This window comes from Pipistrellus kuhlii, unplaced genomic scaffold (genome assembly GCF_014108245.1).
Source record: "Pipistrellus kuhlii isolate mPipKuh1 unplaced genomic scaffold, mPipKuh1.p scaffold_m20_p_7, whole genome shotgun sequence".
NCBI lineage: Eukaryota > Metazoa > Chordata > Mammalia > Chiroptera > Vespertilionidae > Pipistrellus > Pipistrellus kuhlii.
The window spans coordinates 20,139,609-20,211,697 of NW_023425573.1; positions in this window are offsets into that span (position 1 = coordinate 20,139,609).

Here is a 72,089-nt window from a genome sequence, read left to right on the forward strand (position 1 = left end):
TCCTTATGACAATACGACTTATACAGAAGGCCTGGGAAGAAGTGTCACAAAGGACCCTCATTTCTGCTTGGAAGATGCTTGTGCCTTCGTGGACCCAGGAAGAAGCAGTAGTTGATGACACAGAAGTGGTGAAGGACATCATCACAGTGGCCCAAAGGTTGGAATTAGAGGTAGAGGAAGAGGATGTAGAGGAGCTTATTGAGGAACACGAAGAAGAGCTGACAACTGAAGAGCTCCAAGCACTTCTGGTCCAGCAACAGGACAATGCTCAAAGGGAAGCGTCATCTGATAACGAGGAGCAACAATCAAACAATCAACCAATCCCAACTGCTGACATCAAGAACATCCTGGTCAAATGGAAAGCAGTTCAGGAGTTTACCAATGCCCACTATCCAGATTCAGCTGAAGCAAACAGGATCAACGATCTTTACTCCGATACTCTTGTCCGTTATTTCCGGCAGATGTTGGAGAAAAGAGAAAAACAAACGACTTTGGACAGGTTTTTCATGAAACCATCGGCCAAAAAAGCAGAAAATGGATGAAGATGTGCAAGATTCGGTAGACTCTACTTAGTCTGTCTTAAAATTAAAAAAATGTGTTTTTTTTTAAATTATGTTTTTAGATGTATCTAAATAAAAATAATAACAAAAAATTTATCTTTTTTTATGTCATCTTAGCATATTTTATGCTACAGAACGAATTATTTTTTTTTAACATGTATTGTTATGGGAAAATGCGTTTCACATAACGAACTTTTAGCATTACAAACTTGCTCCTGGAACGCATTAAGTTCGTTGTGTGAGGCACCACTGTAAATGAATAAAGAAGATACATAAAAAAAAGATATTCCGCTATCTGGGGCAACATGAATGGACTTTGAAGGCATTATGGTAAGTGAAAAATGTTAGAGAAAGACAAATATTATATATCACTTATATGTGGAATATATGAAAGCTGAATATATGAAACAGAGACTAGAATAATGGTTATGAGAGGCTAGGGGTGGAGGAAATGGGAAGATGTTGGTCAAAGAGCACAAACTTTCAGTTATAAGATGAGTAAGTTCTGAGGATTTGAAATGTAGCATGCTACTGTATTATAGACTTGAGAGTAGTTAAGAGAGCAGATTTTCAATGTTCTCTCCACAGAAGAGAAATGGTATTATAATTATGTGGATGATGCAGGTGTTAGCTAACACTGTGGTGGTAATCATTTTGCAATTTAATAAGTCAACGTGTTGTATACCTTAAACTTATATAATACAGTCATTATATAATACATGTCAATTATGTATCAATAAAGCTAGGAAAATAATCTTATTTAAGCAGAACGTTTAAAATACCTAATTATTTTCTTGTCCATGTTTGGTTTGAAGATCTTGTTTCTTTTACTAGGTGAAATGTCTAGGTCATAATATATTTGGGATTTGTGTAAAGGCTATTCAATAAGACTTGAAATATGACAGGACCCATTCTTTAGAAAAGTCTCAGTTTTTAGGTTGTTGTTATCTGAGAATTATTTTTCTGTACTTTACCCAAAATATTTGAAGAATATTGAGAAAACATACTAGTGGTTATTATTCTACCCATCTTTTCCCATTCATCTGCTTTTTTTTGTTCCCTTCCGGACACCCTTCTCAATTGGACTTGGCTCCTCTTCTGATCATTCCAGACTTTCAATTCTCCTTTCTACCTTGAATCCATTGGCTTATCAAGTGTTTCCTATCTTTTTTTGTTCACTTTGAGGTTCCATTTACCTTTGGTCCTATCTCGCTCAGAAATGACATAATTTCCTAATTTCTGAGAAGAGCAAGGCTACTTGGTGGGAATGCTTCAACTCTCCCTTCAGCTCAAAGGTAACCCTGTGGCTAGGAATTTTTGCTTCATCTTCCTTCTCAGAGGAAAAAAAAAAAAAGTCTTTTTCTCTCTGATTAGCTTCTCCATCTGTACTCTCATCTCTTCTCCTCATTATTCCTCTTGGGTCTTTCTTCTGTTATTGTTTCCACCACATTGAATTTGCTTTTACGTGAACAGTGTTCATGTAGGCACCTTCTCTTCAAACATGTGGGTGACTTCCAGTCTTCATTCTCATAAGTTCTCGATTCACATCTGTGCTCCTGTTATAGGAATATCCAACTTGAGCCAGAGAGGCAGCCAGAAAGTTCAATCTGTCACAAACCCAAATCACCATGTCTCTCTTTATCCTCTCAACTATCTCCTTCTCCTCTTCTTATGATTTCTATTTTCCTGTAACCCAATGGGAAACTCTCCCTCCCTTATTCATACTGTTCCCCTCATTCATAATCCCAATCCAGCACTTAGCTTGACTTAACATTCACAATATTTCTCTGTCCAGCACCTTATTTTCATCCTATTGCCCTCATTTCTGTCTACATTTCCTCTTGCATGGAATATAGCCATCGCCTTTGTCTCTTTGTCTCCAGGGTGTTGCTGGAAACAGAATATGCGACTACCTAGTGCAAGTCACGGTGATTCAGAGGAATTACTTTGGTTATTACACATGAGTGTCCATTTGGCTCTGAGTTTTCTAGGCAAGAATAGGTCCAGGGTCTTTGGATCCCAGAAAAGTTGTACATTTCCCTCAAGGCAGGGCTGAGCAACTCTAAATTCAGACTACAATGGGGCACCAAAATTGTGGTAAAAAGTTCTTTTGAATGTTTTATATTGCAATAGAAGCATAAAATTGGCATTATGGATTAGTTTTTACTCTTGTACTGGTACTTTCTTATCCCTGATTGATGGTTTAGTATAATTATTATTTTGAATGACATTTATGGTAGAGATGGCTATTGATAGGAAACATACTCTTCTCAGTATTCAGGGCCCCTGAAGATCTTAAGCTGACCTTGCCTTGAGGACAGCTCAGATTACCATGGTGACTAGTTCAGGAAGGATCCTTTGACATCATCAGCCATGAGATATTCCCCGTACAGGGGCTCTAGTTTTAAAACCAGACCACCCAACTAATCTCCACCTTCCTACTTCTGGGAAGTTTCCCATCTGGTTGTTTTATTTTCTTACTATTGGCCCCAATCTAAATAGACTAAGCTTAAAACTTTAAACCTAAAAGAGGTATCTGGAACTACGTCTCTGTCTCATAGAAGGGTCCTTAGACACCAAATACACTCATAGTTTCAAGCTAGTTGATTGGGAGGGACCACAGGCATTTGGATTGCCAGTAGGATTTGTGTCCAAGGCCACTGCAAAGCCCAATAACACTCTTGAACTTTCCCCCAGTGCTGCTGAAAGTCATTTGCCTCAAAATCTGTTTATAAAGGAGGCATTTCTGGTGAACTTCCTGAAACAAAGCGTCTGATCTAAGGTGATTCCCCGCTTCCACCTCCTAGAGTAGAAGCTGCAGCTTCAGATCTCAAGAGGAGTGAGAAAGCTAGCTTATTTGTGCCCTAGCACCTACTTTATTCTTGAGAAAACAAACATTTGTGTTGTTGAGTCTGTGATTTTCCATCTGGCTTTGACTTTGGTCTGCTGACTTCTTTGACTCCACCCTTGACTGGAAGGACTGCCTCCTGGGACATGCATATCAGAATTATGCTAACGAGGCTGCTGAGTGCCAGTTTGCCTGCCTGGGACACCACACTCTAACAATCCTGCCGGGCAGATTGTCAAAACCCGGTTCCCATTCAGTCCTTGGAGAATGTAAAGAATAAAACCAAAACCACCTTGGTCTATTAAACACATTTTCATATGACTAAAAAAAAAAGTAAAAAAAATGCTTTGGCCAGAAAATCATTTGGTTTATTTAAAAATTCCATTGTCTTATCATTATGTGAGGATTTGACACTGGCAACTACATGGATGTCTTAGTTTTTTTTGTTTTTTTTTGTTTTTTTTTGTTTTGTTTTTTGGTGTGTTATTGAAACAGGAAGAATCTTAAAGTCCTTTAAATTGGGTAACAAATTTTTTTTTTAAAAAAATTAAATATTTATGATGGCTATATATTAACTAGAGGCCTGGTGCATGAAATTCATACGCTCATGGGTGAGGGGATAATCCCTCAGCCCAGATTGCAAGAGGGTGCAGGCCAGGCTGAGGGACCCCACTGGTGCACGATCGAGGCCTGTGAGGATGCAAGAGGTTGGCCAGCTGGGGAGGAACCAAGGAGGGCTCCAGGGCATGTCAGGCCCACCTCTCTCAGTTCCCATCGGTTGGACCCCAGCAGTAAGCAAACCTACTGGTTGGAGTGTCTCTCTCCTGGTGGTCAGTGCACATCATAGTGTCTGGTCAACTGCTTGGCTGTCTGCCCCCTGGTGGTCAGTGCAAATCGTAGCAAATGGTTGAGTTGCCTTAGCATATTATTAGCATATTACGCTTTGATTGGTTGAAATGATGACTGGACACTTCACATATTACACTTTTATTATATAGGATATTTGATTAGATTTGTATAAAGGAATGGAAAGAGAATGATTGTGAAGCAATAGTGGCCTAAAATTTTTAGATTTTCTGCAGACAAGTGTCAGAGAGATTGCTTCCATAAAACATATAGGTTGGCTCTGATATTTATAGTTATTAAGTGAACTATATTTTAGGTAAAAATTGGAACATTTTTTTTCAAGAGAGAAGTTAAAGTCTATAACTCTGGCCAAAAACATCTCAAGAGAATATGTTTTCAAATAAATGTGTACTTTTCCAAAGTATTAATAGAAATGATCAAGATTATCATGAGATGCCATATGATCTATACTAACAATAGGGTAATATGCTAATTAAATTGGGAGACTTTCTGGGAGACCTTCCGGACATCCTTCTGGACGAAGCCATGGTGGTGGTGCCAAGGCAGAGACAGTTAGGGGTGATCAGGTGGGCAGGGGAGGGCAGTTGGGGGTGAGCAGGCCAGCAGGAGGGGCAGTTGGGAGCAATCAGGCTGGCAGGGAGGGCAGTTAGGGGTGATCAGACTGGAAGGGGAGGCAGTTTGGGGGCAATCAGGACAGCAGGCAGAATGGTTAGGGGTGATCAGGCAGGCAAGCAGGCAGGCAGGCAGGCAGGCAGGCAGGCAGGCAGGTAAGTGGTTAGGAGCCAGCAATCTTGGATTGCGAGAGGGACATGCAACTGTCGGTTTAGGCCTGATCCCCCGAGGGGTCCTAGATTGGAGATGGTGCAGGCCAGGCTGAGGGACACACCCATGCACAAATTTTGTGCACCAGGCTACTAGTAACTATATAAAATGAAATGTTTTCATTGATGCATTTGGTTAAAAAAATTTGAAGGCCAGAAAACATAAAAAAATGATTTTTAATCTTAATTTGAATCTATGTCTTAGATTACAAAATTCATGCACATATACCAGAGCCACAACTGCTCCCATAAGGTAGCTCACTTATTCTCAGGTTCTTATACTAAAAGGTATCAAAGGTAATGTTTTTCTTTGTGGGAAGCTAATCTCATAAAAATATTAATAACAATGTATGAATAGCACTTAGATTATGCTACTTCTTTAAACACTTTTAGAAATATTTTGAAGTAAAAAACTTCCTTGAAATTTTGTCTAAATTGCTAATATGCTTACTAAAGCATTTTCATAAATATTCGGAAGGGTACTATATAATCTCATTGATCTCATGTTTTGGTTCAGGGTTTAACAAAGCATTTACATGCTTGTGAATATATCTCTGTAGTTCTAAAAGTTTGAGAAATTTATTTTCTTTCAAATTTAATTAATAACTTTAAAACTGTTCATGCATAGATGGAACGAAATGGCTTTCTTTTCTCTAGTGCAGAGAAATTTTTGACAATAAATAGCAAACTGAAAAGGACAAATTTGAGCATTTATACCAGTTCTGATAATAGCCTTGTCTTATGATAATAAACATCTGAGAGGAATGACTGAGAGGTACATTTCAAACAATAAATGTCAGAACCTCAATGTTAGCTATCATTTCCTCTGTGGTGGTGGCTTGAAATGTACAAATTTTGGTTGCTATGAGCAGTAGTTATTTTTATTGAGAATTGGTGAGGCTCTGGGCTCTGCTTAGGCTTCCTCCACATGTTCCCTATTAAGCCGTGGACCCACCCTGCGAGGAAGGTGTCCCTAACGATCTATCTACAGGTGGGGAGAGGAACTTGCCCAAGGTCACACAACAGGTGCATGGCAAGACTGGAATTTCATTTTGACTTTTCATTTGAACAGCCTCAAAGATGGTGGAGAGGATGGCCTCAGAGTACTTCCAAGAGGTGTCAATAGGTTAGGTTATAGGGAAACTGAGGCAAGAAGAAGTTCAGTTATGTTACCCAGAATCCTCAGTGTAATTAATTGGTGTCGTTTGCCTTTTAGCCAAATGCTGTTTCCTTTGGTTGTCAGACTGTTGTAGGAAAGTCTTGCATTCTACGGGTCATCTCTAGGGGATCCTGAAAAGCAGGGAAAGCCATGGCTGACCCGAGGGGCTTTGTGAGGTTAAATAGAGAAAGCTCCTACCTCAATGCTGGACCAAAGTCAGTTCCTATAGTTGTATCAAGCTGCTGCATCACCTTTGGAAGCCTATTCAGTGACTTGGAATGGCTCAGGGACATGGCCAGAAATAGCTCACAAAAGCAGGAGTACATCTCTGTAGTTTGTTGCATGCTTGTCATGGGAATCTTAGGGAAAAAGACAGTAGCTGAAGCCTTCTGGTTTTATCCTATTAGTGACTTATAATGTTCTTATTGCTATTTATTTTGGTCTACTGATCTTCAAATTAAGTTCTTTCATCTCCTATAAATTACTGTTGAACACTTCAAGGGGCAGGTCTATTATTATTTTTCTCCAGAATTACCTGAGGCTGAAGGCCTCCAGGTTCTTTGACCAGTTTCTGCTACCCCAACAGAGTACAGAAATACATAAAAGGGACAGGGATTATATTGAGTGGGACTTCATCAGTAGGAGCATGGCATATAAAACACTGAAATACTTCCGTACTAGTTGTTAAGTAACTTCTCTTCCTACTCCATACTCTTTGACCATCTATCTCCCCCCACATGGTCACTTCTGTTGGAACACTACAGAAACTCTCCTGATCTGGCAATTAAAGGGTCAACACCTGGTCAGGGGCTGATTTTGGGACCTGAGATTATTTAATTGGGGGGCTTACTTTAATAAAAAAGAATACCATAGTAGGTACAGACAAAAAATATATGTAGAATAAGAATATCACAACAAATCATAACTTTTGAACACCTGATAAATAATACTGCCCTAACATCACAAAAAAACAGAAACATAACATTTTTTTTTACTAATGCTATAAACTTTTCTCCTGACATGCTTTTATTTATTTATTTATTTATTTATTTATTTATTTATTTATTTTATTGCATTCTCTTTGACCTCTTCATGTAGGTCAAACATAAAATTATAAACAATTTTAGAATATGATCTGTAGAAATAATAGAAGGATAATTTTGGTTTTTCTTCTTGTAGGGTTAACCAGATTTTATTTTTATTTTTAATAGTTTGTACAAATTTTACTAGGCATTAGTGAAAACCGAATCTTCTGCTTCTAATTTTACACATCTGATGATTATAAGAATTTTCTAAAGATTAGCTTCTAGCCCTATACATTTCAAACTTTGTTTTTCTTCAACCTCCTTACTTTCCAGTGCTGGTGGCTTGGGACATGCTCACTTGAACTATGTTCTCCTACCTTGCACTTTCACATCAGGCCTCTTGGTGAACTAATTGGCAGAGTAGGCACTTCAAATATTCCTGGTCTTTTATTTTATTTTATTATTTTATTTTACTGATTGATTGATTATGGTATCAAATAATTGTCCTCATTCCCCCATTCCCATCCCAAACCCCTCCCCACATACGCTCTCTCCCTCCCACCCCTCCTGTTGTCCGTGCCACTGGTTAGGCTTATATGCATGCACACAAGTCCTTTGGTTGATCTCTCTCTCTTACCCCGACCCTCCCCTATCTTCCCTCTGAGGTTTGAGAGTCTGATCGCTGCTTCTCTTTCTCTGGGTCTGTTTTTGTTCATCAGTTTATGTTGTTCATTATTTCCTCTAGATGTGTGAGATCATGTGATCCAAGAAATACCTTTGTAAGAACTGAAATTGAGACAAGCCATAATGGTTATGCCGAGGGGCAAATGAATCAGTCTGTAGTGAGTTCCTTTCTGGGCCAACAGTTCTTTTGAGTCCCAATTTCAATGTCAAACAGTTCCTTATGTGTATATGTCAGCCATGATATTTCAGATCTGGTTGGTGGAAAAATGGTGGTGATGCAGGTCCAACCGTCTCTGGTTTGGTCCTGGGCATCCTTCAGCAACACACAGCTGCTGTCTGCCAGTACGGTGAGGCGTTGTCAGCGAAATATTCCTGGTCTTGACACAGAAAACAACTATCCATGCTACAGTTCTAATGTTTGTGTGCCTTCCTTACCCAAATTTATGCCTGATACTTATCTCAGAGAAATAAAAATGTATGTTCATGTAAGTTCACAAAAACTTGTACATGAAAGTTCATAGAAGCTGGAATTAGATCAGATGTCCCTCAACAGCTCAGTGCCTAAACACACTATGGTATATGTATACAATGGAACACTACTCTGAGGTAAAAAAGAATTAACTATTGATATACACAACAACTTGGATGGGGCTCAAGGGAATTGTGTTGAACAAAAAGAGCCTTAATTAAACAGCCTTAGAGTCTCTATAAACCTGACCCTGTACATGGCCCAACAGGGATCTTCATGACTGAGGTCACCAGCCTCTTTGATCATTGGTATCTGGATTGGGCTGACTCTTAGTTATTTTGAAACAGGGCTGCTAATCTTCCCATGTTTTTAAGTGGAATTTTTGTTTGTGTAGTCTGAACTCATAAAAACGAAAGAATTTGGTGAAGGCATTGCAGAATACAAAGTGGTATAAAGGTTTGCTTTCTTTTTTCTTTAAAAAATGGTATTTAACTTAAACTTCATTAAAACATTTACATATAGATTTTACTAATAAAAATTAAACAAATATATATAAGACTGTCCTTGGTTTAATTAATGGGAACTATTCCCTCCCATTACACCTTCTGCCTTTTCAACATTCATGACCCATGGGTGCGTACCAGAGATTAGGTAAAGAGCTGTCTAGAAAAAAATATATGCCTATGGGGCATTGTTAACTCTGGGCCCAAAGGTTGTATACACTCCGATGTTAAAAATGGACCATTTTAGTTCCCAGTTTATAAAGATCCGCATATAAATAGCTTTAGATTCGTATTGTAAAATCCTCAGGAACCATGCTCTGTTTCCACAGCTCTATTTTACATGCTTATTTTATGAGTCTCTTGATGGAAATCTAAACCTTGAATGATCTTTCACAAGTTACCATTGCACTCACGTAGAAGGTGGTAAATATCAAGGTGAGTGGTAAAGTTTTTCCTCCATTAGTTTAATTTTATTACTTTTACCAGAAAACTAGAGCTTCATATATTTTTCTTAGAGGTACAATAGAACAAATTATTTTTTAAATCAGTATTGGTCAGTGGTAATAATAATTCAGTGATTTGAATCAAAGTTTATAAGTAGTAATCCTGATTTAGTTTTTGCAACCTCTTAGTCCTATGTGATTTGAACCACGCTGGAATTTTTTTCTTATTATTGAATTTATTGCTGTGACATTGATTAATAAAAGTATATAGGTTTCAGGTGCACAATTTCACAACATATCATCTGTGCATTGTATTGTGTGTTTACCAACCCAAGTCAAATCTCCTTCTGTTACCATTTATCCTCCCTATATCCCAGGCCCACTCCCCTGCCTCAGTCACCACACCCTTGTCTGTGTCCATGTGTCCCCCCCCCCCCTTTTTTTTTTTTGCTTAATCCCTCCATATCCTCCAGCCCCTTAAATCCCCTCCTCCAACAGCTGTCAGCTTACTCTGTACCTATGAATCTTTCTCTAGGTCTGCTTTCATTTAGACTTGGAAAAAGGGTTTCATTTGAGAGCCCTTTTTAGGGAGTTTGCTTTTAGAAGAACCTAGAGCCCTAGTGAGAAGCCACTTTTACCTGTAAGGTAGCTATATTTTTTAACTTCAAGGGTAATGCCATTAAACCTTTTGATAAAGCAATGGTCAAACTCCTACACTCCCTTTTGTGACATCTTCCTCCTCCTGGGATAAGATGTAATTTATCCAACTGGTGAGATGGGCAAAGGGAGCCATGCAACACACCGCACTCAGGCCCTTAAGGGTTCTTTCCTTCAGAGCTTTGGCCTATAGCCCACCTCTCCTTGTAGAAGTTTCCAAGACATGACCTGGTGGGAAAGGGGCAGGCAGGTGTCCAGCTCTCCTCTCCGTGGGTCATTAGGCTCAGCTGGGAGGGTGGCAGGAGGGAGAGGGGAGCTTCTTTTGGCCCCAAGCTTAAGCTAAGACCTTTAACCCAGCTTGAGCAAGGATAAAACTGATGTTTGAATCATGATCTGACTCTTATGTCTACTTGCCCAGTTATCTAGAACCTGTAGGGTTGAGAAATGTGAAGAAGTAAACCCTTGAGCACCACACACATGAAACCCACACTTATCTAGTTTATGTGCAGACACATCATGTTGTGATACTTGGTGTACAAAACAGTAAGAGTCCCTGCCCTCAAATAAGCCAGGCAGGCATATTTCAATGTATCATGAGTTAAGCACCTTCTTCTGACTCTGGATACACAGTGGTTCCACTGCTAGTCTATGGAGAGAAACATTCCTTCAGTTCAGTACTATACATTCTTCTAAGATCATTTGAGCAGCTGGACTGAAGTCCAGCACTCCTGGGGAAATCACTTGGCCATTCTGTCCCAGGCTCCCTCCCAAACATGTGGCAATCAAGAAGAATGTTCCTTTTATGATCTTGAGTCAGCTTAGAGTAAAACCAGCTCAGGCTATAGGAGGAGGCTCTGGGTAGGGCAAATAAATTACCTGCAGAGCAATTGGCCTCCTGTCCCCAGGCCCTGATGGGTCCCAGGCTAGGCTGCCATGCTGTTGAAAGACAGAGCACATCAGCTGAGCACTGAGCAATGGAGTAGTCCCCTCAGGTGACAAGAGGGGGCCACACATTCTCTGTCCTTCCCCAACCCACCCCAAATCTGAGTGGTGAATGTTTATTACAGTCTCTTGTCTTCTCCCCTTGCCCACCAGCATTATTTGCTTTGAAGAATGCATTCACAAATACAGCTGGTAACTTTATTTTGAGATTGAATTTTTTACTTTCATAAGAAGAGAACAAAATTGAAAGGTAGCTTATGAACCTTACAATGACCATTTGGGATTGACTATTTCATTATTAAATGGTTGGAAAGAAGAATGTGACCTGTGAGAATTCTAGACTGATGTCCAGTTAAGAAGATGGGTCTTTGCTCTTGGTTGGCTCCTGGCACTGTCCCTGATGGGCTGCAGCCATAATATTTGAGTAGATCTCTGGGCTGTTAAAGACTTGTCATCCTTTTTGCATGAACAGACAGGCCCTCTGAGAAGAGAAAGTAAGATATTGGGTTCATAACATGATAGAAATGCACTAGCAGGAACTCAGGGGCCTGGTTCTAGTCTGACTTTGTTACTAGCGAAAGGGCTTTAGTGAAGTCAGTTTTCATCTGTATCTCAGTTTCCCTATCTGTACAATAAGCTTTTGGAATACGTGTACCTCTATTTCCTTTCCAGCCCCCACTCTTGAGTTTATGAATGCTCTAGTTTATAAAAGGAAAGAGAACAAAACTATGTGCTAGGCATTGAGACAGACACTGTGATCTCTTTTGATCTTCAAGAAGTATCATTCTAGCCCAGCTGGCATGGCTGGCTCAGTGGTTGAGCATCAACTTATGAACCAGGAGGTCATGGTTTGATTTTCAGTCAGGGAACATGTTTGGGTCACAGGTTCGGTCCCCAGTAGGGGTGATGAGCAGCTGATCAATGGTTGATGTTTCTATCTCTCCAGCTACTTTCCTCTCTGAAAGCAAATCAATAAAAATATATTAAAAAAAAGAAATATCATCCCAGTTTTTAAAAAATTATCTTTATTGCTGAAAGTATTACAGATGCCGCCTTTATTTATTTATTTATTTATTTATTTATTTATTTACCATTAACCCCCACTACCCCTACACTTGCCTCTCTAGACCTTCATCACACTATTGCCTGTGTCCATGGGCTATGCATATAAGTTCCCCAGTTAATCTCTCCCTACCCACCCCCATTCCAGTTTTGAATGTGAACTAACTGAGGCTCAGAGAGGCTAAGCAACTTGTATAGTATCACACAGCTAATATATTAGTGAACAGATTTTTTGTTGTTGCAAGTATCAAAAAATCCAAGTTCAGCTAGTTAAATTAAAAAAAAAAAAAGAGAGAGAGAATTTATTGGCTCTTACGATGGAAGGTTTCAGGGCTTGAAGATGTGGTAAAAAACTGACTTCTTTCCATCTCTGAGCTCCTTTTTTATTTTGTGCTGGTTTCATTCTTGGGTTTCATGTGGTAACACTATGACTGCAGCAACTCCAGCCCTCGGCAATCACCACACTGTCCAGCACTCACAACCTCAGTAACCAACCACTCTGGTTTGTCTGGGATGGAGAGTGTTCCCTGGACATTGGACTTTCAATTTTAAAGTAAAAGAAGTCCCAAGCAAATGGTCCCTTGTTGATACCTCTTATCAGGTCAGTTTAGCAGGATAAACATGCTTATTTGAGTAGCCTTCACAAACTATTCTTACTTGTTCAGACTCACTGTCTTAGGCCAGCTCCCATCCCTGAACCAGTGTACATTGCCATGGAAATTCAGGTATGCTGATTGGTTTAGGCTTAGAGTGCCTGGACCACATGCATAGGAGGTGGGAGAGGGGAGGAGTCCTACAAGAAATCGGGTTGTGGTTGGAAAAGGGAGTGAAGGGTCTTGTGGAGGTGAATAGAAATGACCCTTTTTCTGGTAAGTGGCAAGATCAAGTTTCAAATGTCTCCCCATCTCTTTCCCCAAGAACCACAGGGAGGTGGATGACTCCAAAAGACACTGGGGCTCCTTGCCAGGCAGGGTTAAGAAAGAACACAAGGCAGAATTTGAGAATGGTGATTCTGACGCAAGAACTTTGGGAGTTCTTGGCTACATGGCCTTTGAATAGAGAACAGATCCATTCATTTCCTGGCCCTTACACTACAGTAAGATTTATGGAGGTGGGATGCTGCGGTGTGTTGAGGGTGCCTGGCCGGTTCTCACCTTGCAAGCATGTTGGCAGTAAAACTGAGTAGGGCTGCACTCGGTGCATCCATTCTGCAACTTGGAGGTTCCTATTCAATGCCAAGGGCAGAGCCAAGCCGATTCTTGCGGAAATAGTTTCCTCAAAGGGAGATGGACATCTGCCTGGAAGACTGATCCCCGAAGGATTTTAAAAGATGCCTTTTTGTGCACTATCAGTGTGGAGCACCCTGGCTGCTAATACTGTCCTTAATTAAAACTTCCACAACACTCACTGGAGTGCTACTAGGCTAAAAGGAAAGATTATTTTTGGCTCTCATACTTCCTGTGTTAAGAGAAAATCTTGTTCCAGAAAGATGTACAAAGAAGGGGAAAACTGCTAACATAATGGCATTGAAGACAGGAGAGAAATTTCATACTGAAATTTTTACTTCGAGTGAGAGAAAAAGTGTAAAAATAATTATAAGGGTGATGAAAGCAATGCATTGTAATAAGGAAACAAAAATATGTTCTACTTACAAAGGTCTAATGTTAGAGGTATCTTATACGGTTTCAGGGCCAAGTTCATCTACTGCATACAGATATTTTTTTAGGAGTGTTACTAACAGGACTGACTCTCCAGCAAAATGATTATTCAAAACTTGTCTTGTATTGGAACCATTAGAAACTAGACCCGTCATTAAGTGACCCATAGTGAATTTCAATGGACATCTCTTATTTCTTGCCTACCCAGCACCTGTTCCCTCTTCTGCAACAGGCCATACATACTGGTGGCCAACTTTGCCTGGCACCAAAGAAAGCATGTAGAAAGCACAGGCAAAGATGTTGAGAGACACAGCTTTCAGGGTATTATTTAAGAACCTGAATATGGATGTGTCTGAAGTGGATGGACTTTTCAGCTGTATGAGTCAATACCTTCCCTCTTTTGCTTAAGCCAATCTGATTTGGTCTTGAGTCACTTGTAAATGAAAGAGTCCTAATGAACTGATGATGAGCATATAGTTAACCATATTATTTATTTGGAACTCTGTTGTCCATTTTGCTGACAATGTGTAACAAAGATAACAGTGAACTGAGCAGAAGGGAACTCTGAAGAGCCCAAAGCATTGCCACAACATGTATGCTAAAGATTTTGTGATGGACTCCAAGGCAAGTCTTTTATTTAGGATTGCATGTAAAATAGTTTTGCTATTTGGTTTTCAAACCTACCACAGATAAAGAGCAAATTGTAAGGCAAGAAGGGAGCCACTCCTAGGCAGAAAGAGAGAAGCAAGGAGTAGCTTAACTACTGGAGTAGCCTAACATGGAAAGAGCCAGAGAAACCATAGGGGTCCCAAAATCAGCAAAGGTCAAAAAGGTCCTGTATTACACAAACATTCTTGGTAATCCTTGAGTTCATCAAGAAAAATTGCTGCCTATTTCACATATTCTGTTTTAAAGGGTAAGAAATCCATGTGGAAGCTAATGAACAAAATAAACTGAGGAAGAAAATAGAACAGAGGCTTGGATACACAGAATAATCTGACAGCATCAGAGGGGAGGGTGGAGTAGGAGACTGGATGAAAGAAGGTGCTGGAATTAGCCAAAGAACATATATGCATAACCCATGGACACAGAGAACAGTGTGGTGATGACCAGAGGGAAGGGGGAAGGAGGTTAGGTGGAAAGGAGTGGTAAATGGGGACATCTGTAACAGTATTAACAATAAAAATAAAGAAAAAAAAGGTGAGAAGCCCATCATACATTTTAAAGAGAGTTCCTGATGTTTTCCTCTCTAAAAACAAGTTTTGGTTGCAAAAAGGATGCATTTATCTAACTGACAAAGCTCTTCTCTAAGATTTATTTCCTGAAGGTAATGAATAGCCTAGAAATACTTTCATATTGATTTGGAAATAATGGTGTCTAAGACCTTTTAGTTTACCACTAAGTGAAGCAGACTATTTCTTGATTTTTCTCCACTTCAGTTTAACCACAAGATGGTTTGCTGCTGGGGGTGAGGGAGAGGGAACATGCCTACATGGTAACCAAGCCTGAGGAGGTTACACTCAAAGGGAGGGACACACATGCCAGCACTTTGAGCACTTTTTTTGGGTGCAATACATGGGTCGATAAGTAGATGTTCTCTAGGGTCCCTGTAAACTTAAAATATCTGTAATTGTATACCTGATTTAAAATTTTTAAATAGCCATTTAGTTTTAAACAGTATCCCATTGGATAAGTTCACTTCCTCAAGTTTAGTTTTTTAAAATGCTTGTGATACCATGACATTCTTTTAATAACTCATTTCAGCCATAGATAATGGTTTTGAGGAAGTGCCAGATAGTTTTTCAGAATGGCCGTACCATCTTACATCCCCACCAGCGGTGTCTGAGAGCTCCAATTTCTCTGCGGCTTCATCAACACTTGTGATCGACCCTTTGATCACAGTCATCCCAGTGGAGGTGAAGTGACAGCTCCTTGTTATTTCCATCTTCATTCCCTTGTTGGCCAGTGATTTCAAAGACCTTTTTGTGTGCATACTGATTTTTTTTATGTATTCTCTGAAGAAATGCCTGGTCAGTTCATTTGCACATTTTTAATTGATTTATTTTTTATTTTATTATTGAGTTTTAGAAGTTCTTTATATATTATGGATACAAGTTCTTTATCAGATATACAATTTGTGAACAAATATTTTTCCCATTCTGGGGGTTGTCTTTACACTTTCTTGATTTTTTTTTGAGCACTCCATGACATTTTATAGCCTCTGTGAGCTCAGAATTTTATTTATCTATCCGTCTATTCATTCATTCAACAATTCAATGAGGTGATGAGCCCAGTATTGATTGATTTAACTTCTTGGCTTGTGAGCAGGAGGATGTCCTGTAGTGTGAACCCAATTTTTCTTGACATTGGGTGCCAAGGGTCAGACCTTGAAAGTGTCCCTAGATAAATTCCATGGAAAAACAATTGTAGATCAGGCATGTCTATACCAAGAGAACACATTGCTAATGTTTTATCCTTAAGGAATGGGTGACAGTAGGGAGATGCAGTAAGATATGCTTGGACATTCCAGATTCTGACTCACAGAGACCACAGCCTGCCTGGTGCCCCATGGGTGGTCAGTGGAGACACATGCAGATCAGAGGGCTGGCTCTGGCCCCTGGCTTCCTGTGCGATCTCTTCAGGAACATCTGCTTTATGGAAAGAAGCAGATGAAATGGCTTAAGAAAAGATCAGGGTCAGATAGGAAAAAATGAAATTGCTTAAGCCTAGGCTTAAATTCATTTCCCTAAAAAGGCACGTGGTATACTTAATAGCATTTTTTAGAAGAATGTAATTCCTGGGCAATGGTATGATGGTGTGGAGTGTGCTCCTGAGTCAAGATGGGTTGTGTGGCTTGAAATAAAGGCAGAATCTTCAGATCAGGCCGAGAGAATGGGGAAGTTGTCAGCTGTGTTTTATGATTCTGGGTGATTCTTTTTTATTTGAATGTCTCTTCTCATTTGCAGACCTGCAGACAGAGCACATGTCATGAAGTTGAGCTTCACTCCTACCGTTACTAGTAGTATTTCAGATTACACAGCTAAAGTGCATCAACTGGAGGATTTCCTTTCTGGGCTTTTATTCTCTTTACTATTCTAGGTACAACAAGTTTCTAATTTTTATATGGGAAGTAGAAGAGGCAATCTTCATTTTTCCTCAGAGATGTTCTCTAAAAAATACCATGGAATCTGGGATGTAGGTGTATTGTTATTTCTGTTTTTTTTTTTGTTTGTTTTGTTTTTCCTGGTTAAGTGTTGTTGTTAATTTATGTGTGCATAGGGTCCATGGCTAGAGCATATTGCCTTGGGAACAAGGACCAGATCTTTCAGCTTTATTTTTATGCATAACTTTCACATGACCTCAGTGCCTGGTAGACTGATTGTTAGAAGGTTCAATTTGGATTAAGAATTTTTCTCAGCCAGCCAGCATGATTTAGTGATTGAGTGTCAACCTATGAACTATGAGGTCACAATTTGATATCTGGTCAGAGCACATGTCCAGGTTGTGGGCTTGATCCCCAATGTGGGGCATACAGGAGGCAGCCAATCTAGGATTCTCTCTCACCATTGCTGTTTCTATTTCTCTTTTCCTCTCCCTTCCTCTCTGAAATCAATTATATATATTTGAGAATGAATTATGTTTTTTTAAAAAAAGTTTTCTGTTTCCAGCCTTATATTGAGGCATATCAGTGAAAGAAGTAGTTGGACCCATTTATTTCTATTGACCCCACCCATTTAATTATGTAGAAATATTAATTAATTTGTTTAACAGAGATTGAGGACCCGATGAATCAGGGATACAGTTGAAAGCTGGGGAGAGTGGTGAGCAAGGCAGACATGAAAAATGCTGTAGTAATTTACCCTCAGAGGACTTAAATTCTAGTTAATGTCATGTGAACAATGAGGTTCATATATTAAGAATCTTTTAGATGTACAGCTGTAAGACATCCTCAAATTTTTATTATATTTTGAGGTTATTATATACTTCTCCTTTGTATACTGTTTACCTTTGGGTCTGTAAATTATATCTCACTCAATATTCAATCCAAATTTTTTGATACATTTCTGACATTTAAGTAAAATTTAGGGTTTTCATAAAGGGGTAAGATAAGCTGTCAAAACTTTTTCTATTGAATTTTATTGGGATACTACAATGGTAGGTAATTACCAGACTGTCTTATTTAAAATGTGGTACTCTTCTATTTTTTAAAGAGCTTCCTGTGAAAGTCAAGAATGCTATGCAAACTGTTCACTGCCAGAGGAAAGAAGTCTAAAGGGAAACATAATCTGTAGCAGGAAGAACACCATGGAGATTTAAATACCCACACACAAGTATCAAGACACTTGAAAAGAAGGAATAGGTCCTAGCCTGCCGAACAGCTCTGCCCAAAGATCAGAAACACCAAGGGTTAGCATAGTTGAAAATACATATAAACATATTTTAGTTTTGAGAAATGGCTCATAGGAGATTTAATGGCTATGAAAAGTCCCCTTTCATTTCACATAGGAAGGGGACTTAAAATAGCCCATTTAGAGCACTGGGAAATCACATCCCCACGGGTCTTAGTTTACTTGAGCTCAACTAGCAGTTGCAGAGAACCTGCTTTGTGAAGGCACAGTGCTGTGGATGCGACAGGCAGCAGGAAGCACAGACCCCAGCCTGGGGTGTCTTTCAGTTCATTGTGGAAGCAGATGTCTAACTAGAAATTTCTTGACACTGTGAAAGACCTGTAATGTAGGCAAGCCCATGGGTGGCTTGGATGGTAGACATGGAGCCTGGGATGGAGTGGGTAGGGGGTATCATAGACAAATTTCTAGAGCAGGTGATACCTGAGCTGAGTCTCCAAAGAGTGGGTATTGCATGGGCTTATATCACCGAAGTAGTATTTTCATTATAAAACTTCTATGAAATAATACACATAATCTTGAAACTTTAAAAGCTGAATACTAGCCGAAACTGGTTTGACTCAGTGGATAGAGCGTTGGCTTGCATACTGAAAGGTCCCAGGTTTGATTCTGGTCAAGGGCATGTACCTTGGTTGCTGGCACATCCCCAGTAGGGGGTGTGCAAGAGGCAGCTGATCGATGTTTCTAACTCTCTATCCCTCTCTCTTCCTATCCGTAAAAACTCAATAAAATATATTTAAAAAAAAAAGTTGAATACTAAAGGCAGCAATCACATCCCAGGTCTGCTGATACCTCTCTTGCAAAAAAGCAGAAGCAAAACCATCGAAAAATGCATGTACTAATTTACCTGCAAATATGTTCAGATAGACTCTACCAAGTGGACTGCCTGAGTAGCATGTTGTCCCCACATGAAGGTCTGGTAATTGAAGAACTAAGGTAGTTTCCCAACCAAAGAGTCCTTTTTCCAGAGCTTTCTTGTTGTGAAGTGGCTAGAATCACCTAGTTTTAAAAAAGTAGAGGAATATCCTCCATATTTCTAAATCCTATCAGACTGTCATGAGATGTATTTCTGGGTAAGAGTAACCGTACTTTTGACTTTCTTCACTTGGTTCACAACATTCCCATGGGGTTATACTAGGATAGCGGTGACAACGAATGGTGATTCCATTAACCCTTTCTCAGATGGTATTAATCACTCAAGCCCCACCAAGAGGCACCAGCTTGTTTCATTCATAAACTCTGTTGCTGATAAGATAAATTAATTGCTTTCCATTCTAAGGAAACCAAATAACTCATTTCTAATTCAACAGTGGCAAAAACTCATGACCTCTTCCTGGTTGGGTTACTTCCCTTTCAGAAAAATGCTTTAGTGGCACCCAATAGTTTTGGGAATAGGAAGCAAGGGTCTCTTGATTCTCTGAAAGGGTATCTGTTCTGAGAAATACTCAAGAAATAATTGAATTTCGGAATAATCTCTTTCACAACAGATAAACAACGTAAGAATTTGGGGGATTTTCTTCATAACGCTCTTATTATAGAAGATTCTCTATTCATACTTTTCCTCTCTATCCTTTCACTTTTTCCAAAGAAGGAATGGGGGAATAACGAAGAAAGAAGCTTTCCCATCACCATAGAGCATATTGGACTGCCTTTCATGCAGTCATTTGAGTTCTTATTTATTTTGGATGCACCTGTCTTGGAGCAATGGTATGATTTGGAACGTATTTCAGCCCCATTGGAATCTTCATTAGAGCCACTCCCAGAAAATGCACAATCTAAATAAAAATGGAGTACTTGCTACCCACACACAGTTTTAAAAAATATATATATTTTATTGATTTTTTTACAGAGAGGAAGAGAGAGGAATAGAGAGTTAGAAACATCAATGAGAGAGAATCATTGATCAGCTGCTTCTTGCACACCTCCTACTGGGGATATGCCCGCAACCAAGGTACATGCCCTTGACCAGAATCGAACCTGGGACCTTTCAATCTGCAGGCCGATGCTCTCTCCACTGAGCCAAACCAGTTTCGGCCACACACAGTTTTAAAAGGAGAATCCTCATTAGTAAAGAGCTCACCCTTTATGTGCCAGTGAGCTCTAGAAATTCTAGCATACATTTGCAGGGAGCAGCTGTGCCCTATGTCTTTGGATTTTAGAGCAGGTGCAGTGACTTGAATAACAGACAACTGTTTTTAATCAGCCTGGCATGATGCTTTAATTTCATATGTTGCCAGGGTTCCCTTTAGGGTTGTCTAAATCCTATTAGACTGTCATGGGATGTATTTCTAAATTTCTCTTCTCAATTTTACTTATTTTGAGAGAGTTGGCACAGGACTCAAGTTGTGACATATGGGTCCAATTCATAATCCTGCTGGTCTTACTCAACTCATCAGGATCTGCAGAAGCCAGCTCTTGCTTCCTGTTCCTGTAGGATGACAATGTCGAGCAGTTTGTAGATATGGCTTGGACATGATGAGGGGAAATCCCATTCACATCTTTTAGACAGCTTCCTATAACCATTAGCAGGCAGAATTAGAGGTCAATGTCATTGTGATTTCAGTCCCTATGGCTTTGCTGCACACTCAAACATAACTTAGAATCACTTCTTCATTATCTCTAACTGAAAAGTAGTTAGCTTTTTTCTCACGGGGTGTTATAAATGGAATGTTTGTGTCTTTCCCCCTTCTTGAGATTCATATGTTGAAGCCCTAAACTCTAAAGTGATGTATTTGGAGGTAGGGCCTTTGGGAAGTAAGTAGGTTCATGAGGTGAAACCTAATGATTGAATTTGAGTTCTTGTAAGAGACCAGAACTGTCTTTCTACCATGATATGGTAAGAAGGAAGCCATCTGCAAGTCAGGGGCCTCACCAAGCAATGGATTTGCTGGAACCTTGATCTTATACTTCTCAACTTTCAGAACTGTGAGAAAATTAATTTGTTATTTAAGTCACACAGTTTATGGTATTTTGACTTTCTTCATTCAGTGACCTGTATCAGGTTCACAACATTTCCCTGGGATTAAATTAGGATAGTTGTAAAAATGGATGGTGACTCCATTAGCCCTTTCTCAGATGGTATTAATCCCTCAAGGCTCATCAAGATATACCAGCTTGTTTCATTCATAAACTCTGTTCCTAATAAGATGAGTTAGCTGCTTTGTATTCTCAGGAAATTGAGCAAACTGAGACAAGCTGCATTGCTATTAGCACCTTCATTGTAGAACCCCATTGGAAGACCCAGTGCATGATATTATACAAAATGCAAGACCTAAACTTCTCAATCAAGGAGCTTATAATATTTATTCATTTTACATATATATATATATATATATATATATATATTTATATATCAACTTAATGAGTAAAATTAATTTCCTATGCTATGTAAACATTTAATTTTAGAGTTGTAGAAAGTTAATTTGCTTACTGTCTACCTTTTAACTTGTTCATGTATTACTGCATGGATTATAATGGTATCAAAATATTTCAGTAAGCTTCCCATTCTCCTTCCTTTAAAAAAAAAAAAGAGACATTTACATAGAAATAAAAGCATATTTGTTCCATCCAATTTTTACTACTTTTAGGTTTTAAATCTGTCTCCACGAGTTGAAATTGCCAAATAAATTGTTTCAGAATAGGCTGAAAAAATCACCCGCAGTTGCCTTTGTATTTTATATACATTTTCCAAAAACTATAGGTACACATTATCATAGTAGAATCTTGTTTTCATTTTACTCAGTATTGCAGCAAGATGATACGGTTGTTCCCAGTCAATTGGGGAGTATAGTATACACTGGACATGTAATTTAAGATTTTTTTTTTGCAAACCATTAAGCTCTGGTTTGAGCTGTCACAGGAAGGCCAGGCTGGAAATATTACACAGTAGCTCTGTCTCTCCAAATGGAAAAGTACACGAAGTCTCAATACGTGCTACTGCAATAGCTTTCTGGCTCCGGTTCAGAGAGCATGCTTGCCAGCCTTCTCTGTGCCTCTTCTCAGCTATAAAGATGGAGCCTCTCCATGTTGACAGGGTTCCTTTGGCTCATTTGCATTGACAGTTCTGCGGTGATGACTTGTCCTCGCGAGAGCTATGAAAAGTGACACTTAGACTCTTACCGAGTAAGTGATCTTTTTTCAACTTAATTATGCCAATAGATCTTTTTGGTAAATTAACTGCTAAGATAAAACCTGAGCAGATTTGAGTTTCCATAGTCGTTCAGTAATTCATTTGCTCCTTTAGTTGACTTAATTCGTTCAGAGACATATTTGTTGAATGGCACTGTGTTTAGCACAGGAGAGGATAGTACAGCAAAAAGAATTCTGGCAAAGATCTTTGGAGAATCCTCTTACTATTTGGGTGGCCTGACCTTGTGACTTGGTGCCCTTGTTATGGGAAAAATTACACATTCCCAGATTTCACCATGTGATTTACTTTAACCCATAAAATGGACAACAGTGACACACATCATTGTTAACTGGTAACTTTAAGAACTACGTCTTGGTCAAACATCTCTTCCTAGATCTTCTCTCTTTTTATGAGCCCAGCAATGTCCCTAATATGGGCTGCTCCTTCCAGTTAGGTCCAGGAGTGAGGGAAGGGAGGAGCAGATGGGAGCTGATACCTAATGGCCAAGAGATCGTTCTTGAGATTTTGGGCTCATTTGTTACCACAGCATCACATAGCCCATCCTGATCTATGCAGTGTGTTGCTACTGCAGGTGCACACTATAGCTACAGCACTACTGCTCTAGGACTGAAGTCTGAAAGGTCACTTCTTGATACACTTCTGCCTTGCTCAGAACTCATCAGAACCTGCGTCATCCATTCAGCCAAGTCCTTTTCTTTTTGAATCTTTCCCAAGTGAGACATGTCTTCTGCATGCTTCTATTACTCACACATGGTTGCTGCTGCTCCTAGGGAGGAGCTGGGAATATGGGAGGGGAAAGGGCCGCAGGGAGTGCTGGGGAAGTTAGAGTGGAGCGGGGAAGAACTGAGGGAGTTGCTTCAGAGGCTGCATCTGCAGGGACTTCTGTTCAAGTCTTGCCCCAGATGTCACAGCCCACAGCTGCTTCCAATCATTAGATGCACGCATTTCCTGTCTAAACCAAATAATAAAAAAGAAGAGACGCACACCACCAGAAGCCTCATCTCCCTTTCCCCTCCCCTGCAAATCTCCAGATTTATATTTCTGGATTTAAAAAACACATTTAGAAAGATGTTATTTTTCAGTTTGGAAAAACAAAATGCTTTTTAAAAATTATTTTATTTTCTGAAAACAGAGTTCCTCCTGGACTTAGAAGTGACTCTCGAATTTGTGGTTAATTGTTCCATCAGCAGAGGCTGTTGTCCTCAGGATTCACTGCTGATGCCTGAGCTGTGCTCTGACCTGGTCCCCAGGGGGAGGGAGGGACTGGGGAGTACTGGAGGGAAGTAGGAAGCCTGTGGCCAAGGCTCTCTGGGTTTAACTTCAACTTATCCTTTAGCCCATTTATTTGGTGAAAACAGTATTAACTCAATCATTTTACAAATATTTACAAAGCACCTACTATGTGCCAAGCTCTTTCTAGATGCTGGATATAGTGGATTTTCTGATTTCTCTCTTGCTTTCCAATGAACGCACAAAGCACGCCACCACGTTAAAAAATAAACCTGCTCTCATCAGAATTATACTGAGGAACCTTCAGAATCCACTTTTTCTTTAGATGATCACTGACCTGCTTCAGAAGGTGAGTTTCCAAGGACATGGATGCTGGTACTGAACCTCGCACACACAACGGTTACTGCAGAGTGTGTCTGCAGCAGAGCCTGTGAGAATATGAGGGAAGCAGGGTTGTACAGAGGAAGAAGCTTGGCGTGATACAACAGCTGTGAAGGCTCAGCTAATCTCACTGGAGTGAGGAACTGAGATGGAGCTTTGTTATTCTACTTTGGGGTGAGATGGCTCCTATTCTCCTCCTTCCCAATATCTACCAATAGTTGGATGTGGGCTGCTCAGAGGAGGAGAATGGAACCCAGGGAGAGGCTCCCTTCACTGAAAGGCAATCACAAAGTTCCCCGTTGGTCAGCAGCCTTCATTTCCAGGAGCTGGCAGGTCAGTGTCCCCATCCCTAGGGTACCCTGAGCAGCCCACCTCAGCAATCACTACAGATGGGAGCAAGGCAGGACCACCTCTTACCACTGTTTTCAAAAAAAAAAAAAAGGATCCATCTGAGTTAAACTTCTGAGTTATTGGAACTTGTTTGTCTTCAACCCTCACATTCTCTCTCTATATAACTTTCCTTGGTGTTCTCATTTTACTCATTGACAAACCAGTGGTTGGATTAGAAAAAATGTTTTAAATATTTAATGTTTTAAAATTTGCTTGGAGGAGGATACTATCATCCTGGGGGAATGTGCCTGTATCAATGCTTCAAAGAAACAATGTTTATGTCTAGATTGCACTTTAGACATTATAAAATCCATGTGCGTATATCAGACACAGCGCTGAGACAGGAAGAAATGAAGGGCATGTCCAAGGTACACCAAGTGCTGCACGCAGGGTTTGAAACTAACCTGAGCTCTTTCCACTACAGCAAGTAGCTCTAAATTCCAGGCATTCAGCAGATGGGCAGGGGAGAGATTTCAGGGGCAGGAGACCATTTCTGTCTAAAGCTCAACCTTGATCTTGTTTTTAATTTGTGATATTATTGAGGAACAAGGCCACTATGTAGGTTAAGTGGGTTTGCTTTCTTCTTCTTTATTCTTTGGGAATGAATGTCCACATTAGATTTTTACTAACAATATGAATTTGGGGTCATTGAAAAGAAAGTTTGCATTGATGGGATGATTAGATTGATCCCATTTAACAAAAATGTATTGATTAAAAATTATGTGCCAGGAGAATGCCAAGAACTGAATTAAAAAAGTGCTTCCACTTGAAGTTTTTCATTCAGGGGTGTTTCACAAAACCATAGAAGAAAATGGGTAACATCAAATAGTCTTATAATTAGAAATTACTTGAGAACACATCTCATTGTTTTCAGTTTCCTTCTCTGAAGAAATTGGACAAGGGAATAAGATTAAGTAGACAGAAATGGGCATACCTGAATATCTTAAATTTGGTTTGCCATGAAATCCAATCTCTGAAAATGTATAGGCAGCTGAAAATTTTCTAAATGAATATATGTCACATGGAATTTTAGCAGAATTTGATATGTGCAAAGGGATATCTGTAGGACACAGAATAACCAATTATTAGTTTAGGTGTTTTTTTTCTTATGAACAATGGGGTTGGCCATTTATAGACTGGCACTATATCCAATGAAGATGAAAACAGAATCAAAATTAAAATATTAACACTAATTCTTTTTGTGTCTCATCATTGTTAGCAAATCTTGTTGCATTGAATTAATCATAGGAATGGGAACTTCTAGGAAGTGCTTTTCTTAGGGACTTTACAGGTGAAAACAGCTTCAGAGGGGCCAAATCACCTCCACAGCAGCCTATATACAAATGAGGAGATGGAGTATTTTCATTCACTCAATTTCATCAAGAGAAAAGGGAGTTGGAACAAACTTCTGGAATGATTTCATATTCATGTCTGAACATGAGCTTTTAAGTGACAGGAACTACATAGCAGGACATGGAAGATGAATGACAGTGCCTCATGCTGCTGAGACAACTACATGGGGAATGAGAGACGAGCAGCTGCTATTGATATATGGTGTGAAGTTTTGGGGAAAAGGAGAAATGTTTAGCCTAGATTTTTATAAGGTTTTCATGTGTTATGTCTTCCCCATAAAATCTCCAGCAAAATGCAGTGATATAATACTTTTAAGGTCTTTTGATGACAGAATGGAAGTGGGCTAATTGCTGCCTCTCTAGTCAGAGCCACACCCAGATAAAGGTCTGGAATTGGTGGCATTATGTGCTTATTAGAGAAGAAATATCTACACACAAATGGGTTTACATGGTCATCTCAGTGCTGAGGAGATGAGTTTTGTAACCCAAGAATATGCCAAGGATTGAGGATTTAGAATCATTAATATAATATCCTCAGTTTATTGGTGAGGAAACTCAGAAGCAGAAAAGTTAGCTTCCCTGCTAGCTTCCCTATAGATGACTGACTGGTATAGAGCTGGAATAGAATTCAGAATCTTGAAATCCTGACTGTTACTCCTCTAGTGTTTTTTCCTCATATTCACTGTGTATACACACACTGGTCTTTGAGAAATACAAGAAAAATGGAGAATTAATTTAGCCTAGGAAAAATTGATAAAGGAATTCCTTCTCTATGTAACTATGATAAAGATGATTTATATATTATATGTATATATAATTTACTGATGTATTGTGAAGTTATTTGCTTGATAAGGAGATCTTGAAAATCCAAATGATGAAGAATGCTTTGCACAGAAAATAGGCACATTATCAAGGCCTGAAATCCCTCCCTTATCCTTCATTTACGTCATCTCAGAATGCTTGGCTTTGATGTTTGGAGATGGTACTGCATGTTTAGACTGTTGCGTGATGGTATTTGGATCCTCTGATATTTAAACTTGACCAAATACAGCTAGATTTTATTCCTGAGGATTAGATATTGACCCCACACAAGCATCCTGACCATGTAAACATTTTGCCCACAATTAAGCCAGAATTAAGTTAGTTCTTTCTAATCGAATGTCTTAATATAGTTATATATAGCTGGCTTGAAATTGATGACAGGACTACCATTTCTCACTTCTCTAATTTTTCAAGAGTCTATAATATGATCTTACCAAGTGCACAGCTGCACAACAGTGAATTAAGCTAGAATTTAAAAAATTTATTAGGAAACTTTCTTGGGGGAAATTATGTTTTCTGAGAGATAGAAGTAATCTCTATGTCTTCGCATTTATTTTGTAAACGAGACTACAGAGAGAGGTAATTTAATGAATGAAATCAATGATACCATCTCACCTATTTATTCCTTAGATTTACAGTTTTTTATTATGTCAGTCTAGGAATATAGATGAGTTCTTTTGAGTGATAGACCTCAAGACATTTCCCCCATCATAATGTAGATATACTAGAAGTCTAGTGCATGAAATTTGTGCACTGGGGAGGGGGGTGTCCCTTAGCCCAGCCTGCACCCTCTCCAATCTGAGATCCCTTGGGGGATGTCTGAAAGCCGGCAGTTGGACATCTGTCTCACAATCCAGGACTTCTGGCTCCCAACCGCTCACCTGCCTGCCATCCTGATCACCACCCCCCTAACCACTCCCCTGCCAGCCTGATAGATACTTAACTGTTTCCTGATGGCCTGGTTACCCCTAACTGCCCTCCCCTGCCAGCTTGGTTCCCCCAACTGCTCTACCATGCCAGCCTGGTTGCCCCCAACTGTCCTCCCCTGTCAGACATCTTGTAGTGGCCATCTTTGACAACATGGGGGCAGCCATCTTTGACCACATGGAGGTGGCCATCTTATGTGAGGGTGTGAAGGTCAATTTGCATATTATCACTTTATTGTATAGGATTCTGTATATAAAAAAAACACTATAATTAGGAGTTGATTAAATTGTTTACTTTGACAACTTCTATTATCTTTATTGGTTCTACATGTCATTCTGTCTTTCCTGTTAGGGTCTTGAGGGCAGACTCCTGTTTGTGTAAATCTTTGTCTAGACTCTGCTGTAGCAGAATGTGGAAATGGTTGGTCACCAAGTCTTCCTGATCATATTTTTGATGTATTTGCACAAGATTTGAATTTTATTTCTGGGATTAAGACACTTAGCCATAAATTTTTTGAATCATTTTATATTTAATTAACATTTGGTTTTTAATTTATTCCAGTAGAGAGCCTATACACAGATACCTAATTTTTACATAAAGGACTTTAGAGTGTGAAATATCAAAATTTACAGGTTTTCTAGTAAAAAGAAAAAAAAAATTCTAATGATCTTATTAACCTAACAGCAAGCCTGAACAAAGAGACCAACCAGTTGTCAGAAGTTTAAGAGATTCTACAGCAGAATCTCTCAAACATCTCATTTCCAGAAATTCATAAATGAAAATATTACAATAAGAATAGAAGCATTAAAACATAGGCCCAAATATTAAGAGAATGAAATATATGAGAAAAACCTCTCAGCAATTAAAGTTACAACTGCAATTTTTCAGGAAATGAATTCCAATCTTTAAAACAAGAACACCATGGTCTCAAATTGCTTGTGTTTATATTAGAAATTAATGCTGAGAAAGGAGGACTACAAAGCAAACTTTACAAATTAACTATTATAAAAAACTACATAGTGTTCTCAACTTTACCCTCAGCTTCTTCAAAGATAGTTTCTGAATTCTCTCACCTTGATAAATACATATTTCCATTTTTATCTTTTTAGAGTAATAAAATTATAACCATAAATTAAGTTTAGAACCCCAAACACTCTTTTAAAAATCTAGAACTGTGCAGCTTGTTAAATATAGCCTTAGTTTATTTAATGCTCTATTATCTCATTTATTTTATTTTTTATACTTTAGATAGAAAATATTTATTGTGGAATATATTCTTCTATCATTTATAACTGATTAAATGCACTGCCTGAGACCATTACTCTAAAAATTGAGTATCTGAGCCTTGATTAAAGCTCATAAATATAAGAAAACATGCAAAATATCCAATCAAAATAGCTTCACATGCTAATTTATTTCTCTGTGATAGCTATCTGTAGTGAAACTAACCAGAAAAAAAATTCAATTTTTATTTTTGTTCTCATAAAGAATTTATTTTTTAACCTTAAATTCTAAGGTAAAAAGAATTGTAACTTAGCATTTTTATCATGAGAATATCAATTTGTTATACAAACACATGCTGTCATGTATTAAGGATTTCCTGTAAAATAAAACATCATATAAAAGTTTTTTAATGTTAGAGACAGTGTGATAGTGAAAAAAAAATAATTGATTACTATTGACCCTGGGATGTTCTTAAACTCTCAGAGTATTAGTTTAATTTTCTGACAAAATGGGGATTTCCATAAAAAGGGACCTTTGAAGACTGGTCCATGAAACATAGCTGGGTACTTATTTACTGTTAGATTCTATCCCCTTCTTTAAGCTTCTCATCTCTATTGCTCTTATTTAACTTGTTGCTACCATATCTTGGAAGTTACCAGAAAAAGCATATCATGCCAAAACCGGTTTGGCTCAGTGGATAGAGTATTGGCCTGCAGACTGAAAGGTCCAGGTTCGACTCTGGTCAAGGGCATGTATCTTGGGTGCGGGCACATCCCCAGTAGGGGTTGTGCAGGAGGCAGCTGATTGATGTTTCTAACTCTCTCTCTCTTTCTCTTCCTCTCAGAAAAAAAATCAATAAAATATATTTAAAAAAGAAAAAGAAAAAGCATATAGTAATTTTGCTGAAGGCCACCAGTCTGTTTTTATAAAATGGACCAAAGAACCAAGTCAATACCCAAGCATTGGGGTTAGTGATATTTATAGAAAATAACAAGCAAAGACTGAGAAGTGAAATTGTGAACACTGACTGTACCATCCCAAGGAGCCATTGCTGCTGAGGGCCTAGTAGCAGTTAGGCTCGCTGGTTCCTAGGTAGGCTATTCATGTTGCCTATTATGCTAAGTGAAATAAGCCAGTCAGAGAAAGATAAGTATCACATGATCTTACTCATATGTGGAATCTAATGCAAAAAATAAACTGATGAACAAAATAGATCCAGAGACATAGAAGCATGGAACAGACTGTTGAATCTCAGAGGTAAGGTGAGTGTGGGTGGGGTGGGTGGGAAAAGATCAACCAAAGATCTTGTATCCATATATGCATAACCCATGGACACAGACAACAGTGTGGTGAAGGCCTGAAGCAGAGGGCGGGAAAGGTAGAAGGGTCAATGGGGGGCAGGGGGAGGCGGAGGGTAACATATGTAATATTTTCAACAACAAAGGTTTTTTTCTTGAAAGACATGATTGAAAAGCAAAGTAGAGATTCAGTTTATATTAGATTAAAAAATATAAAAACTTGGTCAATATATTGTTTTAGGAGAATGGTAAGCTAGTGGAAAGCATGATATGATAAACATAAAACTGTTGAGAGGGATAAAAAGAAACACAGATTGATTACTAAATATATTTTTCCTTAAAATTTGGTGATATATAACATTATATGGGGTGGGGCAAGAGTAGGTTTATAGGTATGAGAGGGATTCTCACTATTTCCATCATAAAATGGCATTATGAAACTTGAATAAATTCTTTTGTCCTTCCAACCAGTCAGTCTCCTTATACAGTCACTTAAACCATCAATTTTATTGAGATATAATCTACACTAATAAAAGAGAAAGATGAAAATTGACTGTACATTTGCAATGCCCAACAGCCAATCAGGAGTGAGTATACAAATTAACCCAACAAAGATGGAAGGTTCATTTGGATACACAGGTGCTGAGTGGCTAGGGGCAGGTATTCCTCTCTGCCCCAGCCATTCTGGGCCTCTGGGCAGCATGAGAAGGCGAAAAGGTGGCTCTGGGCTGGAGCAAAGGCAGAAAGGCTGCTCTGGTCCAGAGCGAAGGTGGTGCCAGCAACCAGGGGGAGGAAGGCCCATTCTTGCACGAATCTTCATGCATTGGGCCTCTAGTTGATATATAACATTATATAAGTTTAAGGTGTACAACCTGTTGATTTAGTACATTTATTTGCTGCAAAAGAATGACCACCACCACATAATTACCGTTTCATTTCAGTGGTAAGAACATTTCAGATCTACTCTCTTAGCAATGCTCAAGTATGTGATATATTATAGTATTATTACCTATTATCCCCAGAAATTGTTAATCTTTTAATTGTTAATGTAACCTGTTAATCTTTTACTATTTGATCAATATAGCCCCCTTTCCCACACCCCTCAGCTACTGAAAACCACCACTTTTAGTCTGTTTCTCTGAGTTAGGGTTTTTTCAGATTCCTCATGTAAGTGATATCATACTTATTATTTTTCTCTGACATTTCACTTGACAGATATAGCCATTTTTAAGGAAAAATTCCAGTAGCCAAAAGTTATTAAATAAAAATTAAATGTTTGATTGAATCTCTTTAAAAAATTAAAGGAAATCCAGATTATAATTAAGAGGAAAAAATTTTTTTCTTCCCTCCTCTAGTGTCTCACAACCTTTGACATATAACTGGCCAACTGTGCCTCATAACCACAAGGTCCCCCTAGAACCGTGGTAGGCAAGCTGCAGCTCATGAGCCACACACGGCTCTTTGGCCCCTTGAGTGTGGCTCTTCTACAAAATACCATGGGCTAGGGGAGTCTATTTTGAAGAAGTGATATTAAAAGAAGTTTAAGTTTAAAAAATTTGGGTTTCAAAAGAAATTTCAATCATTATACTGTTGATATTTGGCTCTGTTGACTAATGAGTTTGGCGACCACTGCCAATATAGGAGATTAGATCCTATATTGATATTTTCTTTTTTCCTATTTCTCCTCTTTATCAAGAAATAGACTAGCTGAGGGGTGCTTAGTGTACCTTCCTCTTTTTCTACTTGCTGGTATAGTTTGTATAAGATTGGAATTGGTTTCTGACCACCAATCCAATTTATTTGATCATTTCTGGTTTCTTTGGGTTTTCTATTTATTACTAAATCAATTGTGATAATTAATATTTTATTTTTTATATTTTATTTAAGATTTGTAAAGCAATATAGTTTTTCATAATGATTCCATTATTTTAAAATTGTCTATTGTGTCTGAATTTTAACCTATTTTTCATTTCAATATTGTTTGTCTCTTTCCCAGAGTTTTTCTTATTTTATATCTTTCAACAGATGCTCTTAGTTTTGAATAATAAATACTATTTTTGTTTACTTTCTATTTCATTTATTTTTGCTATATTGTGTTTATTTCTTCTACTCTAGTTTGCTGTTCTCTTTTTAGTTTTTTGATTCAAATATTTAGGTCAATGATTTTCTTAAAAACTTAAAAAATCTATATAGAAGAAAATTTCTGAGTTCTGCTTTTAAGTTAGGATCAGTCATAGATAGTTTTCATTAATTCAAGCATGTTATAAACAGATGTGGCAGGGAGATAGGGGAATATCAACCAGTATTACAAAATATTAGAAATTGTACTGCGTTTTGATAGTGGATTAGAAATAAAAACAAGCTCTGCAGAAAAAAAATTATTTTTTTATCCTATACAATAAAAGCCTAATATGCAAATAGACTGAATGGCAGAAGGACTGGTGGAACAACTGGTCATTATGACATGCACTGACCACAAGGGGTCAGATGCCAACACAGGAGCTGCCCCCAGCCCGCAGACCCCAGGCCAGCCAAGGCAGGTGGCAGTGGAGGCCGCCAACCCTCTGCTGGTCACCCTGCAGAGGGAGGTGACCTGTGGTGGTGGTGGGGGCCGGGGACGGTGAGCAGGCAGCACCAGGCTGGCCAAGGTGGGTGCCAGCAGGGGTATCCCCGATCATCCCACAGATCGGCCCTGATAGCCAGCCAGGCCTAGGAACCTTACCCATGCATGAATTTTGTGCACTGGTTCTCTAGTATATAATATCAGTAGGGAAAGAACTTTGAATCAAGTGAGGCAGGAAAATCCAACAGAGGAATCTATTCCATAGTGTAAACACTGGGGAATAATAAGATTAAATACTACTTGGGAACTTGGTTTTAGTTGCTTAGCTAGGTATGCAGCTGTTTACATCACTAGGTCATGAATTCAGCTTCTCTGACATAATGTCAGACACTTTACAGCATAGCATCTGAATAAAGGACTTTGATTGTTTCTATGTTATTTTGAAATATTTCTATACACAGGATAGTCTTTATTATTAAAATATGGCACTAAAAGTATAAGTGATAAAAGAAAAAGAGATAAATTGGATTTCATCATTAAAAACTTTGTTGCGCCGAAGCCGGTTTGGCTCAGTGGTAGAGCGTCGGTCTGTGGACTGAAAGGTCCCAGGTTCGATTCCGGTCAGGGGCATGTACGTTGGTTGCGGGCACACCCCGCAGGAGGCAGCTGGTCGATGTTTCTCATTGACGTTTCTAGCTCTCTATCTCTCTCCCTTCCTCTCTGTAAAAAATCAATAAAATATATTAAAAAAAAACCTTTGTTGCATCAAAACATACAATCAAGAAAGTGAAAAGGCAACTCATAGAATTAGAGAAAATATGAAAAAAATCATATACCTGATAATAAATTTGTATCTAGAACATATAAATACTCTTATAATTCAATAATAAAAAGAAAAGAAACCCAATTAAAAATGAGTAAAAGATTTAAATAGACGTTTATTCAAAGAAGATGTATAAATGGCTAATAAATCCATGGAAAATGCTTAATGTTATTACTCATTTAGAGAAATGCAAATCAAAACCACATGAGATATCACTTTTCACTCACTAGAATGGCTATAATAAAAAAGTCAGATGATTAGAAACTGTTGGAAAGAATGTGAAGAAATTTGAACACTTATACTCTGTTGATAGGAATGTAAAACAGTGGAGTTGTTTTGGAAAACAGTCTGTTTCTACAAAGGTTAAACATGAAGTTACCATATGACTCAACTATTCCACTCCTAAGTGTATACCCAAGAGAAATGAAAACATACGCTCACACAAAATCTTGTACATTAATGTTCAGAGTAGCATTATTTATAATAGCTAAAATATGGAAATAACTCAATGTCATCAATTTGTGAATGAATAAATAAATGTGGTATATCCATACAATGGAATATTATTTGGTAATTAAAAGTAATACATGCTACAACTTCAATGAATCTTGAAACAGGTTAAGTGAATGAAGCCAGTCAGAAAAGATCACAGATGGTATGATTCCATTCATATGAAATGTCCATAATATTGTAGGTAAATCTATAGAGATAGAAAGTCAATTATTGGTTGTGTACAACAAAGGGACTTGGGAGGAAATGGGAAGTGACTTCTAACACGTTTCTTTTTGAGGTGATATGAATATTTTAAAAATTGACTGTGGTGATAGTTACACATGCATCTGAATACACTAAATCCATTGAATGGTTGAATTGTTTGGTATATGAATCAGATCTCCATAAATTTGTTAATGAAAAAGTGATTAGAATCTGTAAAAGACTGACGTTGGCTCTCAGAGGAAGAGAGGAGGACACAGATGGTGTGGGCTGCTGGGTATATGATTCATGGTGAAGAGGGTTCCTGGTTCCAGAGGAAAGAGAAGTGGGGATCAAAGAGAAGGAGACTGCTTTATGCAATTCACTTTTTGAGTCTTAACAATCCTATGAGATGGGCATTGCTATCCACAGTTTATGAATGAGGACAGAGAGTCTCAAAGAGGTCAAGTGATTCACTCTGCATTACACAGCCAGCAAGGAAAAGAACTAGAATTCAAGATGAGCCTGAGTCAACCTCAATACCTGCATGCCCAGAAGCCCCATTAGGACCAGATTCTAGTGGCTGCTATCAGACCACTCCTGACTCCTCTTCATTAAGCGGCAAATCTCTTGAGAAAGAGAAGGAGCTGTGAGAGGTCTGGCTTTCATCAAGTAACTGGGTTCGGGGGAGAAGGACATCAGCAGTGAGGCAGAAATAGTACCTGGGGTCCCCAAGTCTGCTTTCATCTTTTGCTGCTCTTTTCTGGAGTTGTTTTTACAACCAAGGAAAAGTACTGAGACACTCGAGTAATACAGACTCATCAGAAAGCAGAGGCCCTCTGGGTGTTTCTCAGAGAACACATCTAAAGCCAGTTTGGGTAAAAAGAATTAAATGCCACAATTTGGAATTTACTACAGAAAAAAAAATGAGATTTGGATAAAAAGGATGCCTAGAGCCAGAAGAACTCATCAATGTCCCAGGGTCCTGTTGCTTTTCTTACCGTAACATCTCTGAGCTGCTCACTTTGTATGGCTAAGGTTTATACAGCAACTGCAAGGAAAGACATGCAGATCTTCTGATCTGTTTTCTGACATAGATTTAGAGTTTATCCTATTGCCCAGAAACTAACACAATGCCTGGCCCCTAATAAACTTGGTGAGAGCCTAATTAATATTTACAGATTGAATGTGATGGGGAGAAATATTTTATTCACCCATTCTTATATTCTTTCTTCCACTGCCTTTAAAATCTCACTTAGGCTCTTTTCATGTTCAAAATGATTTTGCAAGACCTCGGATTGAAATCATTCATCTTTTATTTTGCAGATTAAATTAATCATTTCTTTCTTTCTCTTTCTGTCTTTCTTCCTTCCTTCCTTCCTTTCTTCCTTCCTTCCTTCCTTCCTTCCTTCCTTCCTTCCTTCCTTCCTTCCTTCCTTCCTTCCTTCCTTCCTTCCTTCCTTCCTTCCTTCCTTTCTTTCTTTCTTTCTTTCTTTCTTTCTTTTCTTTCTTTCTTTCTTTCTTTCTTTTTTTTTTTTTTTTTTTTTTTTTTTTTTTTTTTTTTTAAAAAAAAGGCCCTGCAACAAGACCAGAAAGATGAAGAGTTGTGAAATAAGAGCACAAAAACTGTCATTGGATGGCTGCCTTTGGAAACTGAAGTTAGTAGACAGATTGTTTTGGCTTCCTAATGTTGAAACATTTTTAAGGCTGTTTTTATTATGTTTAAGCATTTCCAACAGTTGTGACAGTGATTTGCAAAAAGTACACCTCCTTCCAACACTTGTCACCAGCCACTTCTGCCAGCATATCCAACTTGTAGAGAATTTGGGCTTTTCAGCCACCCAGGAAGGAAACTTGCCTATCCTGGTGATTCTCATTATTGGCATTGTGGGGTACAAAGATTAAAAAGAGGGTGTTTTCTATCTTCAGTATGGCATAATCTAGAATAGAGAGTCATTTTCACATTTAGTTTTTAACCTATTCAGTAGACATTATATTCATCTAATATTTCAACTGAGAATCAGAACAAAGGTCAATGACGAGGCAATTTTCCTATCTAATTCAATCAGTGTCAAGAAGATTTGTTAATGCACTGAACTCAACTTCCTCTCCTCTGAGAGGGTAAAGAGTTTTCAATAAAAAGAGGCAGCAGGGATTTTCCCCAAGGGGACACCCTGTCTCTGGACAGCTCCCTCTGATGGATTGATCTTCTCAGGGGCTTTTTGACTGATTGTAACCTGTCCTGCAAAGAGGGGTTCTCTCAATACATGCTGGGGCATGCTCTGGGGCCTTTCCTGCTGGTCAGTGTGGGCCAAGTAACAAGTTCTAGCTAGCTGCCTTCTCACAGTTGAAACCTTTGGTGTGTTGACAGCAAGATGCAGATTGATTGTACTGAAGAATGCTGAGAGAGTGGCTTTTGTGGGGAAACCGGCACCTACATTATTGTCAATGCTTAAAAAGACCAGATTCCTTTCTTGATCATTCATATTCAATTTCCCATTATACAATCAATGGAATCCTTAACATTTCTGCATCGGGTGGGCTTAAAGGAAACAGTCTTTTTGAAAGGGAGGCCTAGAAGAGTTGTGTTGAAGGTGAAGACGGTTACATTTTCAGGTTTATTTGCAGGTCATTATTTGAATGATTCTTTAAGATGACTTTGGAGAGAGGTTATAGTGAGGGGCTTAAGCTTCACACTCCACCAGCCTGCTTTATTGTGGCCCTGGGTATAACACAGCACAAGGGATAGTCAATACAAAGCCAGTTTCAGAAGAGAGAGGCCAATTCCAGTTTTAAGGTGGATTTTCTTTTTTTGTACCCTCAAGGCCTCCATTCCCTCATTCTTCAGTCCTGTTCCTTAAGGTTGCCTTCAGTTGGGAATTCTTCAGACTTCTGCAATCTAAGCTGCATCCATATTCATTTGTTACTATTGAAGTCATGCTTATTTTCTGTCAAAATCTAATCCTTGCCTCCTGGTTGGGCGTTGAGCATCCACCTCTGAACCAGGAGGTCACTGTTTGATTCCCTGTCAGTGTATGCCAAGGTTGCAGGCTCAATCTCCAGTAGGGGGAGTGCAGGAGCAGCCAATTGATGATTTTGAGCTGTGGAAGTCTAAGTTTGACTCTTTGCCAGCAAGAGTGTTGGTGATAAAGTGTTTCTGAAAAGGGTGCTTTGTTATTGTCCTCAGGACTATCCTCTGAACCATAATTCATGGTAAACGTAATTGCATCACATTTGCTTCCTGTCCAATAGTGATAAGTTGACTACTGATTTAAGACATTTAAATATTTTTTTTGATTGCATTAAGTGTGTATTAGTCATGTCGGTACTGTATTAAACTTTTGCCTTAATTTGGAACTTTCTCATGACATGGAGTTACACAACTTATGTGCATATTATAGGAATCTGATTTGCATTTGTAAAGTAGCATTTGCATTTGGTTTGCTTATTTTTACTGTTTCCCCCCCCAGAGATGAATTAAAATTAAATGCAATTACATTTATATTTGTGTTCATCCACCTATACACACTTTATGGGAAATGAGTCTTTCTGAAACTGGAAACTTATTATGAATGTTGTTGATTTTTTTTGCATTTAAAGATCATCACTCAAAAGAGCACATTGTCATTTGACTTGAAAAGGTCAACATTTAAGATAGGGTTCTTCATTCACGTCCAGCTTCACTTACAGTGGGAGTTGAAGTATAGCTGCAGATTTGAGAAATGTCAGGGAAAGTTCTCCTGCCCAAAATGTTACCCTCATGTTTTGCCTTAAGCCTTGCAATTTCATCCTTGAGATTCAGTCATTTGGGCTCAGGCATAAGTTCTCATTATGCCTGTATCTTTCATTAAAATGCTTAGATAACAAAAATAGAAAAAAATGCTTAGATACCATATCATCAGGTTAGGAAACTAAATTCTGTGAGTTTGCCAAATTCTATAATATAGGATTTAGGCACGTTAAAAAAAGTTTTTTAAACTTAAAAATATTTTTTTGTTAATCACATGTTTTGTAGACATGGTGATGGCAAGTTATAAGGTTAGAGACTGAGGAAAATATCAGCCAGCAATAATATTATTAGGTTATATTATCAACCTTCTATACAATGCTGAATATGTTATGCATAAAATATTAACTCTATGTATTCTACCAAGTTTAAATGGAGATATTGGGGTGCTAACCTGAGATATTATTATAAAATTGGGGTTAGATGAGGGGGGAATGGCTGGTTGAGCATCCCCAAATTGGCTAGGACAGGAAGGCCTCAGGGTAAGAACTCATGCTAAGGAGAGTCAAGTAGTCAAGGTTGGCCTTGGTAGAGATCCTTAGTCATCATAGCATCTGACTGGTATCTTCCCTTTAGGTCCTGGGAAAAGAGGCAACTGAGAGTAAACACTCAAGAAATTTTCCCACTAACTACTCCATAAAGGATACTAACAAACAAGGCAGTGCTGCTCTGTCATCTCCTGCTTCCACACTAATATCGCTCTATGGGGCTGCCAGGCGTTAGTGGTGGCACCTGGGGGAAGCAATGAAAATGTCTGGAAGAAGCAATGGCACCTGGTGGACATAGAGGATTCAGCAGAGAAGGGATGGACAGAAGGAAAGGTGGTGGCTGTCATAGTCAGTGACTAGAATGAGCTGAGAGTCCATGTGAGATATTTTCTTGAGGCTTTTCGTAATACATGGGGGTTCTTTGTAGAAAGTTGTGGTCCTACATGTGGGGGTAGAGTCAACAAAATATGGCCAAATGGTGGAATTTATATGACCTCCTTTTAAATGGGAAGCTAGTAAAATTCTTTAGAAATAAAACTTAGATATATATGTATTTATGGCTAACCTTATTGAGTCCATTCATCTCTTCATTCATCCATTCATCATTTATTCAGTACATACTAAGTGATAGAAAATTGTGCTAGAAAAGAAACATACCCAGCATTTTTATGACGGAAGGTATTGAAGATAAATCTCTACCAGGTCTTCTTGGCTGGAGAAAACAGGATATAGACATATTTTCCTTGGGGAATTGGTGGAGTTATCTTTTTAGACAATATCTTTTGGAAAACTGTGAAGAGTAATGTCTAAGATTACAGGCTCTGGAGCCAGGCTACCTACTTTGCATCAAGCTCTGTTCTTTACTTGCTGTTGGGCTACTGCCAAGTTACTCTAAACCTCAACATCCTTATTTTCAGAATGGGGATAAAAATACCACCCTAATTCATAGAGTGATTTGGATTATGGCAAGAAATTAAATTAGTTCACCTGTAGCAGGTGTGCAGGTACACTGCCTAAGGCTCTTAAGTCTCCCTATTTCATGCCTTCAGGTCATTCCTTCAGTGGTTCTGGTCTACATCTCTTTACCTGAGGCTTTCTTTGAAGTTGTGGAAGACTGCAGCTCTGAGAGTCTAAGGAATTCATGACAAAGGAGTGTTTCAACAATAATGACTGAAGGCAATTGGTATGTAAATACCTCAATTCCCTCACCCTCAGGCATGATAATGAGAAGCACGTGTTCTATGAAGCTTTTTATCATTTTCCTACTAGATTAAGTTCCCTTTTCTTTTCAGTGGTAACTGGCCTGATAATGCATTCTTTTGTGACTACCTTCCCTTCCCTGTCACATCTACCTCCTTTCCAATTTTCCCTACACTCTGCAAATAAAACCTGTGTTCTCGAATCTTTGCCTTAGAGTCTGTTTCTGGGGAAACCCAAATGAAAAACAATCCATGTGAAGGATTTAGCACAGGGCAATCACTCAAACACCAAACAAAGCAAGTGCAAAATTCTCACTATTAGATAATCTTTGACTTCTACTACTTTATCTCAAAAGTTTCTAATTGTGGACTATTATAAAGCAATTCACTTTTCTTTTGAACTCTTTATATTTCTTAGCTCGTAATTTTATAGTCTTCCTCAGGGAAAAATAATAATTTGAGATAAAATGATAGTAACTGTGAAAGATTGTTCCCCAAGCTGCAGTTTTTGTAACATAATTTTCTCCCCATGGATCTTTTGGTATTTTGTTGAGTAACCAATAAACTCTATCCTATTTATATTTTTGTATAAATTTAGCTGTTTACAGGATGTTAGCCTGATTAATGAACATAGAAGGATGAATAATGAAAATATACCAATGATAATAAGATAATGACACTAAAAAACATTTGTGCAATGACCAATACTAAAGGTCAGGCTGTTCTAGAAATTCTAAATTTGTCTTTGAGAACATTTTCATCTTTAACTAATAGAAAGGTGAACTTCAAACAAAATAACCTTAGACCTTTGTTTTGATTAATAGTTTTGATATAAACTCAGCTTTTTCTTTGTTATTGATTAGTGCTTCTCCAAATGGAAAGTACTATTATTCAAATAGATATTATTTGTGTTTCCTGCTTGAAAGAAAATGAATAAGCATTATGCACAGGATCATTTAAAATATAAGCTGTGTGATTATTGTTCATATATTTTATTTAATATATTGGTTAAAATAAAAAGTTTTGGAGTCAGGCAACCTGGGATCAAATTCTGATTCCAGCCGAAACTGGTTTGGCTCAGTGGTAGAGCATCGGCCTGCGGACTGAAAGGTCCCAGGTTCGATTCCGGTCAGGAGCATGTACGTTGGTTGCAGGCACATCCCCGGTAGGGGATGTGCAAGAGGCAGCTGGTCAGTGTTTCTAGCTCTCTATCTCCCTTCCTCTCTGTAAAAAATCAATGAAAATATATTAAAAAAGATTCTGATTCCACTACTAACAAAATATTTGATCTTGGTCAAATTGCTCAAGGTATATACTGAACCTCATTTTATCCTATCTAATAAAGAGAGAATATGCTAATTGACTGTCACGCTCTCAAAGATGGTGGCGCCCACAGCTACAAGATGGTGGTATCCAGTCCCCTCAGCCCCTCCAGGGCACCTTCCTCTGGAGTCCCCCTATCCTCTCAGCCCTCCAGCCACCCAGAGCTGGCCTGAGGCACAGGCAAGCCTTGAATGGTGGCTGCCCAGCCACCCAGAATCACCTGAGGCTCAGGTAACCAGGGCAGGCTGAGGCTTGCAGTGCCAACAGTGGCAACAGTAGAGGCGTGATGGGGCATCACCTTCCCCTGATCACTGGGTTGCTTCCCACTCCTGAGGGCTCTCGAACTGTGAGAAGGGGCAGGTCAGGCTGAGGGACCCCCCTCCAGTGCATGAATTTTCATGCAACAGGCCTCTAGTGTATATATAAAATAAGATAAAATAAGCCTATGGTTATGAGGCTGTTGTGAAGGTTAAATGGGATAATACATGTAAACACATGACACAGTGCCTATCACATAGTTAGCACTCAATAAAAGTTAGCTCTTGCTAGAAGTCTTCAAAGCAGAAGAGGGTCCTCAACAAACTGTTGGGGAGCACATGAGTTGGAAAGTTTGTAAGGAGGTCATTCTAAGAAAAGGGAAGTGTGCTGAAGGTGGCCTGCCCTCTTTATCAGAATTCCTACGTAGGTGAGTGTCAAAGGTGGCACCCCTAATTATTTCTTGGCCTTTCCAGATAAGTCTGTGCATGAGCAGACCCCTGGGTATTTACTGGAATCCTTATGCTTAATCTTTGGATGTCCTTGCACTGCAAACACATATGCCCTCCCAAGATTACTTATCTTACTGCTTGTATATAAAAGATAACTTTATCTCAAACTGCTGTTACAATAAAAGCCTAATGAGGCAGGCAATCAAGGCTGTCTGGTTCCTTTAGCCAGGCAGTCCCTTAGCCCTCTCTTTCACAGCAAATGTTGTGTCAGAGTAATCATTCAAACATTGCTCAGAGTCTGCTGGTGAGCCCCAGGAACCCAAACATGCTGGCAGCCTGATCTCAGAGTTTCAGCCTTCAAAGCTGTGAGAAACAAATTTCTATTGTTTTTTATAAGACACCAATCTATGATGTTATAGCAGCATGAATACATTAAGATAATATGAAACAATTCATTACTGTTTGTCTCCAAATCTAAGTGCATACATTTTTGTGAAAATAGTAATTCAAGAGTTATATTTTTTCTTACAAGAGCTTTTTGTAAATTAGAAGCCACATTTAGAACCTAGATCTTCCATTAGTGGTTCTTGTAATACATTTTGCAATATGACAGTGTTCTACACACTCACATTCATATTTCACAAGAAATGTAGCAGGTACTAGTTAGCCTTGTTTAAGGTTAAAAAAAAGGCAAATGAGTGTATCTAGTAAGACTATAGATGTAATTTGGCAGCCTATGTTTATTTTCATGTTGAAATATTTTACTCAAGATTTCTTGCCAAATGCATGCTTCTTGAATAAGTAACATGGGCATTTTGATATTTCTTTCTCTGTCTCTCCTTGCTGTCCTCCTTACCTCTCTTTCAGTCTTCCTCTTTCTCAATACTCAAAATCTCTCTCCACTCTTGCTTTCTTTCTCATCCCCCAATTTCCCTATTGTCTCATTCATATAAGAAGACTTTAGAGAAACATTATCCAAGAAAGTTATTGGGAAATTAGAGACCGGGTGCACAGATTTGTGCATGGGTGTGGTCCCTCTGGGTGGCCTGCACAGTTAAGGCTGAAACCCACAGTCCAATACCACCTGCAACTCCTACTGGCTGGCCCTACTCATCCGGGCCTCTCTGTGCCTGCCACAGGCTCCCACCCATCAATCCCGATCAGGAGAGGTTCATGCTGCCACAACAGTACTTGCCAATCATGAGTCCTGCATCTGGCACCCTCCCAAGGGTAGTGGCCTGCAGGATCAGGCTGAAACTGACTCTCTGACATCTCCCAAGGGGTCCAGATTGCTAGATGATGCAGGCCAGGCAGGCTAAGAGATCCCACTGGTATACAATCAGGCCAAAGAGGGACCATGGGAGAGCTCCAGGGTGTGTCCAGCCCATCTTGCTCAGTCCTGATCAGTCAGACCCCAGTAGCAAGCTAAGTTATCCATTGGAGCATCTGCTCTCTGATGGTCAGTGCACATCATAGCAAGCAGTTGAGCAGCCTTAGCATATCATTAACATATTATGTTTTGATTGGTTGTTCAGTTGTTCTGCTGTTCAGTCTATTTGCATATTACTTTTTTATTATATAGGATATGTGTTCAATGTCTTTCATGGTTCATGGAAATTGTACTATTTTAAGAGTGACAGCTGCCAAAGAGGAGGGAGAAGGTGGGACTGGATAAAAGAAGGTGAAGGGATTAGCCAAAGAACCTATATTCATAACCCATAGACACAGACAACAATGTAATGAAGGCCAGGGGATGGATGGCAGGAGCTTGGTGGAGGTGGTCAAAGAGGGGAAGGGGGATATCTGTAATAGTACCAAAAAAAAAAAAAAAAAAAGTTAAAAAAAGTTCTATGGCCTCTACTTACAAATGTAGACCTAATAGTGCCTCATTTAGAATATTTGGCAAGTTTATGAAAACCATTATGGCCAACAGCTTTTCTGTCATCTATTTTAGACTTCATTATCATTATGTGTAGTGTGTTATCACAATCTTTATCTGGTTTCTCTTCTTCAGTTTAAATAGTTTCTAGAATTAATTTTATTTGTGTTGTTTATGGTGACAAGACTTGGCCTGATTTCTATTATTGTTCATCTCTTAGTTGCTTTTAGCTAAGAAAGACTTGGTCTAATTTTGGTAAAGGAGCTGGGGTGAGCTGGGGTGCATCTCTATTCTTACTTCTAGATTTTGTTTTGTTTTGTTGGGACCTTACAGCAGCAAGAGGATAAGAGGATGGACTTTGGTAGCAGACAGGCTTGGGTTTGAATCCTGTCTCTGCCAATTAGGTAACTTATTTTATCTCTACTTCAATTTTAGCAGTTATAAAATAGTGCCAATAATATCTATCTTATATGATTATAGCAATAAAATAAAAACAATCTAGGGTACAGTAAACACTCAGTAAGTATGAGTTCCTATCATTAATGCAAGCCAGTTGCCCCACCTCCTTCCCATCCCTCCCCTTAACCTTGTCCTAAGTAAATTCCACCAGGGTGTCAGCCACCTGGAAGGTACTTCTTTATTCCTAGGACATGGCATATAATAGGTGAATGGAAAATCTTGGTTTGATGATCTATGGCCAAGATTGGAGATAATAATAGATCATAAAAACATATTTCCCAATTTATTTTCTCTCTTACTCTTAAGTGAGGGCCAAGAAAAGTTTGACAAATGGTGCAGGCAGGGCTCCAGGGGAAGCTCCAGGCAGGCAGGGCTCCGTTTGTCTGGTTCCCTCCTAGATGACCAGTCCCTACACAGTTCAGCGTCAGCAGGGGTGGATAGATATCTATTGATTAATTGGTTTTGCAGGCAATGAACTGGACATAATTTTTAGCCTAATGTTAGTTGTGGACATGTTTTATTTTTTTTCTTATAATTTTTTAGTTTTAAAAAAATAGAAAATGTAAATATTTTAACTCAAATGGCATACTGTTCTTTTACAAAATCAGATTAATAGATGAATACAGTGGTAACTAAATCAATATAGCTTAATATACTGTGAAAGTATGCCTCCATATGTATCAATGCTATTAATTTTTAAATTTTATACTAATTCTATAAATTAATAAGGAGAACAATTTTCCCAAATTGGGAACATTTAAGTCCTCTTATTTTGAGTTTTCTGATGTATAAAATGAGACTCTTGAAATTCTAAAAATTTAAGAAATCAAAATACATCAAGGGTAATGGACACTGGCCTCAGGATAAATGGAAAGCCAAATTTAGAAATTAGTGCTTTTATTTTTTCAGAAAAATTGTATTTTTAGAATATCACTATTCTAAAAATTATTAGGTTTGAGACACATCTCTGAGTTTTGTTAGCTAGGGCACTTGACAACAAACACATAAAATGTGTAGCGGGGTCCGTCATCTGTTTTACAAAGGTAATAATGCTTAGCTTACCTCTAAGGAATATTGTGTAAGATTGCTAATTAATGTCTGTAATGAGTTTTAGAGCTACCAGTGAGTGATGAATTAATGTAAATTGTTTGTTAGGAATAATTTGACTCAGATGCATTCTGAGTCTTAGTGTTTAGGCATCTAATTGTCCTCAGCATTTCAATTCTAGACTTCTTCTAAGTAAACCAAGTGAGGTCTTTAAGGAAATTTAAATCTTCAGCAATGTGTATACCTCTGAGGTTCCATCACACATTATACATGATAAGGGTCAGGGTGCTGGTTTGGGAGCCCAAAATCTTGCTTTTGTTTTCAGTTCTTCAACTGTATTATCTTGGGCAATACCCTGCTTCCTGGAGCTTCAGTTTCTTTATTCGCAAAATAGAATAAAGAAAATAGAAGTAGACTAGATCTTTTAGTCACCTACAGCTTTGAAGTCCATGACCAAAGACCATGACCATGACCATAGACCTTTAGCTTGGCTTTACTCCAGGCTTGACTTTATACCAGGCTTCTATAGTTCAAGAGATTTTAAAATTATCATCTATAGGAAATAGAAAACTGACACATAATGCTTTTAGACTATTATTGTATGCTGTAATCATTAAAGATTCAATATACACATACTTGTGGATTTACTAGGCCTGGTAATTTTTTTTTTTTTTTTTTTTTTTTTTTTTAGAAATAACTAATGTTTATTAAAAAAAAAAAAAATAGATAAGTAACAGTTGCCTCCATCCCTTAATGCTTCTCCCTCTCCTTTTCAATAAAGGGATACAGGTGGGAAAAGTAGGAAGTGGAAGGTAATCAGGAACATAAGAATTGATCATCACCTTCTCTAACTTGTGTCTCTAGTTGACATCCCTTTCCACAGGGGAGGCAAACTAGCTCCACCCTACAGTGTACCCCGGGTTCAGATGGCCAGGTGGCTGTAGCTGGCTCACCTGAGTTCTTTTTTTCTATGTAATCCCAATAATCATTAGTCATTTTCATTAATGACAGTAATATTATGGCTCATCCACACTACCAGTGAACAAGGGCAGCAAATGAAAAACATACAAAACAATTCTTCACTCATTGAGATGACAAACAAAAGAATATGAGGTACCTACAGTGATTTGAAAATAAGAACTAGCCTGAATCTGCTGAGTTTGATGCTTAGTACTGTTTATAATTTACAACATGTTTGAGGGAGGAAATCCTTAAGTATTATTGCTCATCTAAATAAAAGTACATTTTGTGCCAGACTGAGTAGAACAGAATATGGGCTTTATTTCATTTATTACGTGCCTATACTTTTGAGGAAGACAGGATACTAAAAATTATGGGCTGGTAAATATTTTCCATTTGTTTCAAAGATTTCAGGGCTCAGGAAAAATTTCCATTTGTATCATATGTTTCTTGCGCTAAAATTCTATTTGTCAATTCAATTGAGGTCAAGAATTGTGATAAAAATGTTAGTATGGAACTTTCTTTTTTATTGATTTCAGAAAGGAAGTGGGGGCGGAGAGAGACATAGAAATATCAATGATGAGAAAGAATCACTGATTGGCTGCCTTCTGCATGGCCCCAACTAGAAACTGAGCCCACAGGTGGGCCATATGCCCTGACTTGGAATTGACCTAGTGACCTCCTGGTTCTGGAATCAACGCTCAACTGCTCGGCAGTATAGGTCTCTTAAAACTGATTACATTGAATAGAAAAGCAGGCTGAATTTTGGTAATGTAAAAGAAAATGTAAAACTTCTGAGGAATGCTATAAAGAAATATGATAAGCCATTTATTTTGAAATTATTTCCACCTACTTCTGAAATAGATTTGAGATGGCTGAATTTCTAAAATTTTTGAGCTGCAATTGAAATTCATCATGATTTGGATAATGGAAAGTTAAGGAGTTAAAACTGTCATTATTTGGTAAGGATTTATAAGGTCTTTTATTGTTCCTTCATTTTAACATAGTTTTCATCAACACTGATGTTTTGGAAAATGAATGCAAGTGCTCTTGAGACCTGCAGTCTTGAGAAAGCAGATTTCAAAGCATTGGTATTGAATTTGTATAAGATAAAGTGTGCACTTGTGTGAATATGACCATGCTGGGTTATTTACATTTTAAAATTCAGTAAATATCTTCTAGCATATTGATTTTATGAAGAGGCATTGGAAAGAGGCATTGAAAAATATTTTCAGGAATCTTTTATTCTCATCTTGTCATTTTAATGGTTTGGATAGTACAAAATGACAGAAGAATTATTGTATTAATTAAAAAATAAACTTTAAAAAACACTTCAACATCTTTTAAATGAGTTTGCATCTTATAGCATATTGCAATTGCTGTCAATCAAGAGATACAGTTTCATGACTTGCATATGAGCAAATATGGTTATAATTCCAAATGGGTGATATAACAATTGCAGTCCCTGGAGGCCACTATTAAAAGACTGTTTTTAGATCATTTGACTGTGGACTTGAATCCTAGTTATTGTCTGAGAACTTTCAGTTGGCAACTTGGTAAGATGAAGGAAGTACCAACAACAAAGCTTTTAAGATAGATGTCAGGAATCCTGAGATAGAAGTGAGCTCTTTGCGGGTATTGCGTCACCAACACTCCAAGTTGAAAACTTCAGAAGGTTGATCTCTGAGTGGAAAGAAGCTTTAGAGATATGTTAAACAATATATTTCCCTTATACAAATATATGAGCATAAGAATAATATATTATAAACATTTATACTTACAATGTTTATATCCTAAGTAATGTGAAAACATTGTTCATAGCTTTTTAGCAGATATTTTTTTTCTTCCTTAAAAGTAATCAGAATAATAATTTACAGTGCTGTATTTTAAACAAAATATGGTATTTACATATGGATTTAATTTCTACAACCTAAATGGTTGGGACTACCAATAACAGAAAATTAGTTCCATATCCCCCAAAAGTAAAAAATACTTAAGGACCTCCTAAATTTAGGACATCTTGCATTACTGTTTCAAAATACCTGGTACACTTTGAAAAGCCCCATTTTTTTTAGGAGCTGCCTTTTCAATGATGGGAACAGTGAGAACTTGGACAACATAGATGTTTCTTTAAAAACTTAAAAAAATATTTTTATTGATTTCAAAGAGGAAGCGAGAAGGAAAGATAGAAACATCAATGATGAGAGAGAATCGTTGATTGGCTGCCTCCCGCACGCCCACAACTTGGGCACATGACCTTGACCGGAATCGAACCAAGGACCCTTCAGTCCACAGGCTGACATTCTGTCTGCTGAGCCAAACCAGCTAGAGCAACACAGATGTTTCCAGTTTGGAGAATGAGGAAGCCAGTGTGTTTGCATTTTATTCAAATTGTTAAGGATCATGGGAATCTGCTTTCTGGCTTTCTCCCTCCCCAGGATCAACATATACTTTTATAACTGTACTTTATGCTAATCCCTGACCCAACTCTAATTCACATAAAAAAGTTTGTGGAATTTTCTTTTTAATTTGGATAAAATGTTATAAAAGTTGGTCTTAATGTTAAATCTTATAATAATAAAGTATCTATCCTTCTGATTTAGCCTACTCCGTTGATGTGATGGGCAGATAAAAAATGTCCCATTTCTCTAGGAAATACATGGAGCTGTAAAAAGGCATGAACACAATTATGGATTATTTGTAAATTTTGATTTTGTTTAAATTTTAATAGAGCTAAGTTTATGCTAGGTGCTGGGTTGTTAGAAATTGCTATCCCAAAGTAAAATTTTTTAATTAAAAGAAAACTATTTTCACATTCTCTCATAAGCAATATTATTACATTCTACATTAATAATACCACCAACATAAGTATTTCTATCCTTGGCAACAGTCTACTTCTTTCCAGTAGCATTTTGTATATTACAATTCTGGGCAGTAAAGGCAATGAGACAGTCCCTGAAAGTGGGATTTGGTCTCTTCTCAAGGCAATTTACTGAAATTATATTCAAGCCTAATATTCAGGGCATGAGGCTCTAAAATACATACCAGACTTCAGAGACTTGGAGGCAGATATGGCGCTGTAGGACATATGTAAATTCTGTATTTTCATAGTAAGAAAATAGGATTGGAAAAACAAAATTTTCTTCCATTGATTAAACATGGAAAATTCTTTGTTAATATTTCTTCACTCATTTTCTAAAACAGAACTCTTGGCCATCATCCTAGTGGTAGGTTTGGGGACAGACACATGGCCCTAACTGGAGCTGTCCCTGGAACTTTTATGCTAGAACCATCAGGGAGGATGCTCCCATTCTGGTGGTTGGTAAGTGTGTCTTGGGTTATTAGTGGCCATAGTGCTTGCCATATGGCAAAATGCTTCTCTAGTAGTGAGAGAAACTGAGATCTGGTAACATCTGAGACCTTGATCCCTCTGTACCTGGACCTCTTGCACTACTGGACCTTTTATGGGAGCCATGATTATAATCAATAATAGTAATTCCTATCATTCTTTAATCACTATGGGATTCAGAGGCAATAGTGCGAGGCCCTTGGCTAACAGACCTTCTGTGACTATTATATGAGGACTTCTCACGTATCTTCCTCTGCATACCATGGCTGATGGGAATTCTAGTTATTTCAGTTTCTCATCCAGAAAATGGAAGCTCTTATTTTCTTCTCCAACTTATGTGTCCTTAGTTCCAGTTTAATGGTTGTAAAGATCCCCAGAAGACCTTAGAAAATTAAATTAGGCCCCTAAGCAAAATTTCAAGCTCAATTAAAGAAGGTCCTAGAAATCCAATTTCTTCACAGTCTTTTGCTTTCCCTAAAATGATATTTTTCTACTTAAGAGGTGAATTGGCCTCATATCTAAAAACTGTTTAATGGGTATTTAGAAAAAGTCAGGAAGAAAAATGTTTCTTTTAGAAGGATGATTCTCTTTGCATATTTCCTTTTTGCCTCCTCTCTGTTTCTCAGCATCACATTTTATTAATGCTATACAGATATTACTTAAGAGTGTACAGAAACAACTCTCCAAAATAACAGAATGAAAACATCTTTGCCTCTCTGATAAAAATCAGGGTATCCCAAAAGCAACACTGGAGTATTCTATTCTTGGTTTATATTCAAAAGAATAAAAAAAAAATCTTGAAGGGGTATTTGCACACCCATTTTTATTGCAAAATTATTCATAATAGCCAACGGGTAGAAATAACTAAAGTGTCTATCAAAAGATGAGTGGGTAAAAGAATGTGGCATACACATACAATGGAATATTATCCAGCCTTAAAAGAGAAGGAAATTCTGTTATGTGCCATGACATGGATGAAAGTTGAGGGCAATATGCTTAGTGAAATGAGCCATTACAAAGATGACTACATGATTCTACTTACATAAAGTATCTAAAGTACTCAGACTCATAGAAGCAGAGTAGAGTGGTGCTTGTCAGAAGTTGAGGGAAGGGCAAGTGCAGAGTTGTTTAATGAGTCCAGAGTTTCCATTTTGGGAGATATAAAAGTTTCAGAAATCTGCTGCACAAGGCTAATTTGCTACACAAACTAAAAATGGTAAAGATGGTAAAGTATATTCCACATGTTTTTAACACAATAAAATAATAAAAGTTTTTCTAAGTCTCCCTCACCCCCATACACACGCAAAACAAACAATACTGGGCTGCTCCCATTGTCTCCAGGAAGCACCTGTAGGTGGTGTCCCTGAGTCAGAAACCCCATCTGAGGGGTGGGACACTAAAACTAGGTTGCTCAATTATGTTTGGTTTTTGAGCCTTCATCCTCTCATTTTTGTTTTGCTTGTTTTGTTGGAACATAGCCACACATATTAGTTTGCATCATCTCTTGTTTTCAAAGTACAATGGTGGAGTTGAGTAGTTGAGACAGAGACCAAATGATCTGCAAAACTGGCCCTTTAAGAAAAAGTTTCTGACTATTATGGGATGAATTGTGTCCTCCTAAAAATCTATATGTAGAAGTCCTAACTCTAACACCTCAGAATATGACTATGTTTGGAAATTGGGTCTTAAAGCAGTAATTCAGCTAAAAAGATGTCACTAGACTGAGGTCTAATTGCATATGACAAGTGTTTTTATAAGAAAAAAAAATTTGGACGGAGACACCTGAAGAGACCATGTAAAGACACAGGGAGAAGATGACCATCTATAAGCCAAGGACAGAGGCCTCAGAAAAAAACAGCTTTGCCAACACCTTGATCTCTGACTTCTAGCCTCCAAAATTGTGAGAAAATAAATTTCCTTTGTTGAAGTCATCCAGTTGTGGTATTTTGCTATGACAACCCTAGCAAACGAATACACCAACCCTTGTAAAGTCTTTTGTTTTCCATTGTTTTTTAATGTCGGCCTTGTAGTTAATATCTCTTTACTTACTTTCTCATAAAAGAACTTTGTTTCCTGTTTGTTTTTTCTTATGAGGGAGCCATAGTTACATCTGACCTTAACAATCTAACAGGGAAAAGGCTAGCTGCTTTTGGTCATTTCATTTGTTTAAAAGATGATACTTAAGAAGCTTAATATTTTTAAATATGTATCAATAATTTGTGTATCCCCCAGCCTTGAAAAAGGTATGTTCAGGTCCTAACCCCTGGAACATGTGAATGTGAGTATATCTAGAAAAAAGGACGTTGAAGATAAATTAAGAATTTTGAGATGAGTTTATTTTTAATTATCTGGGTGGGCCCCATATCCAACCACAAGAGCCTTTCAGAGAGACACACACAGGAGACACTTAGAAGAGGAGGTGATGGGATCACAGTCAGGGATATAGAAGGATACCACCATAAGCCAAGAATACCTGGAACCAACAGAAGCTGGAGAAGGCAGAAAATAAAATCTCAGTAAGACCCTTTGGAGAGAGCACAACACTGTGAACACCTTGATCTTGGATTTCTGTCCTCCAGGTCTGTGAGCAAATTCATTCCTCTTGTCATAAGCCATTCGTCATGGCAGCCCTAGGAATCTAATTCAAGCCTTGGTGACATCCATTGCTACATTTATTATGATCTGGATTAAACAGAGACAATATTATAGCTATGGGATTGGTTTCATCTTGAACTGATCTTTCTCAGAATTATTATTGCTTGAATGATAAGCTTTATATTATGAATATGCATTACAATTTCCAAAGAGATTTTGGTGATACACTCTCTCACCTGAGAGATTCTAGGGATACATAATCTCTAAAGATAGATAGCAGAAGCATGATTATCCCCAATCTACTGATGTAATAACTGAAGTTTGAGTTAATTTACACAAATGATTCAGATCCAGAATTACTGATTACCAATGGATGTCCTTTCAATTCCCACTGTGATGCCTGTAGACCAGCATTCATGCAAGTGACTGGCCACAGACCTCCAGGGAGATAAGGTCTGGACTTCAGTGTTATCTAGTTGTGGTCTCCTCATTTGACCTCAAATATATTTCCCATTCCATCAGATGGGAGTTTTTCTTTTTGGAAAAGCATACAAAAATAAAAATATTTTTATAAGGTAAATTTCAGACATACAGGCCATTAAGTTGAATGTTTTATCTCTATGAGGCTCAAAGAACTGTTGGGAATGAGAATGGGTCACTTCCCTGGCACGAACCTAAAAAATTGAGGCAAGTGCTACTATTTCATATCCAGCTTTCATTAATTGTTGTTATAAACCTAGCAGAAAAAATGGATATAAAACTTTTATATTATATCAAACACAATAATAATGTTTGAGTGTTTATCATTTAGCTTTCAGAGTTAAGTCTTTAGGTAAGCATTGGCATTCCTTGGAAGCTTAGTGAGGTAAAGCCACATGTCCATCTCACATAGATATGAGTGTTGGAGCCAGGATTCAAAGCCCAGGTTGTTTGACTCCACAGTCTCAAAGAAATAGATATGCTCTGCCTGGAAGGACCAAAGTGCCATCGACCCTAGCGGTTATGGTTATTACCAGACCTGCATGGACTTGGTGCCTTCTTTTAGTTGGCCATTTATCACAAAGCAAAACAGCTGTGTTTTGGCAGCTCTGGCCTACTGGGCTACTGGGTCCCTGATACAACATTGACTAAGTGTCATATTTTCCTATCTGATTTCACAAGGCTGTTACTTAGAGTGTAGCAATAAGGGAACATAAACAGAGCTCAGACTTTGGGGAAGTAAATATCAGCTAGAAGAATCATTTGGTATCCCTTAAGACTTTTAAATCTACTGAAATGTCAGGTACAATCAGTTTCTTGGCAAAGGGCAGAAAAGCAAATCTGTGGATTTTTATAAAAGTCTCCTGGATGATCAATGCTAGAAATGAGTCAACCAAGCCCTGCTTTGGCTTGTCTTCCTGGATTATTTGTACAGTTCTAATTGTATCGCCATTGGTGGACAATGAGTGAGGATTTAATTTAGTTGTCAATTCAATTAATTATTTAGCTGCAAGAATGACTCATTGATACATTTCCCCATTACTACACCTGAACATGGAACAGAGAACTGATGGAGTCACACTCAGTCTGAGGAGTAAGCGAGGGAAGAAAGAATATACTTGCAACTCACTGAATTTAACTTTTTTGGGAATTCTTGGTAGAGGAAAATTTTCACATCTGGACTGCCAGGAGAAAATTGTTTGGGTTTATACTGATATTTAATATAAAACAAATCCTTCATGCAATGGTACAACATTAGCTGGAATGTACAAAAGTACTAACAAGAGCATTACAAGCATTCTATCCATATCTTTCCATCCATGGCACCTCTGGATTTCCACCATGATCTCCTCATGTTTGCTTACCAGAATCTTAGGATTTTCTACATGAACATTTTATGTGCTTTTATATATTATTAAAAAATGAATTTTTCCCATGTCTTATCAGAATCTCCTGTGTAAATATTGTAGATGGGCCAAAAGTTACTGATAGCGTTTATAGGCCATTTGAGTGAAGTGATTATACTTATGCCTTAAAATATTTTTCCCATCGTTTCTATGTTTCTAGACTTGATGGCAACTATTCTCAAAGTCAATATAAAAAATTACAGAGCTTTGCCAAAACAACACACAATAACCTATAGAATAGATCTCAGTACTGTGGAGGGGCAGGCATCAGAAGAGTAGCTATAATTCCACATACGCATTTAATGATCTTTCTTATTCTTTGTGTTAAAACTATTGTCAGAATTTTCTCCCTATTAATACAAGTCTCTTAAACAAAAATATCTGTTGAGTGTTTTTAATTAGCTATTTTTGTTCTTTAAAGATATATGGAAACACAAAGAAATACCCTTAAGCTACCATACTTTTCAAGATTTTTAATGAATTTATTATCTCTCAGAAGTTAACTTCTTTAATAGGAACTTAAAAGGCCATGTCAGGAGCTTATAAAGCTTGGAAGAAAGCCTATTAATTACAGAAGGCCTGGATAATTTATAGTGAGAAAGGCTAAGTAGCAAAAAAAAAAAAAAAAAAAAAAAATACTCTTTAATTTATATTCTACTCATTTTGATGTCTAAAAAATTCTTAATAAGATTTATTATTTTGTGTTTAGGCAGCTGATATATTCTGTAGATAAAAATTCAGATAGGGCACTCAGGATTCAGAACTCTGTTGTTTGATGGCTTTGCTTATGGGACACAAGGCAGTGATCTTTGGATTGTGCAGTTAGTACTGCCAAGTCCTTTAGACTCAGGTTGCATAAAGGCTTTGCCCCTAGTGACTACACTGACATTTGGAAGCCATTGTTTCCAGAGGACTTGATGCCGTTATTTTTATTTTGGTCTAACTTTTGGTTTGGTCACTGACTAGAATCTCTTCTTTTACACATCAGACTAGAGGTTTGTGGAGACTCGCTTTATCTGAGAGAGTTGATGAGGCCCTGCCAGCTTCAGTGATTATCTTGACTGGTATCTCTCTTCTCCCATGGCTTCCCAATCTCATGGCCTTTCCTCGAGTCCAGTGTGAAAGGCAAGGAACATTGTCCCAGAAAGCCATGGTAAGAAGTAAAGGTGTTATCTGAAAGCAAAGGGAAGATCTGAAGAATCTGCTTTTCCTTCATGAATCCTATTGAGATGATGATTTTGCTTATGACGTGGGGGAGGCATGGAGGTGCAGCAGGATTATAGGGCTGTTGATGGGGCAAGAAGGAAAGAGGTGAGCAGAGGCCAATGTTTGGTGACCTCCCAGCCCCCTGTGAGGACTGACCCTGAGAAAGGGTGCTCCATAGTGATATTTTTGGTAGTGAGGCAATCAGAATATGAGGTCATAGGTGATGTGCTTGAGGAATGAAAGGTGTGATAAAGGTAGAGCAAGGAATCCACTTCTTCTACTCCACAATTATGCCTGGAACAGCATTACAAATAGAACTGCTGGATTATAAAGACCGTGGGCCTCCAGCCAGCAGTAATTTTAAGCATATTTTCCAAGCTTTATTTGGGAGCATTTATGTACTAAGCCAACTCTGTTATTTGTAATAGTCCATTTTAAGTCTTGGATACTCTACTAAGCAAATCATGTTTTAATGTTGGCTTATAAAGAATAAATACTGGAATCCACCCTGTCAGCTTAATATAGCATTAGCTTAGCATAGACTTCACTCTTTCTGACACTCCTGTCATCTCCTAACTCCACTGATGTTGTAAGATCAGTTTTTGGATACAAGAAGATCATCTGTGGTTGTAAATTGTTTATCTACAATCCTTCAGAGGGTTTTACATTCATCATCTTAGGCGTATCTGCATTTTAACCATATAAGCAATAAGAGTGATAGGACTTGGCTTGCCAGTATGGTGTTGATTAGGTGTGTGTGTGTGTGTGTGTGTGTGTGTGTGTGTGTGTGTGTTTCTGACACTATTTAGAGAAAAGCTGGCGTCTTGAAAGACTTCTAGTTGAGAGGGAAGATACACTTTGACTTAAATCCTAGGCCCCAAGCTCAGGATATGCAGGCCTGGAACTCAGGAGAGAGCCCAGTGATGGACCAAGAAATTTAGGAGTCATTCTCTCGAGGGTGCATGCTATTGCCTTAAGAATGCTGAGAGGTGCATCAATGGGGGGGAAACAAAATAATTGCTTTAACAAATTAGAAGTTATATCTCTCTCATGCCATAAAGAAGGGGCTGATGGTTGTTATTCTGGGTCTAGTATGGAGGCACCACAAAGCAATGATCCAGAACTTTTCTAGTTCACTGCTTTCAATCACTAAGATGTGTCCCTTATTTTTCTTTATGGTCTAAGATAGTTGCTAGAGCTCTGGCCATCACACCTGAATTCCTGGGAACTGGAAAGGCATGCCTATTTGCTTTCAGGAAGTTCTATATTTCATCTTATCTCTAATTGACTCAAACTTGGGAGCCTTCAGGGGAGGCTGGCAAATATAATGCTTTGGCTGGGTAATAATAAGAGATCTGAGTGATTAATTAATAATAAAAAAGGAAAGTTGCTATTGGGAGTCATTCATCACTGTATCAGTATCTGCCATAAAGAGTCCTGAAAGAAAAGCTATAGGGAGGCGAGGGCAGCCAAGATGGAGAAGAGGTTTTCTCCAGAAGAACGTGTTAATTGTGTTGCCAAGTAGGGAAAGAAGTCAAGGAGAATGGCAGCCAAGAAAAAGCCACAGCATTTCATATTGTTGGATAACTCCATACTTTAGCAGTATTTAGTTTGAATTTTTTGGAGCCTTGCTAAAGCAGCAAACAAAGCATGAACCCCATGACTCCTGGAACTTATTGTTTATTTAGGTGGAAAGGAAACACACCAGTGAACAAACAAATACATGATATAATTCTTCACATGAAACTGAAGCAGGAAGAAGAGAGAATTGCTGGTACGCTAGCTTGGAGAGAGTGGCCAGGAAAGCTCTCTTAGGAGAGGTGACATTTGAACAGAGACCTGAAGGAAGCAGGGGATAGAATCAAGAAAATATTGAGCAGTTGAATATTACAGGCAGAGGACAGCAAAGGGAAAAGCACCAGATGCAGGGTGCTTGAGATATTACAGAAACAAGAGGAGCTCATGTGGTCAGAAAGGAGGGATCAATGGGAGGAAATAAGTTAGAGTAATACCCAGGCTGTTTAGAACATAATAAAATATTATTCTAAGAACAATAGGTGACCATTAGAAAGTTAAATGTAAGAGCGTTACGTCTTATGATGTACATTTAAAAATATTCTCTTTAACTACCATATCGAGCATAGGCAATAGGGGGGTAAAAGTGAAGCAGGGAAACCAGTTACGTCTTTGCTACTGCAAAGATCCAGGTGAATCATAATGGCATCTTAGTTCTGGGTTGTTGGGTAGAGGTGGAGAGAAAGTGATTGGATCCAGAAAGTATTTTGAAGGTACATAAAACAATGTTTGCTGAAGGATTTTAGCTGGGTTATAAAATAAAGACAGAAGTCAAGGATAGTTCCAATGTTTCTCTCCTCCTCCCCCCACCCCCGCCTCCTCCTCCTGCTCCTCTTCTTCTTCTTCTTCTTCTTCTTCTTCTTCTTCTTCTTCTTCTTCTTCTTCTTCTTCTTCTTCTTCTTCTTCTTCTTCTTCTTCTTCTTCGTGTGTGTGTGTGTGTGTGTGTGTGTGTGTGTGTGTGTGTGTGTGTATGTGTTGGAAAATGGAAAATGGGGAGATAGAATTGGTGTTTTACTGAGATGTTAGTGAGCTGGTTTGGGGAAGGGCAGCAAAATTAATGACAGAGACAAATATGCACTGGGATCTTTAAAGCAACAGTAAAATATCAGGTATTCTGTATTTGAAATTCCTTTTGGGTATTTATACCAGAAACCATACTTATACTGATTTATATAATTAAACATTGACTGGATTCTTTGGCAGCCAGGCAAACAAGCAAGCAAACAAACAAAAATATAATGACTTATATAAAATTTATTGTCTAATAAATGGACCATATCCTTTTTTCTGGGCAAGTCAAAAAATTTTGCTTATTACTCTAAGAGAAATTTATTTTGTGGATTTACAATTAACCACTTAATTGAAAAATCTTGTAAGTGGCAATTTTACACTTTTAAACTCACTTTTTTCTACGTGTTTTCCTATTTTACTGAGACATTTCATTTTCCAAATCTACAAGCAGATGGTATTACATTAATTTATATAGAATGTAAAGGTAAGATAGCAGCTCTTTGTTGCTCAATTTTTAAAAAAATATATTTTATTGATTTTGTACAGAGAGGAAGGGAGAGAGATAGAGAGTTAGAAACATCGATGAGAGAGAGTCATCGATCAGTTGCCTCTTGCACACCCCCTACTGGGGATATGCCCGCAACCAAGGTACATGCCCTTGACCGGAATCGAACCTGGGTCACTTCAGTCCCCAAGCCAACGCTCTATTCATTGAGCTAAACCAGTCCCGGCTGTTGTTCAATTTATACTGGGAGAGAACTGAGTTACTTTAGAGGAGAAATAAATGATTAGTATGTCCTTTATCCTTTAAATGAAAATTATGTTAATGAGGCTTTTGGAAGAAACTTTGGATAACATTTAACTTGAGATTAAACTCCCTGAAAGGTATTGAAAGTCTTGGTATATTATGCCATTAACAAAGAATGGGCATGGCGACAAATGGCATTTTGCTATTTATTCATGTGAAGCATTTATTGAGTTCCTGCAATGTCTGGCATTGTTCTAGACATTTGGGGCACATCAGTGAATAAAATAGAGAGTAATTCCTGCTCTCATGGGTCTATTTTTTTAAAAAACTTTATTGTTGAAAATATCTCATATGTCCCCCTTTTCCCCCATTAACCTCCTCTTAAACAGTATATAAAACCACTAATGTAAAGAAAGAGTTGAATAAATTAAATTATTTTAAAAATTAAGATTTTTTTGTTCTTTATAAAGCAGCACGGAGAGTGAGAAGGTAAACAGGTGTGGGAGAAGAAGCTATACATAAAATGACAATAAGCCTTTATGTAGACTGTATAAAGACCTTCTACAAATTCATAAAAAGAGAGAAAATTTAAGTTAAAAAAAAAGAAAAGAAAAAGGAGAGGAGACAAGAGTTTTAAACAGTCACTTCACAAAGAAGGATATTAAAAAATTGCCAGTAACCTCGTTAATAACCAGGGAAATACAAATTACAACCATAAAGAGATATTTCCATAGAACCGCAAGAAGAGGTAAAATTAAACAGGAAAACAGTACTAAGTGTGGAAAAATGGTAACACTCTTACGCTTCCCATAGAAACACCCTGGAAAACTGTGTATTAACTACCATAATTTGAACAGACACCAATGTTATGACATAGCAAACTACTCTCAGCAAATATATCCGCATATGTGCAGCAAGAGACTTATGTAGGGTTGTTTGTATAGCATTGTTTCATACTGGCTCCAAATTGGGAAAAGCCCAAAGGTTCATCAATATTAAAAGGTGCAAACAAGCTGTGGCATAATCAGACAATGGAATACTATACAGCAGTGAAAATTAATTAACAGATACATATAACATCACAGCTAAATCTCCAAAACATAATATTAAGAAAGAAAAAAAAACAACACACAAAAAAGCAAAAAACAAAAACAAAACAAAACAGCAACAACAAAAAACTCCAAATATATAAGAAAACTTTCTCTGTAACTTCATTTGAACTTCCATAACCAGGCCAGAGAGATCTCAGGAGTTAAAAATCAGGTAAATAGTTATGAGAAAGAAAGGAGAAGGAGTTAGTGTTCTATTTCTTGGCTCAAGTGGTGGTCACCATGTAGTAATTCACTGAGATGCAGGCTTATGATCTGTGTTTCTTTCTCCGAATTTATGTTATAGTTTACTTTTTTTTTTTAAATTTAAGGAATTTTCAATTTTCTAGGAGAAGATTCATTTTGAAGGCATCCTGAGAACTGCCAAAACTCAAGTACTTATATTCTCCAAACTTTTTATCTCATATCCTGCCTTGAGAATGAGAGAGAGGCAAAATGTAAATTCTTACCACCATCTGTAATTCATAGATTTAATTATCATTCAGGATTTTTTTTCTTTCAGATAATTCTTTGCTTATATTTTCTAATCATTCATTGTAAATCACAGACAAATGAAAGTTCATTTTCTCTATTTACATGTATGTCTTCATTGCCAATCACTTCTGAACCAGCCAACTGTGGTAGAACTCATTTAATAATATCTCACAATAAATGTGTTTATCATTAAAAAGAACCCAGGCAAGCTTTTTTTCTTCTCTGCAAATGGATATGATTTGTTTTCCTTGTGAAGTTAGAAAACATATTTTCATTGTTACAGTCCTAATTCTATAATAAAAAGTAGAAAGCATTCTTGAGCCAAACATCCACAAGGCATTTTCTCTATCAAGGTATAGGTGCAGAATCTTTAGCTATTTTCTTGCATCATCTGAATCCAAAAAGATCATGGGGTAGGTCACATGGTGGGGGATGAGAGTGGGAAGGCACTATGATTGTTTAGGTTTTTTATTGGAAACTCAAGCCAGAAGCTTGAAAGAGAAAGTTCCCTGAAATCAAGCTTTCCTTTTCATGGCAGTGGCTGACTTTGACTTCTCTCCAGTGATACCATGTTTCTCTGAAAATAAGACATCCTCCAAAAATAAGACCTACTTACATGTTTCCTTCTGAGTGAAATATAAGGCATCCCCCCGAAAATAAGGCCCCCCTAGGCTAACCATGAGAGATTTGGTCCACTGATTCTGAAAGAAATGGAGTCACAAGAATTCACCAGGAAATTCAGGAATTGGATTGTTATGATGATGTTCCAGAAGATGATGACATGATTGTCATTGAATAAATGAGTAAATTCTTGATACTGTAGGATTCACAGTTTGTCTGGTTTGTGTTGACAACTACCGTACTACCGTACTGTATACAGGTAATAAATTTCCATTATTTTCATTTAATAATAAATGTGTACCGTATTCTTCTTCATGGAAAAATAAGACATCCCCTGAAAATAAGACCTAGCGCATCTTTGGGAGCAAAAATTAATATAACACACTGTCTTATTTTCGGGAAACAGGGTACTTCTGTCTGTTTCCTTAGAGCTTTTGTTTTTCCAAACCAAACTCACGATGAGGAAGAGACTATGAAAATGCATGAGGTCAGATTGTGATATCAGTGAGCACCCCAAATGTATAGTGGGTAGGTGTTCAATGGTTCACCTTTGCATTATACACTACTTTAATAAGGTTCCTCACATATAGGAATAGGACCTAAAAAGATTACCTAGACAGCCATCTTTCTGGGCTTTGCTGGGACTGCATGAAGCTTGATATCCAGTTGTTTTAACAGACCCATTGAAAGAATTGAATAACCTCCTCAAAATGGGGCAGGCAGATTTTGTTTGGTTTATAGCCACCCTACCTGCCGAATTCCAGCCCAGCTCTCCAAACCATGTGCTCCTGTCCTCTGGCTTAGTCTGAGGCTTCCCTTTTCTGGGATTCATATCTGGAGATCCAAAAGAGTGCCAGATCTACCTGGTAACTTATTGGAAATGCTGAGACTCAGGTCCCATCATGTACCTATAGGAAGAGGCTACTTCTTAATAAGGTGCCAGGTGGTTTCTACACGATGAAGATGCAGAAGTAATTCTCTAGATAAAAGTCTCCCAGAATACAGGAGTAGAAAACAAATTCAGCAGCTTTGCACCAATCTTCAGATCTTTAAAATGTTGTTAGTTGCTTTGAAAGACGAGGAGACCTAGTATCAGATATTGTGTCACTTTCAGTCACTCACTGGCTAAACCAAAACATAATTTTAAGCCACTTTTTTCAGGGAACTATAATATATCTGGGAAATTAAACAGGGAACTCAGATAGAGTTTTTACACTTAGTTCCATTTTCTGGAATTTGCCAAAGAATTATTAGCTGATTCTAGATACAAAATAACATTGGTCAGGCTCCACTATGCTATGAAGAGTTGGTTTTAAGTAAGCTGGGAAATAAAATTACTTTATATCACTGGTGGAAAAAAAAGGTTTGCAAGAGAAAATATACAGGGTAACAGGTAACGCTTATTAGTGTCTATTATTATCATAACTATAATTATTATAATTATAATATGCCTGCCTCCTGCACAACCCACATAGGAGATCAAGCCACAACCTGTGCATGTGCCCTTGAACAGAATCAGACCCTTCAGTCAGCAGGCTGACACTCTAGCCACTGAACCAAACCAGCAAGGGCTTGATCTGGTTTTGTTTTTCCCATTTTTGGTAGAAACATAGGTAGAAAAAATATTCACTTTCATATTCACTTATAGGAAGACAATGGTGCAAGAATGATAAGAAACAGTAAAGCTACTCAGCCTTGGTATCCAGGGAACACTCACAATAAGGAGCTTCAGTTAATTGTTGTCATGTATGAACATGGACCCGGCTTTGCAAGAACTTTCAATTAAAAAAAAAAGTTTTATTGGTTTTTACAGAAAAAGGAAATGAGAGAGAGATAGAAATATCAATGGGAGAGAATCATCAATTGCCTGCCTCCTATATACCCCTTTTTAGGGATCAAGCCCACAACCCAGGAGTGTGCCCTTACCAGGAATCAAACCAATGACAGCTTGGTGCACAGGACAATACTCAACAACTGAGCCACACTGACCAGGCCAGAACTTTTCATTTTTCAAAAGAGCTAAAAGCTCTGTAGCTTTTGTGAATTTCAAGTGCTGGAAACTCATTCAAATTATTATAAAAAACCACTTTGGAGGCAAAATGAAGATTGCTATACTAGAGATCAATAATATAATTTCTATTTCATTACAACCTTAACATGTTAATCTTGAATAATTACTTTCCAACTTCTTAAAGCCTTCTTTTCTCGAACCATGCAATATTTTACTCACTTATTCTTATAACAGAGTAAATGGGTTGTACCTAAGCATAATAACATTGCATTTCTTCAAGTAATATTGTGCATTCAGACATCTTAGTAATTCAGGTTGGCCTCAGTTTCCCATGGTCAGAGTTAGGGTGTCTGGCTCTACTTTTAGAGGCATTCGGTACATGAAGACTCTGGAAAAATATGGACAGGTCAACTATGGGCTTGGCCAGTGAAAGTTCTCTGTGGGTCATCAGCATCTTGTTCTGATATCATATTCTTGGAGCCAAGACATTTCACACAGTCTCCTGCTGCTCCATGGAATCTGGGACGCCAATTTTCTTGAAGGAATGCCTCATTATGTAAGGGAAACAGCAGGGAGGCAGAGACAGGAAGCATGCTTCACAGGAGGTTACTTTGAGGACCCAAAGCTGGCCTCTGGAAGGGTCATGATTTAACTTGAGTTCATCTTTGATGCTTTATCAGGACTGGAGTTTCAGGGACCTTCAGAGATCTTAGCATTTCTCTTTTCTTGAGTCTGAGCTCTCAACCACCACAAATCTTCTGTACCTTTATGAGATATACCTGTACCTTCCCCATACAGTCTTTTTCCAGTTTCCTCTCAGTCAATGGCATCATTCTCCAACCCAATGTCACCAACAAGCCCCAAACTTAGAAGCCACTGATAGCCCTCACTACGGCTCTTGTAGCCAACTCTTCTCAATTCCTAGGTATTTGACCCCCAACTTACTCTTCAATCTCTCTTTCTATCATACCACCTGCCAACACCATAAGCAGGTGATCTTTGTCTTGTCAAAAGGTCTTCCATACCCACACTGGCCCAGCTCATGTTGCTATAACTGCCAGAGTCTAGGTGGCTTAAACAATTGACACTTATTTATCACAGTCCTGGAGGCTGAAAAATCAATAACCAAGGTATCTTCTTGCTGGGTCCTCACACAGTGGAGAAAGAGCTCTGGTGTTTCTTCCTTTGCTTATAAGGACACAAATTCCATCATGGGCTCCACCTTATGACCTCATCAAAACCTAAACTAGTATTATTTCTTCCCAAAGGCCCCACATCCTAATACTGTTACATTGTGACATAAAAATTCATCAGATGACTTTGGGGGTGACACAAACATTCAGTCCATAACAGTGATCTTTAAAAATGAAATTTTGACTATATCACCTTCTTTCTACCTCACTATCTTATATGACCGATGGCCAGGCTCAGCTCAAGCCTCAATACCCTCTACCTGTCAGGTATGGTGCTCCAACCTCTTTATACACTGTTTTTATTGCATGCTCCAATCTCACTGTTTTTTTTTTCAGTTTTTGTATTTTATATACCTTACCACCACTGGACTTGCCTTATGCCCACCCCTGAGCTGAATAAACTCTTCCTGATCTTTCACAACTCAACTCAAAACTTTCTTCTTTAGAGAAGGTTTTCCTTCCCCTAAATCAAGCCGGACACGCCTCCAATCCTATCTAATAAAGAGGGAATATGCTAATTGACCCTCGTGCCATCACAAAGATGGTGGCACCCACAATCAATAAGGAGGGAATATGTTAATTGACTGCCCCACCCTAAAATATGGTGGTGCCCACAGCCAATAAGGAGGGAATATGCTAATTTACTACCACACCTTCAAAGATGGAGGTGCCTACAGCCACAAGAATACAGTGCCCAGTCCCTTCAGCCACACCAGTTGCCTAGGCTCCAATCATTTTGGCCCAGAAGATGGGAATTCTTTGATTAGCTAAGCCTGGTTATGCCCAACCCTATTGCAAGGGCAGTGTTTTCTGTTATCAGCAGAAACATTGGACACAACCAAAACCAAGAGCTTTCACATTGTCTCATACGCAACCTTGATCTTTTAGTCACAAAGTTGGACAGGTGCTATCTTAGTGGAGAATTCTGACTAAAATCACTTACATTCATCATTTGGTTTCTCATGTAGTTCAGCCTGCTGCAAAATAATACATTATTTGTACTGGTTTATCCAATTGTCATTTTTCTTAGTATAAATTAATAAATTGGCATCCTACTTTATACACCAGCCCTGTGATCTGTCCTTAGGGGCAGAGTCCCTTCCCAGGATACTAAGAATTCAGGGTTCTTAGCCTTCAAGCCCTTCCTGTATCATGATGGATTCACTAAAGTGAAATTACCTTGTGAGGGGCCCAGTCTAGAAGGTCAGAGAGTGGTATAGCTTATGGACATCATGACCTCATCTTATTGCTTCTATTCAACCTTTAATACACTGTAATACACTGTAATATGAGAAAGGAAATGAAATAAGATTTAGAAACATGTTCCAAAAAGTCAGGTCCAGATGTCATCCAGGGCTGGTCTCAGAGTTAGGGAAATTCTCTAGGCATTTTTCTCTTTGCTTTTTTCACTCGTTGTCCTTTAGTATATATAACTCCTCAAGAGGGTGAGTACCATATCTCTCTTATACATTGCTGTATCCTTAGTGCTGAGCCAGTGGCTGCACATAGAAGTTCAATAAATATTTGTTGAACAAATCAATCAATCCAATGAATCAATGAATCACTTCTGACATATTCTATCCTCTTTCCTTCTTCCCAAGCAGCAGTAATTGACACATTATGAATTTCCTAGGTTCTAGATATACATTTCTTTCACATTTTTGTGACATGTCTCTCTGTGATGGTGTTTGGGAAAGGAAATCAGTCCAGTTCTTCCCAGTGTACTGCTGGGCTTTGTATTCCAACAACATCACAATGTCCACTTTGGTTATTCCCTGTCCTTCTCAGAACCCTTTGGTTCCTTCCAAATGGTTGAATTATCTGGCTTCCCTGAATACTTCTTTGTTGTCAGGCTTCCCTTTGGAAGTGAAGAGTTCATTAAAATTGGATGAAGAGCTTACAGCCTCCTGTTGCTAAACCATCAACTGTGGTAAAAACAACGATGAGGGTAAACCAAAGGTTTCAAGAGAACGTGTTCTCTCACTGGCTAAACTGACAAAGTCCAGACACCCCACCGAAGCCTCAAGCATGCTGTCAGCTCACACAAATTAGCTGAAAAATATCACTCGGTTTTAACCCTGACATTTCTTTTGCTAGACAGTTTTTTTCTTCTTAGTTGTTTTATTGCCTTGTTTCTTTTTCAATCAATTTACATTTTTAATTGAATTTATTGAGGTGACATTAGTTAATAAAATTAATAGATTTCAGTACAATTCTATAATACATCATTTATATATTATATTGTGTGTTCACCCAAAAATCAAGTCTATCACCATTTATTCCCCCTATATCCTCTTATATCTCCCTACTTCTTTTCCCTCCAGTAAGCACCATACTGTTGTCTGTGTCTATGAGTTTGTTTGCTTTTTGCTTAATCCCTATACTTTTCACCCAGACGTTTTTTGTTTGTTTGTTTGTTTGGTTTTACAAAAACAAGAGAAAATAGCAGGAACAATTTTTTTTAATTAAAATATATTTTATTGATTTTTTACAGAGAGGAAGGGAGAGAGATAGAGAGCCAGAAACGTTGATGAGAGAGAAACATCGACCAGCTGCCTCTTGCACACCCCCCACCGGGGATGTGCCCGCAACCAATGTACATGCCCTTGGCCGCAATCGAACCTGGGACCTTTCAGTCCCAGACCAATGCTCTACCAATGAGCCAAACCGGTTTTGGCAGCAGGAACAATTTTTAAAGAGCCCCACAAATGGTTTTGAGGATAAACTGATATAGAGAAGAAATTGTTGTTTTAAGACATCCAATCAGCTTTCCTTAGTATTGAATAAAATGAGCAACAAGTGTTATTTCCAGTTTCCAAGTGTTACTGTCATTTTCAAAATGAATTCCAAATCATAGCAAAGGACCTTGTGGTTTTCAAGGTCTTCACCACACTTTATTTGAATTTTGTTTTAAATAATTTTTAAATTCTAAAGACTACAATTTTTACACAGATAAATAAAATAAATGTAATGTATTTAAATCATATACTTACAGATACCATCATCAAAGATTTGCTTGTTTTGATGGGTGTGTATTTTTCAGAGTAGGAATAACTATAATGGGCCTCCTGGCCACTCACTATACTGAGATTTCAAGGCAAATAGTGAATTGTTATCATTGGGGATCGCTCTATGCCCCCACCAGGGGGAGTGGGTTTCTTGTGATGTAATGAGAAAAAGACTAGTAACCTAATGCCCACCAAAACAAATTCTTTCATATGCTGCTGACTTTTTCACCTACTTTGAGTCTTCTCCTTCAATCTTCTAATAAAGTGCAAAATGACACAGGAGATTTTAGGTTTTGAGGTTTGGGGTGGGGCAAGAGCAATGGCAAAAGAGAGAAAATACTATTTGTCAAAAACATTGAGGGGAAATGGAATGAAAGGCTTTTTTTACTTTCATATTTTTCAGAGTTTTTAGTATATGAAAACTCTTTTTATTTTTATTTTTATTATTATTATTATTTTTTTTTTTACCAGAGAAACTCTTCAAGAAGCAGAAAATAGATGCAAAGGTCCCAAACTTACTGTTGTCACGGGATCATTCATTCAGCTCTGCATTTGTGCTCTTTACGGGTGAGTGGTGGCAAGGAATCCATGCACATCATCCATGCATTGTTAAGAAAATCCTTTCCAAATGTGTGCTTCACTAATGGTGTGTCAGGAACATCACTGCTCTCTGTAAAATATGGAATGAAGATGATAATCATTGTTACTAAAAATACACCTCTGCAATCTTGATGTCAGCTGAGTGAAAGGAGCCAAGGTCTAGAAACTGACACACTAAAATAAAAGGTTGGAGCATCTTCTGTGCCTCAGTTTCCTCATTTGTACAATAAGGACAGTTGTGAGTAAGGGAAGTGTCTTGCTCTGGGTCCTTTAGGAACATTAGGAGAAATCCTAAGTCCAAATGCTTCAGGCTCTGCCTTCCAGCCATTTCCCATGGCTGTCCTGGGCCAGGGCTCTCATACCCAGCCTGCCTGTGAGGTGGTGTCTTGCTCTGAGCACATCCTGAATCAGAGCATCAGCCTGTGCTGCTCTTTAACATCGATGTGCTTCTGAGTTGTGTTCTTACCCGGGTACAGGGCCTATTACTACAGTTGTTTGTTACATTTTCAAGTTTACTCTTCACGGAGATGACAAAGCTGATTATTCTCCTAGAGCCTGGGAGGATAATTATTGCTGGGAGATGCAGATTTCTGTTTACACCATGAAGCACACGCCTAATGAGAGAAGTGAAATTTTGCAGATTCTCTGCTTTTGCAAAGTACATTTTTTATTAAAAGATATTTCACGCTCTAAAGCCTCATTTACTCTTGACTGGCTCTAAACTTAATGAGTCCCTTCTAAAGCGATGTCAGCTGTGTTACGGGAGGAACTTTCCCATTCTGAGAAAATACAAGAAAATATGAGATGAGCATGAGCTGTGAAGAAGAGAACACAACAGCTGCCTTTCTTGTCTGGAAGCAGTGTTCGTGGGCCATGTGCACCAGCTGGCAGCAGTCTGTACTTCATCATGAAGGACGGTGCAAACTGCAGGCAACGGTTGGGTCTTTGCAGAAAACCCTTCCCATGAAGGGAAAGATGATAAGCCCAGGAGACCCCTGCCTGCTATGCAAACTTCAGAGGCTTCCTAGAAGCTGCTTCCCACTGATAAGCTCCTTCATGTTTTTCGAGTTTCCACAGGGAGGAAAACACTCAAGTGCAGTCAACAAAATTAATGTTCTGACTAACGCTCATGGAGGTGGGGTCTGCAATGGAACCTCCTGCCTCCCAGCCGGTGTACAGGCCCTTCCCTCCTCACCTGTATCCCTCTGCTACTGTCCTGTAAGGATCTTCTTGAGTCAGTTTGTTCTCTTGAATATCCTGTGAACAATACTTGGTCTTTCCGGCCTGGACCCTTTTCACACTGTTCCTCCTGCCTGGAGCATAATTAATGATTTCTCTTTAGAGGTACAGATATAGTCCGTGCTATGGAGCACATTTTGGGAATAGGTGATGGGCATAAGACATCAAGAATGATGTGAATAAGACATCATTCTCCCTAAAGGTATTCACATTCCAATGAAATTCAAAATCCTTATATTCATTCACTCTGTCCCTTGTCATCCACTGTTTGCTCAATTTCCATAGTATTTCTTCTCTAAACCTTTCTGTTTCTAGCTACTAATTATTACTGTCTTAGAAGAGTTACCCAAACTCTTTGGCTGTTTCCTTTATGAAGTTGAACAAATGTGTGCCCTAACCTAAGAATATTTGCTTAACATTTTTATAGATTTAATCTTTTTTAAAATTAATTAGATTTAAAGCAAAATTATCACTATTTCAAATAGCAAACCATCATTACTTGCCTAAAATAACTACAGACTAAAAAAAGCAAAACATTATTATTAAATTCTATTGAGAAGCCTTGTTTTTAAAGCAAAAACTGGAGAACCCAAATGGTCAGAGTAGTATAACAGAAAATTAACTTATGGTGCATTCACACAATAGAATACACAGAGAAATAAAAAAGAAAAACCTATTATGACATCCACTAGATGACTTTCACAGACAAAATGATGAATGAAAGAAGCTAGAAGTTGTACTAAATGATTCCATTTCTATGAAAATCAGAAACAGGAATTGAAGCCCCAGCTTGCTTTGTCAGTAGAGAATAGGAAGGAAAAAACAACACTTTAAAGATTTTTCATCACATCATATCCCTGACTAGAATGCATGTGTCATAAATCTTACCTGTTTGTTCAAGTTTGCATTCCCAGTGAATGCTGCCACCTCAGAGTGGTACATTGCCCATGATACCAATGCAGTAAACATGGGAATAAATGAATGGATTTCTTTTGTCCAGAAGTCTTTAAAAAGTTCTCATGTTTGTACCTTTTTTTTTTTTTTTTTTTTTTTTTTTTTAGCTGAAAAAGATTGTTAATCTTTATTTTAAATTTGCTGAGTTCTGAACTGAACAGCCTTCAAGAGTCCTTTGGTAGTCTGGGTGTCTGCAGCTCTCTATAACCTTCCTCCATCATTGATTTCTCATCTCCAAACTAGATTACATTTCTAACCTGGCATTCAGAGAGGAGCTTCTAGAAAGTTTGTGATCCCCCCCCAATAGCCACTTGGGACAGAAGTATAGTTAGACTTTTACCACTAGCACTTTCTTCCATGTTGAACATACAAAGCTCTTATATTGAGACATGTCCAAGTATTGTCAAAATTCTAGCCTTCTGCACACCACCAGATGCATTGCCAGGTTGGAAGACATTTGATATTCTTTTAGCTTTATTGGCTCTTTGCTTTGTAGAAAGACAAACCCTTTTCCACATAGAGGAAACACTCAAGACATTTCAGCATGAAAATAAAATGTTAACATGCATAAATAAGCTTTGTAGTTGACCTTTTTCTTTAAAATTTTCTAGTCTAAGGAGCTCAAGATAAGCAGACACATGCCAAGATCAAAAGGATGAATTAAAAAAAAATCCTATTCTGATCAAGCCTATTATATGGAAATGGAGGCAGCTATTCATCTCCTCACTCTGAACAGTAGTATCAAGAATCACCTTTTACTTCTTATTAGGAAATAATCATATAATTGCAAAAAGTTTCATTAAGTTCTCATGACTATGAAGATAATTTCCCAAGTAATATTAAGAAAATTTAAAAATTAGTTAGGGGGCTCACAAACCTTCTCGAAGCTCCTCTCTGAATGCCAGGTTAGAAATGTAATCTGAGCTCATGTCTTGGCATGAAGGTGACAAGGTCTCAATGGGGGACTCAGGCTCCAAAAGGTTGAGAAAACTGTCCCACCAACCAAGGAATAAGGAGACTTTTGGAAGTTGAAGAACCATGGATTGAGAAATAGCTTATTTTACTGCCAGTTTTAAAGAGTCTCCAAAAATGTCAGTTAAGTCTCTGCCTTCTTTCCCACCTCCTCCCCTTTTCTCTTCTCTATATCTCATGGAATCAGAAGAGAACATTTAGATATTTTACATCATGTAAAAAAAAAAGTACCAGAAGATCAAATGTACCTAAATACCAGTGAGAGATGGAGAACTTCAAGAAATTTTCTGATTAAGATTCTATTCACTTAGATACCAGGTAAAATGTGATATTGTTATGATTTTTTTTTATTTTATTTCTGAAAGCTCCCTCTTTTTTATACCCAAGCCTGGCTCTTGTAACTTGTCCTGAAGGTGTGGCTTTCTCTTCCTCTCCCTGTTAAACTAATTTCCAAGGTACCTTTCTGTATATAATATATACATGTAGGCAGATATGACAAATGTTGCCATTCTATGATTATTCTTCATTACTGCCAATTTATAACCTTGGAGGTGACATATTAAAGGCTAGCAGATTTGGAGATCTTCCCTCAACACAACCCCGCATTGGTGTGGCTCTGAGCCGGGCCTTAGGAAGCTGTATGCCATGGTAGCTGGATCTGTAAGGAAACCCCACATAGCTTGTTAATAACAACGTGCTCCCAGACTCCTGCAGTGTGATAATTCTTTTTAGCTATGTTTCACTTCAGCTTCTTGGGAGCACTAACCATCCCTCAAAATACACATTAAAATGCCACTTGCAGTTAGAAACTGGGAAACAGAATCCCCAGTACGTGCCCAGCAGCCTTAGAGTACACACTTAGATTTCTCAGCCCTAGGGCTCCTTCTCAGGGATGTTTGATGTAACACTGTCCTTGCAATTCTAAAGACAGGGAAAATGCCCAAGTGACCAGCAGGCAAACACTTTAACAGTGGTTGTCAAAGGAGGAAGGGGGGTGATTTTGCCTCTAGGTGACATTTGGCAATTATGAAAACATTAGATTGCCACAAGTACGGGACAAGGGCTACTGGCATCTTGTGGGTAGAGACTAGGGATGCTGCTAAAAATTCTGCAATGTATACAGTCTCTTCCCCCTGCCCCCTGTAACAAAGAATTATCTGTCCCCAAAGATCACTATTGCCAGGGATGAGAAATCTTGCCGTAGAGCCTTTATTTGGATACGGTTTCTCAGCCTTCCCACTCTACAGCGCAGAAGAAATGGTTTGTCCCAGTGTATCTTCTATTCCCCAGGGGGAGGAAGTGTAAAAGATGAGGGCAGAACTTGATATGCTCTAGGAAAAAATAATTATAAATAGTCTCATTTGCTCGGTACTGTTCAAAGAACTTTGCACGATTTAATCTATTTAATATTAAGAACAACACTTGAAGCAGTTTCCACATTTCATCTAAGAGGAAAATAAAGCCACAGTAAAGTCAAGCCCAAGTCTTGGTGCCAGTATGGATCCGGGGCTGAGACTCACACAGGTTTTATTCCACAGAAGAAAGCAGGGAAGGCAACAAAGCCTACTGGGGCACGTCATGTCCACATTCAGTTGCAGAAAACATAAATAACATACTGAGAGATTTTGCATGTGCACATAATATACAAAATTACATATGTGTGTGTGTTTATAATTTGCATTTAACAATTTAGTATAATATGATACATGTCAACTCCATATGACACCAGGCT